This window comes from Prenolepis imparis, unplaced genomic scaffold, assembly GCF_030444845.1.
Source record: "Prenolepis imparis isolate NDT839.2.m4 unplaced genomic scaffold, iyPreImpa1.0 SCAF_19, whole genome shotgun sequence".
NCBI classification, from domain to species: Eukaryota; Metazoa; Arthropoda; class Insecta; order Hymenoptera; family Formicidae; genus Prenolepis; species Prenolepis imparis.
The window spans coordinates 802,533-874,621 of NW_028141177.1; the positions used below are offsets into that span (position 1 = coordinate 802,533).

Sequence of the window (72,089 nt, forward strand, 5' to 3'; positions counted from 1 at the left end):
TCACCCGACATCGACATTGGCAGAATCTCTCTACAATTACTACTCCATTTTTGTAAAGGAAATCCACCTGCTGCACATAATTGAATAAGTTGATTGACAATCTCTTTAACTTCCGAAATTGAATCCGCTCCTCCAAAGATATCATCAACATATCTTCCCTTTGTCAAAGGAATAACAGCCTTAGGAAAATGATGACCTTCGTCGGTTACTAATTGTTGTAATGCTCGTAATGCAAGAAACGGAGCACAGACAAGTCCATAAGTTACAGTTGTGAGTCTAAAAGCTACCAGTTGATTTTCAGAACCTCGCCACAATATCCTTTGTAAATCCCAATCGTCAGGATTAAGAGCAATTTGTCGAAACATTTTAACTATATCTGTAGAAAAAAGAAATCGATGTGTACGAATCCATATAAGAATATCTGAAATATCTGTCTGAAGTTTTGCGCCTGCGTGAAGCAGATCATTAAGAGAATAACCACTGTTTGTACGGCTAGACCCATTAAAAACAACTCTTAATTTTGTGGTACGACTGCTTTCTCGAAGAACTCCATGGTGTGGTAAATAGTGTATAGGAGAATTATTATTTCCGGAAATATCAGCTAACATCATATGACCCAATGTTTTGTATTCTTCTATGAAATCAACATAGAGTTCTTGAAACTTGGGATTTAAAGTAAATCGTTGAAATAATCTATTGAGACAACATAGTGCCTTTTGTTTTGAATCACCCAGAAGTGAAGGATTTGATTTTAGAGGAAGACGTACAACATATCTTCCAGTAGCATCTCTTGTATGAGTAGACAAAAAATGTCGTTCACACTCTTCTTCTTCCTCACTTAATTTAGATTCCGTTGTAGTAGGTAGTTCCTCTTGATTCCAAAATCTAGCAATAAGATCTTGTAAATCATGATCCAAAGTACAATGATACGTTCTTGCTGAATTAGATAAATCATTTTCTGATATTGGTCCTGAAAGAACCCATCCGAAAATAGTTTGCTGAGCAATAGGCGTTGACGAATCCCCTCGTATTAATCCTGGCAGAATTACCGAGCCATAATTATCTGAACCTAAAATGATATGAATATGACCAGAACAAAAAAAATCAGGATCTGCAAGTTGAAGTCCAGCAATATGAGACCAAGTATGACAAGACGCGTTAAAAGGCGGTAATTTAGTTGTTAGACGAGGTAACACGTAGGCTTCGATTGTACAATTATAAGTTGGATCATAGATGGACTGTAATTTTATTGTAACACTTCCTTTAGTGTGACCGGAATATGTACCACCGACTCCAAGAAGTGGTATTGAAGCTGAACTGCGTTTTAGTTGTGCATGATTTACTAAATTTTCTGAAATAAAAGATAATTCTGATCCTTGATCTATTAATAAACGTACTGCAAAATTTACATCTTTATTTTTATGTAATATGGCTCTACTCGTAGCTAATAACGTAAATTTTGGTAAAGAATTTGCTTGTCCAGATTGATGAGCACATAATTTGTTTTGTCATTCTATTGAAGGTTGTGACTGAGGATTTTCTTTAGATTGAGTAGATTGAGCATTATCTATCTTAGATGATTTTTCACCAAAATGTTTTGATGAAGACACGTTGATGTCATGAATTGAAGTATGATGCTTCTTTCCACATTTGAGACATCTTTTTAAAGAATTACATTTGCTTGCTACATGTGGGCCAAGACAATTAAAACATCGTCGATGCTTCATAATAATATCCCTTCGTTGTTGCTGAGTTTTCGAATGATATTGATCGCACTTTGTTAAAAAATGTGAAGATCCACATAGCGGGCAAATGAAAGAATTAGTAAAAGAATTTTGATTAGATGATGTAGCTACATGAGCAGCTATTTTTGTACGAGACTTTCCAAAAGAGGAATGATCCTTATCCTTATGTGATCCAGAAGAAAAAGTATTATTATGTAAATTAAGATTCTCTAAAGCTCGTGTCCTCCCAATAAGAAATTCTTCAAATTGTAAGTAAGTCGGATATGAAGAGGTTGAACCAAGTTTAACCTCCCATGCTTCTCGAGTTTCAGGATCAAGTATTCTTACGAGCTGATGTAATAATAATGGATCCCAATGATCTACTTCACAGTTCAAAGCACGTAAAGCACCAATAACTTCTGATATGGTTGTCAAAAGAGTTCTGAGACCTTGAGCGCATTTTGTTTTAAGCGGCTTTAAATTTGTAATTCTATCCAATTGAGTAGTAATCAAAAATCGTTTATTCTCATATCTTGAAACTAATATATCCCATGCAACAGTAAAATTTTCATCAGAAATAGGCAAATTATACATTAACCGAGCCGCTTCACCAGTTACACATGTCTTCAAATAATGCATCTTCTCAACGTTTGATAAATCTTCATTATCGTGAATCAAAGAAACAAATAAATCATGGAATGATCTCCATGATTGATAATCTCCTGAAAAGCTTGGTAATTTTATACGAGGCAATGCACTACGAGGTAATTGTGAGGTAGATGATGCTACATGTTCCGAATGAGTAGGTCGAGATTGCCGATCTACCGTTTCTAAATCATCTCGATATGTAAGTAATTTAGCACGAGAATATACATAAAACGCTTGACAACGTTCATACACGTGTTCTTTAATATATGATTGATCATTATTCTCAGAAAGTATCTCAAGATATAAATTTTCATGTTCTACTTGAAATTTAGACCAATTCTGATCAAGTAAATCCAAACGTGTATTAATTAATTGACGATTTAAACGTGAAATTTCTACGATATCAAAATCCGCTGCATCTTGTATTAGATTAAATCGACTTTTTTGTAAAGCGATCTTTGCTTCTATATTAGACATCTTGAAAAGCTTGGGATCCGGCTCGAAGGACCAAAAAATGTTCGATAACAATAAAATGTAATTTTTGTACGTACCGAACGTAACTTCTTAACTCTTATTCCAAGATTAATATTAATTCTTTCTATATTCTTGCTATGTATAATCCTTCCTTGTTTTACGACGTTATTTCATATTATGTACAGGACTGAATGTAGTACAGGTTATATAGGAGTTGTCTTCATCTTAGAAACAGGAACCAGAATATTTATAGGATTCAAAACAGGAACCAGGAAATATATATATATATATATATATATATTTGTAAAGAATTTCTGCGTCTCTAAAGAAATTAGGAAATATAATTAAAATATGAATTAAATGATATCACCGTAAGGCAAGATAAAAATGATTATGGATAATATCACCGTAAGGCAAAATATGAATAAGAGTTTTATAGTTTTCAGTTATCACCTTTTAAGGCAGAGAAAATATTAATTAGCTTTGATAAGATTAGATTGATAAAAATATAAATCACCATAAGGCAAAGATAGAATTAATTTGATAAAGATATAAATCACCATAAGGCAAAGATATATTAATCACCATAAGGCAAAGATAGAATTTGTTTGATAAAGATAAAATCACCATAAGGCAAAGATATATTAATCACCATAAGGCAAAGATAGAATTTGTATGATAAAGATATAAATCACCATAAGGCAAAGATATATTAATCACCATAAGGCAAAGATAGAATTTGTATGATAAAGATATAAATCACCATAAGGCAAAGATATATTAATCACCATAAGGCAAAGATAGAATTTGTTTGATAAAGATATAAATCACCATAAGGCAAAGATATATTAATCACCATAAGGCAAAGATAGAATTTGGATGATCACCTTATGGCTAGCCTCAAATAATTGGCTTGATGGAAGGTATCGACTATCATGATATGTACTTACATGATGTCCCCAATTGGACAAAGTCGACCTTCCTAACCAGATATATGTAATTAACCAAATATATTTCGATGTATCTCTGATGATCTTGATATTTCCGTACGATGCGCATCGTGTCGATTCAAACATAAAACGAACCACGATAAACAGCAGCATAGCAACCAGATCTTTTTCTTTTCTCACGGCACTCTATGAAAGATTCGAATAGACTTTCCTATACATATATCAAGTTAAAAAATTTGTACGCTGGTGTCTGTTTGGTACCAAATGATTCTGTAATCAATGTACTATTAAAATGTATAATCGATGAATTTTTGGCTCGTCTTTAAATATTTGAAATCGATACTTTTTTACCGCTGACCCCATTCGACGCAACTTTATTTTATGTATATCAAGTTAAAAAATTTGCACGCTGGTGTCTGTTTGGTACCAAATGATTGTGTAATCAATGTACTATTAAAATGTATAATCGATGAATTTTTGGCTCGTCTTAAAATATTAGAAATCGATACTTTTTTACCGCTGACCCTATGCGACGCATCCTTAATTTATGTATAGCAAATGAAAAAGTTTGTATGCTGTTGTCTGCTTGGTACCAAAAGATTCTGTAATCAATGTACTATTAAAATGTATAATGGATGAATTTTTGGCTCGTCTTTAAATATTAGAAATCGATACTTTTTTACCGCTGACCTCATGCGACGCAACCTTATTTTATGTATATCATGTTAAAAAATTTGTACGCAGGTGTCTGTTTGGTACCAAATGGTTCTGTAATCAATGTACTATTAAAATGTATAATCGATGAATTTTTGGCTCGTCTTAAAATATTAGAAATCGATACTTTTTTACCGCTGACCCTATGCGACGCATCCTTAATTTATGTATAGCAAATGAAAAAGTTTGTATGCTGTTGTCTACTTGGTAGCAAAAGATTCTGTAATTAATGTACTATTAAAATGTATAATCGATGAATTTTTGGCTCGTCTTAAAATATTAGAAATCGATACTTTTTTACCGCTGACCCCATTCGACGCAACTTTATTTTATGTATATCAAGTTAAAAAATTTGTACACTGGTGTCTGTTTGGTACCAAATGGTTCTGTAATCAATGTACTATTAAAATGTATAATCGATGAATTTTTGGCTCGTCTTAAAATATTAGAAATCCATACTTTTTTACCGCTGACCCTATGCGACGCAACCTTATTTTATGTATAGCAAGTTAAAAAATTTGTACGCTGGTGTCTGTTTGGTACCAAATGATTCTGTAATCAATGTACTATTAAAATGTATAATCGATGAATTTTTGGCTCGTCTTAAAATATTAGAAATCGATACTTTTTTACCGCTGACCCTATGCGACGCAACCTTATTTTATGTATATCAAGTTAAATAATTTGTACGCTGGTGTCTGTTTGGTACCAAATGATTGTGTAAACAATGTACTATTAAAATGTATAATCGATGAATTTTTGGCTCGTCTTAAAATATTAGAAATCGATACTTTTTTACCGCTGACCCCATTCGACGCAACTTTATTTTATGTATATCAAGTTAAAAATTTGTACGCTGGTGTCTGTTTGGTACCAAATGGTTCTGTAATCAATGTACTATTAAAATGTATAATCGATGAATTTTTGGCTCGTCTTAAAATATTAGAAATCCATACTTTTTTACCGCTGACCCTATGCGACCCAACCTTATTTTATGTATATCAAGTTAAAAAATTTGTACGTTGGTGTCTGTTTGGTACCAAATGATTCTGTAATCAATGTACTATTAAAATGTATAATCGATGAATTTTTGGCTCGTCTTAAAATATTAGAAATCGATACTTTTTTACCGCTGACCCCATTCGACGCAACTTTATTTTATGTATATGAAGTTAAAAAATTTGTACGCTGGTGTCTGCATAGTATCAAAAGATTCTGTAATCAATGTACTATTAAAATGTATAATCGATGAATTTTTGGCTCGTCTTAAAATATTAGAAATCGATACTTTTTTACCGCTGACCCTATGCGACGCAACCTTATTTTATGTATATCAAGTTAAAAAATTTGTACGCTGGTGTCTGTTTGATACCAAATGGTTCTGTAATCAATGTACTATTAAAATGTATAATCGATGAATTTTTGGCTCGTCTTAAAATATTAGAAATCCATACTTTTTTACCGCTGACCCTATGCGACGCAACCTTATTTTATGTATATCAAGTTAAAAAATTTGTACGCTGGTGTCTGTTTGGTACCAAATGATTCTATAATCAATGTACTATTAAAATGTATAATCGATGAATTTTTGGCTCGTCTTTAAATATTTGTAATCGATACTTTTTTACCGCTGACCCCATTCGACGCAACTTTATTTTATGTACATCAAGTTAAAAAATTTGTACGCTGGTGTCTGCATGGTATCAAAAGATTCTGTAATCAATGTACTATTAAAATGTATAATCGATGAATTTTTGGCTTGTCTTAAAATATTAGAAATCGATACTTTTTTACCGCTGACCCTATGCGACGCAACCTTATTTTATGTATATCAAGTTAAATAATTTGTACGCTGGTGTCTGTTTGATACCAAATGATTGTGTAAACAATGTACTATTAAAATGTATAATCGATGAATTTTTGGCTCGTCTTAAAATATTAGAAATCGATACTTTTTTACCGCTGACTCCATTCGACGCAACTTTATTTTATGTATATCAAGTTAAAAAATTTGTACGCTGGTGTCTGCATGCTATCAAAAGATTCTGTAATCAATGTACTATTAAAATGTATAATCGATGAATTTTTGGCTCGTCTTAAAATATTGGAAATCGATACTTTTTACCGCTGATCCTTTGCGACGCAACCTTATTTTATGTATATCAAGTTAAAAAATTTGTACGCTGGTGTCTGTTTGGTACCAAATGATTCTGTAATCAATGTACTATTAAAATGTATAATCGATGAATTTTTGGCTCGTCTTTAAATATTTGAAATCGATACTTTTTTACCGCTGACCCCATTCGACGCAACTTTATTTTATGTATATCAAGTTAAAAAATTTGCACGCTGGTGTCTGCATGGTATCAAAAGATTCTGTAATCAATGTACTATTAAAATGTATAATCGATGAATTTTTGGCTCGTCTTAAAATATTAGAAATCGATACTTTTTTACCGCTGACCCTATGCGACGCAACCTTATTTTATGTATATCAAGTTAAATAATTTGTACGCTGGTGTCTGTTTAGTACCAAATGATTGTGTAATCAATGTACTATTAAAATGTATAATCGATGAATTTTTGGCTCGTCTTAAAATATTAGAAATCGATACTTTTTTACCGCTGACCCTATGCGACGCATCCTTAATTTATGTATAGCAAATGAAAAAGTTTGTATGCTGTTGTCTGCTTGGTACCAAAAGATTCTGTAATCAATGTACTATTAAAATGTATAATGGATGAATTTTTGGCTCGTCTTTAAATATTAGAAATCGATACTTTTTTACCGCTGACCCCATGCGACGCAACCTTATTTTATGTATATCAAGTTAAAAAATTTGTACGCTGGTGTCTGTTTGGTATCAAATGGTTCTGTAATCAATGTACTATTAAAATGTATAATCGATGAATTTTTGGCTCGTCTTGAAATATTAGAATTCCATACTTTTTTACCGCTGACCCTATGCGACGCAACCTTATTTTATGTATATCAAGTTAAAAAATTTGTACGCTGGTGTCTGTTTGGTACCAAATGATTCTGTAATCAATGTACTATTAAAATGTATAATCGATGAATTTTTGGCTCGTCTTAAAATATTAGAAATCGATACTTTTTTACCGCTGACCCCATTCGACGCAACTTTATTTTATGTATATCAAGTTAAAAAATTTGTACGCTGGTGTCTGTTTGGTACCAAATGGTTCTGTAATCAATGTACTATTCAAATGTATAATCGATGAATTTTTGGCTCGTCTTAAAATATTAGAAATCCATACTTTTTTACCGCTGACCCTATGCGACGCAACCTTATTTTATGTATAGCAAGTTAAAAAATTTGTACGCTGGTGTCTGTTTGGTACCAAATGATTCTGTAATCAATGTACTATTAAAATGTATAATCGATGAATTTTTGGCTCGTCTTAAAATATTAGAAATCGATACTTTTTTACCGCTGACCCTATGCGACGCAACCTTATTTTATGTATATCAAGTTAAATAATTTGTACGCTGGTGTCTGTTTGGTACCAAATGATTGTGTAAACAATGTACTATTAAAATGTATAATCGATGAATTTTTGGCTCGTCTTAAAATATTAGAAATCGATACTTTTTTACCGCTGACCCCATTCGACGCAACTTTATTTTATGTATATCAAGTTAAAAATTTGTACGCTGGTGTCTGTTTGGTACCAAATGGTTCTGTAATCAATGTACTATTAAAATGTATAATCGATGAATTTTTGGCTCGTCTTAAAATATTAGAAATCCATACTTTTTTACAGCTGACCCTATGCGATCCAACCTTATTTTATGTATATCAAGTTAAAAAATTTGTACGCTGGTGTCTGTTTCGTACCAAATGATTCTGTAATCAATGTACTATTAAAATGTATAATCGATGAATTTTTGGCTCGTCTTAAAATATTAGAAATCGATACTTTTTTACCACTGACCCCATTCGACGCAACTTTATTTTATGTATATGAAGTTAAAAAATTTGTACGCTGGTGTCTGCATAGTGTCAAAAGATTCTGTAATCAATGTACTATTGAAATGTATAATTGATGAATTTTTGGCTCGTCTTAAAATATTAGAAATCGATACTTTTTTACCGCTGACCCTATGCGACGCAACCTTATTTTATGTATATCAAGTTAAAAAATTTGTACGCTGGTGTCTGTTTGGTACCAAATGGTTCTGTAATCAATGTACTATTAAAATGTATAATCGATGAATTTTTGGCTCGTCTTAAAATATTAGAAATCCATACTTTTTTACCGCTGACCCTATGCGACGCAACCTTATTTTATGTATATCAAGTTAAAAAATTTGTACGCTGGTGTCTGTTTGGTACCAAATGATTCTGTAATCAATGTACTATTAAAATGTATAATCGATGAATTTTTGGCTCGTCTTAAAATATTAGAAATCGATACTTTTTTACCGCTGACCCCATTCGACGCAACTTTATTTTATGTATATCAAGTTAAAAAATTTGTACGCTGGTGTCTGTTTGGTACCAAATGGTTCTGTAATCAATGTACTATTAAAATGTATAATCGATGAATTTTTGGCTCGTCTTAAAATATTAGAAATCCATACTTTTTTACCGCTGACCCTATGCGACGCAACCTTATTTTATGTATATCAAGTTAAAAAATTTGTACGCTGGTGTCTGTTTGGTACCAAATGATTCTGTAATCAATGTACTATTAAAATGTATAATCGATGAATTTTTGGTTCGTCTTTAAATATTTGTAATCGATACTTTTTTACCGCTGACCCCATTCGACGCAACTTTATTTTATGTATATCAAGTTAAAAAATTTGTACGCTGGTGTCTGCATGGTATCAAAAGATTCTGTAATCAATGTACTATTAAAATGTATAATCGATGAATTTTTGGATCGTCTTAAAATATTAGAAATCGATACTTTTTTACCGCTGACCCTATGCGACGCATCCTTAATTTATGTATAGCAAATGAAAAAGTTTGTATGCTGTTGTCTGCTTGGTACCAAAAGATTCTGTAATCAATGTACTATTAAAATGTATAATCGATGAATTTTTGGCTCGTCTTTAAATATTAGAAATCGATACTTTTTTACCGCTGACCTCATGCGACGCAACCTTATTTTATGTATATCAAGTTAAAAAATTTGTACGCAGGTGTCTGTTTGGTACCAAATGGTTCTGTAATCAATGTACTATTAAAATGTATAATCGATGAATTTTTGGCTCGTCTTAAAATATTAGAAATCGATACTTTTTTACCGCTGACCCTATGCGACGCAACCTTATTTTATGTATATCAAGTTAAAAAATTTGTACGCTGGTGTCTGTTTGGTACCAAATGGTTCTGTAATCAATGTACTATTAAAATGTATAATCGATGAATTTTTGGCTCGTCTTAAAATATTAGAATTCCATACTTTTTTACCGCTGACCCTATGCGACGCAACCTTATTTTATGTATATCAAGTTAAAAAATTTGTACGCTGGTGTCTGTTTGGTACCAAATGATTGTGTAAACAATGTACTATTAAAATGTATAATCGATGAATTTTTGGCTCGTCTTAAAATATTAGAAATCGATACTTTTTTACCGCTGACCCCATTCGACGCATCTTTATTTTATGTATATCAAGTTAAAAATTTGTACGCTGGTGTCTGTTTGGTACCAAATGGTTCTGTAATCAATGTACTATTAAAATGTATAATCGATGAATTTTTGGCTCGTCTTAAAATATTAGAAATCGATACTTTTTTACCGCTGACCCCATTCGACGCAACTTTATTTTATGTATATCAAGTTAAAAAATTTGTACGCTGGTGTCTGCATGGTATCAAAAGATTCTGTAATCAATGTACTATTAAAATGTATAATCGATGAATTTTTGGCTCGTCTTAAAATATTGGAAATCGATACTTTTTACCGCTGATCCTATGCGACGCAACCTTATTTTATGTATATCAAGTTAAAAAATTTGTACGCTGGTGTCTGCATGGTACCAAATGGTTCTGTAATCAATGTACTATTAAAATGTATAATCGATGAATTTTTGGCTCGTCTTAAAATATTAGAATTCCATACTTTTTTACCGCTGACCCTATGCGACGCAACCTTATTTTATGTATATCAAGTTAAAAAATTTGTGTGTTTGGTACCAAATGATTCTGTAATCAATGTACTATTAAAATGTATAATCGATGAATTTTTGACTCGTCTTAAAATATTAGAAATCGATACTTTTTTACCGCTGACCCCATTCGACGCAACTTTATTTTATGTATATCAAGTTAAAAAATTTGTACGCTGGTGTCTGTTTGGTACCAAATGGTTCTGTAATCAATGTACTATTAAAATGTATAATCGATGAATTTTTGGCTCGTCTTAAAATATTAGAAATCCATACTTTTTTACCGCTGACCCTATGCGACGCAACCTTATTTTATGTATAGCAAGTTAAAAAATTTGTACGCTGGTGTCTGTTTGGTACCAAATGATTCTGTAATCAATGTACTATTAAAATGTATAATCGATGAATTTTTGGCTCGTCTTAAAATATTAGAAATCGATACTTTTTTACCGCGTACCCTATGCGACGCAACCTTATTTTATGTATATCAAGTTAAATAATTTGTACGCTGGTGTCTGTTTGGTACCAAATGATTGTGTAAACAATGTACTATTAAAATGTATAATCGATGAAATTTTGGCTCGTCTTAAAATATTAGAAATCGATACTTTTTTACCGCTGACCCCATTCGACGCAACTTTATTTTATGTATATCAAGTTAAAAATTTGTACGCTGGTGTCTGTTTGGTACCAAATGGTTCTGTAATCAATGTACTATTAAAATGTATAATCGATGAATTTTTGGCTCGTCTTAAAATATTAGAAATCGATACTTTTTTACCGCTGACTCCATTCGACGCAACTTTATTTTATGTATATCAAGTTAAAAAATTTGTACGCTGGTGTCTGCATGCTATCAAAAGATTCTGTAATCAATGTACTATTAAAATGTATAATCGATGAATTTTTGGCTCGTCTTAAAATATTAGAAATCGATACTTTTTTATCGCTGACCTCATTCGACGCAACTTTATTTTATGTATATGAAGTTAAAAAATTTGTACGCTGGTGTCTGTTTGGTACCAAATGGTTCTGTAATCAATATACTATTAAAATGTATAATCGATGAATTTTTGGCTCGTCTTAAAATATTAGAATTCCATACTTTTTTACCGCTGACCCTATGCGACGCAACCTTATTTTATGTATATCAAGTTAAAAAATTTGTACGCTGGTGTCTGTTTGGTACCAAATGGTTCTGTAATCAATGTACTATTAAAATGTATAATCGATGAATTTTTGGCTCGTCTTAAAATATTAGAAATCCATACTTTTTTACCGCTGACCCTATGCGACGCAACCTTATTTTATGTATAGCAAGTTAAAAAATTTGTACGCTGGTGTCTGTTTGGTACCAAAAGATTCTGTAATCAATGTACTATTAAAATGTATAATCGATGAATTTTTGGCTCGTCTTAAAATATTAGAAATCGATACTTTTTTACCACTGACCCTATGCGACGCAACCTTATTTTATGTATATCAAGTTAAATAATTTGTACGCTGGTGTCTGTTTGGTACCAAATGATTGTGTAAACAATGTACTATTAAAATGTATAATCGATGAATTTTTGGCTCGTCTTAAAATATTAGAAATCGATACTTTTTTACCGCTGACTCCATTCGACGCAACTTTATTTTATGTATATCAAGTTAAAAAATTTGTACGCTGGTGTCTGCATGCTATCAAAAGATTCTGTAATCAATGTACTATTAAAATGTATAATCGATGAATTTTTGGCTCGTCTTAAAATATTGGAAATCGATACTTTTTACCGCTGATCCTTTGCGACGCAACCTTATTTTATGTATATCAAGTTAAAAAATTTGTACGCTGGTGTCTGTTTGGTACCAAATGATTCTGTAATCAATGTACTATTAAAATGTATAATCGATGAATTTTTGGCTCGTATTTAAATATTTGAAATCGATACTTTTTTACCGCTGACCCCATTCGACGCAACTTTATTTTATGTATATCAAGTTAAAAAATTTGCACGCTGGTGTCTGTTTGGTACCAAATGATTGTGTAATCAATGTACTATTAAAATGTATAATCGATGAATTTTTGGCTCGTCTTAAAATATTAGAAATCGATACTTTTTTACCGCTGACCCTATGCGACGCATCCTTAATTTATGTATAGCAAATGAAAAAGTTTGTATGCTGTTGTCTGCTTGGTACCAAAAGATTCTGTAATCAATGTACTATTAAAATGTATAATGGATGAATTTTTGGCTCGTCTTTAAATATTAGAAATCGATACTTTTTTACCGCTGACCCCATGCGACGCAACCTTATTTTATGTATATCAAGTTAAAAAATTTGTACGCTGGTGTCTGTTTGGTATCAAATGGTTCTGTAATCAATGTACTATTAAAATGTATAATCGATGAATTTTTGGCTCGTCTTGAAATATTAGAATTCCATACTTTTTTACCGCTGACCCTATGCGACGCAACCTTATTTTATGTATATCATGTTAAAAAATTTGTACGCAGGTGTCTGTTTGGTACCAAATGGTTCTGTAATCAATGTACTATTAAAATGTATAATCGATGAATTTTTGGCTCGTCTTAAAATATTAGAAATCGATACTTTTTTACCGCTGACCCTATGCGACGCATCCTTAATTTATGTATAGCAAATGAAAAAGTTTGTATGCTGTTGTCTACTTGGTACCAAAAGATTCTGTAATTAATGTACTATTAAAATGTATAATCGATGAATTTTTGGCTCGTCTTAAAATATTAGAAATCGATACTTTTTTACCGCTGACCCCATTCGACGCAACTTTATTTTATGTATATCAAGTTAAAAAATTTGTACACTGGTGTCTGTTTGGTACCAAATGGTTCTGTAATCAATGTACTATTAAAATGTATAATCGATGAATTTTTGGCTCGTCTTAAAATATTAGAAATCCATACTTTTTTACCGCTGACCCTATGCGACGCAACCTTATTTTATGTATAGCAAGTTAAAAAATTTGTACGCTGGTGTCTGTTTGGTACCAAATGATTCTGTAATCAATGTACTATTAAAATGTATAATCGATGAATTTTTGGCTCGTCTTAAAATATTAGAAATCGATACTTTTTTACCGCTGACCCTATGCGACGCAACCTTATTTTATGTATATCAAGTTAAATAATTTGTACGCTGGTGTCTGTTTGGTACCAAATGATTGTGTAAACAATGTACTATTAAAATGTATAATCGATGAATTTTTGGCTCGTCTTAAAATATTAGAAATCGATACTTTTTTACCGCTGACCCCATTCGACGCAACTTTATTTTATGTATATCAAGTTAAAAATTTGTACGCTGGTGTCTGTTTGGTACCAAATGGTTCTGTAATCAATGTACTATTAAAATGTATAATCGATGAATTTTTGGCTCGTCTTAAAATATTAGAAATCCATACTTTTTTACCGCTGACCCTATGCGACCCAACCTTATTTTATGTATATCAAGTTAAAAAATTTGTACGCTGGTGTCTGTTTGGTACCAAATGATTCTGTAATCAATGTACTATTAAAATGTATAATCGATGAATTTTTGGCTCGTCTTAAAATATTAGAAATCGATACTTTTTTACCGCTGACCCCATTCGACGCAACTTTATTTTATGTATATGAAGTTAAAAAATTTGTACGCTGGTGTCTGTTTGGTACCAAATGGTTCTGTAATCAATGTACTATTAAAATGTATAATCGATGAATTTTTGGCTCGTCTTAAAATATTAGAAATCCATACTTTTTTACCGCTGACCCTATGCGACGCAACCTTATTTTATGTATATCAAGTTAAAAAATTTGTACGCTGGTGTCTGTTTGGTACCAAATGATTCTGTAATCAATGTACTATTAAAATGTATAATCGATGAATTTTTGGCTCGTCTTAAAATATTAGAAATCGATACTTTTTTACCGCTGACCCCATTCGACGCAACTTTATTTTATGTATATCAAGTTAAAAAATTTGTACGCTGGTGTCTGTTTGGTACCAAATGGTTCTGTAATCAATGTACTATTAAAATGTATAATCGATGAATTTTTGGCTCGTCTTAAAATATTAGAAATCCATACTTTTTTACCGCTGACCCTATGCGACGCAACCTTATTTTATGTATAGCAAGTTAAAAAATTTGTACGCTGGTGTCTGTTTGGTACCAAATGATTCTGTAATCAATGTACTATTAAAATGTATAATCGATGAATTTTTGGTTCGTCTTTAAATATTTGTAATCGATACTTTTTTACCGCTGACCCCATTCGACGCAACTTTATTTTATGTATATCAAGTTAAAAAATTTGTACGCTGGTGTCTGCATGGTATCAAAAGATTCTGTAATCAATGTATTATTAAAATGTATAATCGATGAATTTTTGGATCGTCTTAAAATATTAGAAATCGATACTTTTTTACCGCTGACCCTATGCGACGCATCCTTAATTTATGTATAGCAAATGAAAAAGTTTGTATGCTGTTGTCTGCTTGGTACCAAAAGATTCTGTAATCAATGTACTATTAAAATGTATAATCGATGAATTTTTGGCTCGTCTTTAAATATTAGAAATCGATACTTTTTTACCGCTGACCTCATGCGACGCAACCTTATTTTATGTATATCAAGTTAAAAAATTTGTACGCAGGTGTCTGTTTGGTACCAAATGGTTCTGTAATCAATGTACTATTAAAATGTATAATCGATGAATTTTTGGCTCGTCTTAAAATATTAGAAATCGATACTTTTTTACCGCTGACCCTATGCGACGCAACCTTATTTTATGTATATCAAGTTAAAAAATTTGTACGCTGGTGTCTGTTTGGTACCAAATGGTTCTGTAATCAATGTACTATTAAAATGTATAATCGATGAATTTTTGGCTCGTCTTAAAATATTAGAATTCCATACTTTTTTACCGCTGACCCTATGCGACGCAACCTTATTTTATGTATATCAAGTTAAAAAATTTGTACGCTGGTGTCTGTTTGGTACCAAATGATTGTGTAAACAATGTACTATTAAAATGTATAATCGATGAATTTTTGGCTCGTCTTAAAATATTAGAAATCGATACTTTTTTACCGCTGACCCCATTCGACGCATCTTTATTTTATGTATATCAAGTTAAAAATTTGTACGCTGGTGTCTGTTTGGTACCAAATGGTTCTGTAATCAATGTACTATTAAAATGTATAATCGATGAATTTTTGGCTCGTCTTAAAATATTAGAAATCGATACTTTTTTACCGCTGACCCCATTCGACGCAACTTTATTTTATGTATATCAAGTTAAAAAATTTGTACGCTGATGTCTGCATGGTATCAAAAGATTCTGTAATCAATGTACTATTAAAATGTATAATCGATGAATTTTTGGCTCGTCTTAAAATATTGGAAATCGATACTTTTTACCGCTGATCCTATGCGACGCAACCTTATTTTATGTATATCAAGTTAAAAAATTTGTACGCTGGTGTCTGCATGGTACCAAATGGTTCTGTAATCAATGTACTATTAAAATGTATAATCGATGAATTTTTGGCTCGTCTTAAAATATTAGAATTCCATACTTTTTTACCGCTGACCCTATGCGACGCAACCTTATTTTATGTATATCAAGTTAAAAAATTTGTGTCTGTTTGGTACCAAATGATTCTGTAATCAATGTACTATTAAAATGTATAATCGATGAATTTTTGGCTCGTCTTAAAATATTAGAAATCGATACTTTTTTACCGCTGACCCCATTCGACGCAACTTTATTTTATGTATATCAAGTTAAAAAATTTGTACGCTGGTGTCTGTTTGGTACCAAATGGTTCTGTAATCAATGTACTATTAAAATGTATAATCGATGAATTTTTGGCTCGTCTTAAAATATTAGAAATCCATACTTTTTTACCGCTGACCCTATGCGACGCAACCTTATTTTATGTATAGCAAGTTAAAAAATTTGTACGCTGGTGTCTGTTTGGTACCAAATGATTCTGTAATCAATGTACTATTAAAATGTATAATCGATGAATTTTTGGCTCGTCTTAAAATATTAGAAATCGATACTTTTTTACCGCTGACCCTATGCGACGCAACCTTATTTTATGTATATCAAGTTAAATAATTTGTACGCTGGTGTCTGTTTGGTACCAAATGATTGTGTAAACAATGTACTATTAAAATGTATAATCGATGAATTTTTGGCTCGTCTTAAAATATTAGAAATCGATACTTTTTTACCGCTGACTCCATTCGACGCAACTTTATTTTATGTATATCAAGTTAAAAAATTTGTACGCTGGTGTCTGCATGCTATCAAAAGATTCTGTAATCAATGTACTATTAAAATGTATAATCGATGAATTTTTGGCTCGTCTTAAAATATTAGAAATCGATACTTTTTTATCGCTGACCTCATTCGACGCAACTTTATTTTATGTATATGAAGTTAAAAAATTTGTACGCTGGTGTCTGTTTGGTACCAAATGGTTCTGTAATCAATGTACTATTAAAATGTATAATCGATGAATTTTTGGCTCGTCTTAAAATATTAGAATTCCATACTTTTTTACCGCTGACCCTATGCGACGCAACCTTATTTTATGTATATCAAGTTAAAAAATTTGTACGCTGGTGTCTGTTTGGTACCAAATGGTTCTGTAATCAATGTACTATTAAAATGTATAATCGATGAATTTTTGGCTCGTCTTAAAATATTAGAAATCCATACTTTTTTACCGCTGACCCTATGCGACGCAACCTTATTTTATGTATAGCAAGTTAAAAAATTTGTACGCTGGTGTCTGTTTGGTACCAAATGATTCTGTAATCAATGTACTATTAAAATGTATAATCGATGAATTTTTGGCTCGTCTTAAAATATTAGAAATCGATACTTTTTTACCGCTGACCCTATGCGACGCAACCTTATTTTATGTATATCAAGTTAAATAATTTGTACGCTGGTGTCTGTTTGGTACCAAATGATTGTGTAAACAATGTACTATTAAAATGTATAATCGATGAATTTTTGGCTCGTCTTAAAATATTAGAAATCGATACTTTTTTACCGCTGACCCCATTCGACGCAACTTTATTTTATGTATATCAAGTTAAAAATTTGTACGCTGGTGTCTGTTTGGTACCAAATGGTTCTGTAATCAATGTACTATTAAAATGTATAATCGATGAATTTTTGGCTCGTCTTAAAATATTAGAAATCCATACTTTTTTACCGCTGACCCTATGCGACCCAACCTTATTTTATGTATATCAAGTTAAAAAATTTGTACGTTGGTGTCTGTTTGGTACCAAATGATTCTGTAATCAATGTACTATTAAAATGTATAATCGATGAATTTTTGGCTCGTCTTAAAATATTAGAAATCGATACTTTTTTACCGCTGACCCCATTCGACGCAACTTTATTTTATGTATATGAAGTTAAAAAATTTGTACGCTGGTGTCTGCATAGTATCAAAAGATTCTGTAATCAATGTACTATTAAAATGTATAATCGATGAATTTTTGGCTCGTCTTTAAATATTTGTAATCGATACTTTTTTACCGCTGACCCTATGCGACGCAACCTTATTTTATGTATATCAAGTTAAATAATTTGTACGCTGGTGTCTGTTTAGTACCAAATGATTGTGTAATCAATGTACTATTAAAATGTATAATCGATGAATTTTTGGCTCGTCTTAAAATATTAGAAATCGATACTTTTTTACCGCTGACCCTATGCGACGCATCCTTAATTTATGTATAGCAAATGAAAAAGTTTGTATGCTGTTGTCTGCTTGGTACCAAAAGATTCTGTAATCAATGTACTATTAAAATGTATAATGGATGAATTTTTGGCTCGTCTTTAAATATTAGAAATCGATACTTTTTTACCGCTGACCCCATGCGACGCAACCTTATTTTATGTATATCAAGTTAAAAAATTTGTACGCTGGTGTCTGTTTGGTACCAAATGGTTCTGTAATCAATGTACTATTAAAATGTATAATCGATGAATTTTTGGCTCGTCTTAAAATATTAGAATTCCATACTTTTTTACCGCTGACCCTATGCGACGCAACCTTATTTTATGTATATCAAGTTAAAAAATTTGTACGCTGGTGTCTGTTTGGTACCAAATGATTCTGTAATCAATGTACTATTAAAATGTATAATCGATGAATTTTTGGCTCGTCTTAAAATATTAGAAATCGATACTTTTTTACCGCTGACCCCATTCGACGCAACTTTATTTTATGTATATCAAGTTAAAAAATTTGTACGCTGGTGTCTGTTTGGTACCAAATGGTTCTGTAATCAATGTACTATTCAAATGTATAATCGATGAATTTTTGGCTCGTCTTAAAATATTAGAAATCCATACTTTTTTACCGCTGACCCTATGCGACGCAACCTTATTTTATGTATAGCAAGTTAAAAAATTTGTACGCTGGTGTCTGTTTGGTACCAAATGATTCTGTAATCAATGTACTATTAAAATGTATAATCGATGAATTTTTGGCTCGTCTTAAAATATTAGAAATCGATACTTTTTTACCGCTGACCCTATGCGACGCAACCTTATTTTATGTATATCAAGTTAAATAATTTGTACGCTGGTGTCTGTTTGGTACCAAATGATTGTGTAAACAATGTACTATTAAAATGTATAATCGATGAATTTTTGGCTCGTCTTAAAATATTAGAAATCGATACTTTTTTACCGCTGACCCCATTCGACGCAACTTTATTTTATGTATATCAAGTTAAAAATTTGTACGCTGGTGTCTGTTTGGTACCAAATGGTTCTGTAATCAATGTACTATTAAAATGTATAATCGATGAATTTTTGGCTCGTCTTAAAATATTAGAAATCCATACTTTTTTACAGCTGACCCTATGCGATCCAACCTTATTTTATGTATATCAAGTTAAAAAATTTGTACGCTGGTGTCTGTTTCGTACCAAATGATTCTGTAATCAATGTACTATTAAAATGTATAATCGATGAATTTTTGGCTCGTCTTAAAATATTAGAAATCGATACTTTTTTACCACTGACCCCATTCGACGCAACTTTATTTTATGTATATGAAGTTAAAAAATTTGTACGCTGGTGTCTGCATAGTATCAAAAGATTCTGTAATCAATGTACTATTGAAATGTATAATCGATGAATTTTTGGCTCGTCTTAAAATATTAGAAATCGATACTTTTTTACCGCTGACCCTATGCGACGCAACCTTATTTTATGTATATCAAGTTAAAAAATTTGTACGCTGGTGTCTGTTTGGTACCAAATGGTTCTGTAATCAATGTACTATTAAAATGTATAATCGATGAATTTTTGGCTCGTCTTAAAATATTAGAAATCCATACTTTTTTACCGCTGACCCTATGCGACGCAACCTTATTTTATGTATATCAAGTTAAAAAATTTGTACGCTGGTGTCTGTTTGGTACCAAATGATTCTGTAATCAATGTACTATTAAAATGTATAATCGATGAATTTTTGGCTCGTCTTAAAATATTAGAAATCGATACTTTTTTACCGCTGACCCCATTCGACGCAACTTTATTTTATGTATATCAAGTTAAAAAATTTGTACGCTGGTGTCTGTTTGGTACCAAATGGTTCTGTAATCAATGTACTATTAAAATGTATAATCGATGAATTTTTGGCTCGTCTTAAAATATTAGAATTCCATACTTTTTTACCGCTGACCCTATGCGACGCAACCTTATTTTATGTATATCAAGTTAAAAAATTTGTACGCTGGTGTCTGTTTGGTACCAAATGATTCTGTAATCAATGTACTATTAAAATGTATAATCGATGAATTTTTGGCTCGTCTTAAAATATTAGAAATCGATACTTTTTTACCGCTGACCCCATTCGACGCAACTTTATTTTATGTATATCAAGTTAAAAAATTTGTACGCTGGTGTCTGTTTGGTACCAAATGGTTCTGTAATCAATGTACTATTAAAATGTATAATCGATGAATTTTTGGCTCGTCTTAAAATATTAGAAATCCATACTTTTTTACCGCTGACCCTATGCGACGCAACCTTATTTTATGTATAGCAAGTTAAAAAATTTGTACGCTGGTGTCTGTTTGGTACCAAATGATTCTGTAATCAATGTACTATTAAAATGTATAATCGATGAATTTTTGGCTCGTCTTAAAATATTAGAAATCGATACTTTTTTACCGCTGACCCTATGCGACGCAACCTTATTTTATGTATATCAAGTTAAATAATTTGTACGCTGGTGTCTGTTTGGTACCAAATGATTGTGTAAACAATGTACTATTAAAATGTATAATCGATGAATTTTTGGCTCGTCTTAAAATATTAGAAATCCATACTTTTTTACCGCTGACCCTATGCGACGCAACCTTATTTTATGTATATCAAGTTAAAAAATTTGTACGCTGGTGTCTGTTTGGTACCAAATGATTCTGTAATCAATGTACTATTAAAATGTATAATCGATGAATTTTTGGCTCGTCTTAAAATATTAGAAATCGATACTTTTTTACCGCTGACCCCATTCGACGCAACTTTATTTTATGTATATCAAGTTAAAAAATTTGTACGCTGGTGTCTGTTTGGTACCAAATGGTTCTGTAATCAATGTACTATTAAAATGTATAATCGATGAATTTTTGGCTCGTCTTAAAATATTAGAAATCCATACTTTTTTACCGCTGACCCTATGCGACGCAACCTTATTTTATGTATAGCAAGTTAAAAAATTTGTACGCTGGTGTCTGTTTGGTACCAAATGATTCTGTAATCAATGTACTATTAAAATGTATAATCGATGAATTTTTGGTTCGTCTTTAAATATTTGTAATCGATACTTTTTTACCGCTGACCCCATTCGACGCAACTTTATTTTATGTATATCAAGTTAAAAAATTTGTACGCTGGTGTCTGCATGGTATCAAAAGATTCTGTAATCAATGTACTATTAAAATGTATAATCGATGAATTTTTGGATCGTCTTAAAATATTAGAAATCGATACTTTTTTACCGCTGACCCTATGCGACGCATCCTTAATTTATGTATAGCAAATGAAAAAGTTTGTATGCTGTTGTCTGCTTGGTACCAAAAGATTCTGTAATCAATGTACTATTAAAATGTATAATCGATGAATTTTTGGCTCGTCTTTAAATATTAGAAATCGATACTTTTTTACCGCTGACCTCATGCGACGCAACCTTATTTTATGTATATCAAGTTAAAAAATTTGTACGCAGGTGTCTGTTTGGTACCAAATGGTTCTGTAATCAATGTACTATTAAAATGTATAATCGATGAATTTTTGGCTCGTCTTAAAATATTAGAAATCGATACTTTTTTACCGCTGACCCTATGCGACGCAACCTTATTTTATGTATATCAAGTTAAAAAATTTGTACGCTGGTGTCTGTTTGGTACCAAATGGTTCTGTAATCAATGTACTATTAAAATGTATAATCGATGAATTTTTGGCTCGTCTTAAAATATTAGAATTCCATACTTTTTTACCGCTGACCCTATGCGACGCAACCTTATTTTATGTATATCAAGTTAAAAAATTTGTACGCTGGTGTCTGTTTGGTACCAAATGATTGTGTAAACAATGTACTATTAAAATGTATAATCGATGAATTTTTGGCTCGTCTTAAAATATTAGAAATCGATACTTTTTTACCGCTGACCCCATTCGACGCATCTTTATTTTATGTATATCAAGTTAAAAATTTGTACGCTGGTGTCTGTTTGGTACCAAATGGTTCTGTAATCAATGTACTATTAAAATGTATAATCGATGAATTTTTGGCTCGTCTTAAAATATTAGAAATCGATACTTTTTTACCGCTGACCCCATTCGACGCAACTTTATTTTATGTATATCAAGTTAAAAAATTTGTACGCTGGTGTCTGCATGGTATCAAAAGATTCTGTAATCAATGTACTATTAAAATGTATAATCGATGAATTTTTGGCTCGTCTTAAAATATTGGAAATCGATACTTTTTACCGCTGATCCTATGCGACGCAACCTTATTTTATGTATATCAAGTTAAAAAATTTGTACGCTGGTGTCTGCATGGTACCAAATGGTTCTGTAATCAATGTACTATTAAAATGTATAATCGATGAATTTTTGGCTCGTCTTAAAATATTAGAATTCCATACTTTTTTACCGCTGACCCTATGCGACGCAACCTTATTTTATGTATATCAAGTTAAAAAATTTGTGTCTGTTTGGTACCAAATGATTCTGTAATCAATGTACTATTAAAATGTATAATCGATGAATTTTTGGCTCGTCTTAAAATATTAGAAATCGATACTTTTTTACCGCTGACCCCATTCGACGCAACTTTATTTTATGTATATCAAGTTAAAAAATTTGTACGCTGGTGTCTGTTTGGTACCAAATGGTTCTGTAATCAATGTACTATTAAAATGTATAATCGATGAATTTTTGGCTCGTCTTAAAATATTAGAAATCCATACTTTTTTACCGCTGACCCTATGCGACGCAACCTTATTTTATGTATAGCAAGTTAAAAAATTTGTACGCTGGTGTCTGTTTGGTACCAAATGATTCTGTAATCAATGTACTATTAAAATGTATAATCGATGAATTTTTGGCTCGTCTTAAAATATTAGAAATCGATACTTTTTTACCGCTGACCCTATGCGACGCAACCTTATTTTATGTATATCAAGTTAAATAATTTGTACGCTGGTGTCTGTTTGGTACCAAATGATTGTGTAAACAATGTACTATTAAAATGTATAATCGATGAATTTTTGGCTCGTCTTAAAATATTAGAAATCGATACTTTTTTACCGCTGACCCCATTCGACGCAACTTTATTTTATGTATATCAAGTTAAAAATTTGTACGCTGGTGTCTGTTTGGTACCAAATGGTTCTGTAATCAATGTACTATTAAAATGTATAATCGATGAATTTTTGGTTCGTCTTAAAATATTAGAAATCCATACTTTTTTACAGCTGACCCTATGCGATCCAACCTTATTTTATGTATATCAAGTTAAAAAATTTGTACGCTGGTGTCTGTTTCGTACCAAATGATTCTGTAATCAATGTACTATTAAAATGTATAATCGATGAATTTTTGGCTCGTCTTAAAATATTAGAAATCGATACTTTTTTACCACTGACCCCATTCGACGCAACTTTATTTTATGTATATGAAGTTAAAAAATTTGTACGCTGGTGTCTGCATAGTATCAAAAGATTCTGTAATCAATGTACTATTGAAATGTATAATCGATGAATTTTTGGCTCGTCTTAAAATATTAGAAATCGATACTTTTTTACCGCTGACCCTATGCGACGCAACCTTATTTTATGTATATCAAGTTAAAAAATTTGTACGCTGGTGTCTGTTTGGTACCAAATGGTTCTGTAATCAATGTACTATTAAAATGTATAATCGATGAATTTTTGGCTCGTCTTAAAATATTAGAAATCCATACTTTTTTACCGCTGACCCTATGCGACGCAACCTTATTTTATGTATATCAAGTTAAAAAATTTGTACGCTGGTGTCTGTTTGGTACCAAATGATTCTGTAATCAATGTACTATTAAAATGTATAATCGATGAATTTTTGGCTCGTCTTAAAATATTAGAAATCGATACTTTTTTACCGCTGACCCCATTCGACGCAACTTTATTTTATGTATATCAAGTTAAAAAATTTGTACGCTGGTGTCTGTTTGGTACCAAATGGTTCTGTAATCAATGTACTATTAAAATGTATAATCGATGAATTTTTGGCTCGTCTTAAAATATTAGAAATCCATACTTTTTTACCGCTGACCCTATGCGACGCAACCTTATTTTATGTATAGCAAGTTAAAAAATTTGTACGCTGGTGTCTGTTTGGTACCAAATGATTCTGTAATCAATGTACTATTAAAATGTATAATCGATGAATTTTTGGTTCGTCTTTAAATATTTGTAATCGATACTTTTTTACCGCTGACCCCATTCGACGCAACTTTATTTTATGTATATCAAGTTAAAAAATTTGTACGCTGGTGTCTGCATGGTATCAAAAGATTCTGTAATCAATGTACTATTAAAATGTATAATCGATGAATTTTTGGATCGTCTTAAAATATTAGAAATCGATACTTTTTTACCGCTGACCCTATGCGACGCATCCTTAATTTATGTATAGCAAATGAAAAAGTTTGTATGCTGTTGTCTGCTTGGTACCAAAAGATTCTGTAATCAATGTACTATTAAAATGTATAATCGATGAATTTTTGGCTCGTCTTTAAATATTTGAAATCGATACTTTTTTACCGCTGACCCCATTCGACGCAACTTTATTTTATGTATATCAAGTTAAAAAATTTGTACGCTGGTGTCTGTTTGGTACCAAATGGTTCTGTAATCAATGTACTATTAAAATGTATAATCGATGAATTTTTGGCTCGTCTTAAAATATTAGAAATCCATACTTTTTTACCGCTGACCCTATGCGACGCAACCTTATTTTATGTATATCAAGTTAAATAATTTGTACGCTGGTGTCTGTTTGGTACCAAATGATTGTGTAAACAATGTACTATTAAAATGTATAATCGATGAATTTTTGGCTCGTCTTAAAATATTAGAAATCGATACTTTTTTACCGCTGACTCCATTCGACGCAACTTTATTTTATGTATATCAAGTTAAAAAATTTGTACGCTGGTGTCTGCATGCTATCAAAAGATTCTGTAATCAATGTACTATTAAAATGTATAATCGATGAATTTTTGGCTCGTCTTAAAATATTGGAAATCGATACTTTTTACCGCTGATCCTTTGCGACGCAACCTTATTTTATGTATATCAAGTTAAAAAATTTGTACGCTGGTGTCTGCATGGTATCAAAAGATTCTGTAATCAATGTACTATTAAAATGTATAATGGATGAATTTTTGGCTCGTCTTTAAATATTAGAAATCGATACTTTTTTACCGCTGACCCCATTCGACGCAACCTTATTTTATGTATATCAAGTTAAAAAATTTGTAAGCAGGTGTCTGTTTGGTACCAAATGGTTCTGTAATCAATGTACTATTAAAATGTATAATCGATGAATTTTTGGCTCGTCTTAAAATATTAGAATTCCATACTTTTTTATCGCTGACCCTATGCGACGCAACCTTATTTTATGTATATCAAGTTAAAAAATTTGTACGCTGGTGTCTGTTTGGTACCAAATGATTCTGTAATCAATGTACTATTAAAATGTATAATCGATGAATTTTTGGCTCGTCTTAAAATATTAGAAATCGATACTTTTTTACCGCTGACCCCATTCGACGCAACTTTATTTTATGTATATCAAGTTAAAAAATTTGTACGCTGGTGTCTGTTTGGTACCAAATGGTTCTGTAATCAATGTACTATTAAAATGTATAATCGATGAATTTTTGGCTCGTCTTAAAATATTAGAATTCCATACTTTTTTACCGCTGACCCTATGCGACGCAACCTTATTTTATGTATATCAAGTTAAAAAATTTGTACGCTGGTGTCTGTTTGGTACCAAATGATTCTGTAATCAATGTACTATTAAAATGTATAATCGATGAATTTTTGGCTCGTCTTAAAATATTAGAAATCCATACTTTTTTACAGCTGACCCTATGCGATCCAACCTTATTTTATGTATATCAAGTTAAAAAATTTGTACGCTGGTGTCTGTTTCGTACCAAATGATTCTGTAATCAATGTACTATTAAAATGTATAATCGATGAATTTTTGATTCGTCTTAAAATATTGGAAATCGATACTTTTTATCGCTGATCCTATGCGACGCAACCTTATTTTATGTATATCAAGTTAAAAAATTTGTACGCTGGTGTCTGCATGGTACCAAATGGTTCTGTAATCAATGTACTATTAAAATGTATAATCGATGAATTTTTGGCTCGTCTTAAAATATTAGAAATCGATACTTTTTTACCGCTGACCCTATGCGACGCATCCTTAATTTATGTATAGCAAATGAAAAAGTTTGTACGCTGTTGTCTGCTTGGTACCAAAAGATTCTGTAATCAATGTACTATTAAAATGTATAATGGATGAATTTTTGGCTCGTCTTTAAATATTAGAAATCGATACTTTTTTACCGCTGACCCCATGCGACGCAACCTTATTTTATGTATATCAAGTTAAAAAATTTGTACGCTGGTGTCTGTTTGGTACCAAATGGTTCTGTAATCAATGTACTATTAAAATGTATAATGGATGAATTTTTGGCTCGTCTTTAAATATTAGAAATCGATACTTTTTTACCGCTGACCCCATGCGACGCAACCTTATTTTATGTATATCAAGTTAAAAAATTTGTACGCTGGTGTCTGTTTGGTACCAAATGGTTCTGTAATCAATGTACTATTAAAATGTATAATCGATGAATTTTTGGCTCGTCTTAAAATATTAGAATTCCATACTTTTTTACCGCTGACCCTATGCGACGCAACCTTATTTTATGTATATCAAGTTAAAAAATTTGTACGCTGGTGTCTGTTTGGTACCAAATGATTCTGTAATCAATGTACTATTAAAATGTATAATCGATGAACTTTTGGCTCGTCTTAAAATATTAGAAATCCATACTTTTTTACCGCTGACCCTATGCGACGCAACCTTATTTTATGTATATCAAGTTAAAAAATTTGTACGCTGGTGTCTGTTTGGTACCAAATGATTCTGTAATCAATGTACTATTAGAATGTATAATCGATGAATTTTTGGCTCGTCTTAAAATATTAGAAATCGATACTTTTTTACCGCTGACCCCATTCGACGCAACTTTATTTTATGTATATCAAGTTAAAAAATTTGTACGCTGGTGTCTGTTTGGTACCAAATGGTTCTGTAATCAATGTACTATTAAAATGTATAATCGATGAATTTTTGGCTCGTCTTAAAATATTGGAAATCGATACTTTTTACCGCTGATCCTATGCGACGCAACCTTATTTTATGTATATCAAGTTAAAAAATTTGTACGCTGGTGTCTATTTGGTACCAAATGATTCTGTAATCAATGTACTATTAAAATGTATAATCGATGAATTTTTGGCTCGTCTTAAAATATTAGAAATCGATACTTTTTTACCGCTGACCTCATTCGACGCAACTTTATTTTATGTATATCAAGTTAAAAAATTTGTACGATGGTGTCTGTTTGGTACCAAATGGTTCTGTAATCAATGTACTATTAAAATGTATAATCGATGAATTTTTGGCTCGTCTTAAAATATTAGAAATCCATACTTTTTTACCGCTGACCCTATGCGACGCAACCTTATTTTATGTATAGCAAGTTAAAAAATTTGTACGCTGGTGTCTGTTTGGTACCAAATGATTCTGTAATCAATGTACTATTAAAATGTATAATCGATGAATTTTTGGCTCGTCTTTAAATATTTGTAATCGATACTTTTTTACCGCTGACCCTATGCGACGCATCCTTAATTTATGTATAGCAAATGAAAAAGTTTGTACGATGTTGTCTGCTTGGTACCAAAAGATTCTGTAATCAATGTACTATTAAAATGTATAATGGATGAATTTTTGGCTCGTCTTTAAATATTAGAAATCGATACTTTTTTACCGCTGACCCCATGCGACGCAACCTTATTTTATGTATATCAAGTTAAAAAATTTGTACGCTGGTGTCTGTTTGGTACCAAATGATTGTGTAATCAATGTACTATTAAAATGTATAATGGATGAATTTTTGGCTCGTCTTTAAATATTAGAAATCGATACTTTTTTACCGCTGACCCCATGCGACGCAACCTTATTTTATGTATATCAAGTTAAAAAATTTGTACGCTGGTGTCTGTTTGGTACCAAATGGTTCTGTAATCAATGTACTATTAAAATGTATAATCGATGAATTTTTGGCTCGTCTTTAAATATTAGAAATCGATACTTTTTTACCGCTGACCCTATGCGACGCATCCTTAATTTATGTATAGCAAATGAAAAAGTTTGTATGCTGTTGTCTGCTTGGTACCAAAAGATTCTGTAATCAATGTACTATTAAAATGTATAATGGATGAATTTTTGGCTCGTCTTTAAATATTAGAAAACGATACTTTTTTACCGCTGACCTCATGCGACGCAACCTTATTTTATGTATATCAAGTTAAAAAATTTGTACGCAGGTGTCTGTTTGGTACCAAATGGTTCTGTAATCAATGTACTATTAAAATGTATAATCGATGAATTTTTGGCTCGTCTTAAAATATTAGAATTCCATACTTTTTTACCGCTGACCCTATGCGACGCAACCTTATTTTATGTATATCAAGTTAAAAAATTTGTACGCTGGTGTCTGTTTGGTACCAAATGGTTCTGTAATCAATGTACTATTAAAATGTATAATCGATGAATTTTTGGCTCGTCTTAAAATATTAGAAATCCATACTTTTTTACCGCTGACCCTATGCGACGCAACCTTATTTTATGTATATCAAGTTAAATAATTTGTACGCTGGTGTCTGTTTGGTACCAAATGATTGTGTAAACAATGTACTATTAAAATGTATAATCGATGAATTTTTGGCTCGTCTTAAAATATTAGAAATCGATACTTTTTTACCGCTGACTCCATTCGACGCAACTTTATTTTATGTATATCAAGTTAAAAAATTTGTACGCTGGTGTCTGCATGCTATCAAAAGATTCTGTAATCAATGTACTATTAAAATGTATAATCGATGAATTTTTGGCTCGTCTTAAAATATTAGAATTCCATACTTTTTTACCGCTGACCCTATGCGACGCAACCTTATTTTATGTATATCAAGTTAAAAAATTTGTACGCTGGTGTCTGCATGGTATCAAAAGATTCTGTAATCAATGTACTATTAAAATGTATAATCGATGAATTTTTGATTCGTCTTAAAATATTGGAAATCGATACTTTTTACCGCTGATCCTATGCGACGCAACCTTATTTTATGTATATCAAGTTAAAAAATTTGTACGCTGGTGTCTGCATGGTACCAAATGGTTCTGTAATCAATGTACTATTAAAATGTATAATCGATGAATTTTTGGCTCGTCTTAAAATATTAGAAATCGATACTTTTTTACCGCTGACCCTATGCGACGCATCCTTAATTTATGTATAGCAAATGAAAAAGTTTGTACGCTGTTGTCTGCTTGGTACCAAAAGATTCTGTAATCAATGTACTATTAAAATGTATAATGGATGAATTTTTGGCTCGTCTTTAAATATTAGAAATCGATACTTTTTTACCGCTGACCCCATGCGACGCAACCTTATTTTATGTATATCAAGTTAAAAAATTTGTACGCTGGTGTCTGTTTGGTACCAAATGGTTCTGTAATCAATGTACTATTAAAATGTATAATCGATGAATTTTTGGCTCGTCTTAAAATATTAGAATTCCATACTTTTTTACCGCTGACCCTATGCGACGCAACCTTATTTTATGTATATCAAGTTAAAAAATTTGTACGCTGGTGTCTGTTTGGTACCAAATGATTCTGTAATCAATGTACTATTAAAATGTATAATCGATGAATTTTTGGCTCGTCTTAAAATATTAGAAATCGATACTTTTTTACCGCTGACCTCATTCGACGCAACTTTATTTTATGTATATCAAGTTAAAAAATTTGTACGCTGGAGTCTGTTTGGTACCAAATGGTTCTGTAATCAATGTACTATTAAAATGTATAATCGATGAATTTTTGGCTCGTCTTAAAATATTAGAATTCCATACTTTTTTACCGCTGACCCTATGCGACGCAACCTTATTTTATGTATATCAAGTTAAAAAATTTGTACGCTGGTGTCTATTTGGTACCAAATGATTCTGTAATCAATGTACTATTAAAATGTATAATCGATGAATTTTTGGCTCGTCTTAAAATATTAGAAATCGATACTTTTTTACCGCTGACCTCATTCGACGCAACTTTATTTTATGTATATCAAGTTAAAAAATTTGTACGATGGTGTCTGTTTGGTACCAAATGGTTCTGTAATCAATGTACTATTAAAATGTATAATCGATGAATTTTTGGCTCGTCTTAAAATATTAGAAATCCATACTTTTTTACCGCTGACCCTATGCGACGCAACCTTATTTTATGTATAGCAAGTTAAAAAATTTGTACGCTGGTGTCTGTTTGGTACCAAATGATTCTGTAATCAATGTACTATTAAAATGTATAATCGATGAATTTTTGGCTCGTCTTTAAATATTTGTAATCGATACTTTTTTACCGCTGACCCCATTCGACGCAACTTTATTTTATGTATATCAAGTTAAAAAATTTGTACGCTGGTGTCTGCATGGTATCAAAAGATTCTGTAATCAATGTACTATTAAAATGTATAATCGATGAATTTTTGGCTCGTCTTAAAATATTAGAAATCGATACTTTTTTACCGCTGACCCTATGCGACGCATCCTTAATTTATGTATAGCAAATGAAAAAGTTTGTACGCTGTTGTCTGCTTGGTACCAAAAGATTCTGTAATCAATGTACTATTAAAATGTATAATGGATGAATTTTTGGCTCGTCTTTAAATATTAGAAATCGATACTTTTTTACCGCTGACCCCATGCGACGCAACCTTATTTTATGTATATCAAGTTAAAAAATTTGTACGCTGGTGTCTGTTTGGTACCAAATGGTTCTGTAATCAATGTACTATTAAAATGTATAATGGATGAATTTTTGGCTCGTCTTTAAATATTAGAAATCGATACTTTTTTACCGCTGACCCCATGCGACGCAACCTTATTTTATGTATATCAAGTTAAAAAATTTGTACGCTGGTGTCTGTTTGGTACCAAATGGTTCTGTAATCAATGTACTATTAAAATGTATAATCGATGAATTTTTGGCTCGTCTTAAAATATTAGAAATCGATACTTTTTTACCGCTGACCTCATTCGACGCAACTTTATTTTATGTATATCAAGTTAAAAAATTTGTACGCTGGTGTCTGCATGGTATCAAAAGATTCTGTAATCAATGTACTATTAAAATGTATAATCGATGAATTTTTGGCTCGTCTTAAAATATTAGAAATCGATACTTTTTTACCGCTGACCCTATGCGACGCATCCTTAATTTATGTATAGCAAATGAAAAAGTTTGTACGCTGTTGTCTGCTTGGTACCAAAAGATTCTGTAATCAATGTACTATTAAAATGTATAATGGATGAATTTTTGGCTCGTCTTTAAATATTAGAAATCGATACTTTTTTACCGCTGACCCCATGCGACGCAACCTTATTTTATGTATATCAAGTTAAAAAATTTGTACGCTGGTGTCTGTTTGGTACCAAATGGTTCTGTAATCAATGTACTATTAAAATGTATAATCGATGAATTTTTGGCTCGTCTTAAAATATTGGAAATCGATACTTTTTACCGCTGATCCTATGCGACGCAACCTTATTTTATGTATATCAAGTTAAAAAATTTGTACGCTGGTGTCTGCATGGTACCAAATGGTTCTGTAATCAATGTACTATTAAAATGTATAATCGATGAATTTTTGGCTCGTCTTAAAATATTAGAAATCGATACTTTTTTACCGCTGACCCTATGCGACGCATCCTTAATTTATGTATAGCAAATGAAAAAGTTTGTACGCTGTTGTCTGCTTGGTACCAAAAGATTCTGTAATCAATGTACTATTAAAATGTATAATGGATGAATTTTTGGCTCGTCTTTAAATATTAGAAATCGATACTTTTTTACCGCTGACCCCATGCGACGTAACCTTATTTTATGTATATCAAGTTAAAAAATTTGTACGCTGGTGTCTGTTTGGTACCAAATGGTTCTGTAATCAATGTACTATTAAAATGTATAATGGATGAATTTTTGGCTCGTCTTTAAATATTAGAAATCGATACTTTTTTACCGCTGACCCCATGCGACGCAACCTTATTTTATGTATATCAAGTTAAAAAATTTGTACGCTGGTGTCTGTTTGGTACCAAATGGTTCTGTAATCAATGTACTATTAAAATGTATAATCGATGAATTTTTGGCTCGTCTTAAAATATTAGAATTCCATACTTTTTTACCGCTGACCCTATGCGACGCAACCTTATTTTATGTATATCAAGTTAAAAAATTTGTACGCTGGTGTCTGCATGGTATCAAAAGATTCTGTAATCAATGTACTATTAAAATGTATAATGGATGAATTTTTGGCTCGTCTTTAAATATTAGAAATCGATACTTTTTTACCGCTGACCCCATTCGACGCAACCTTATTTTATGTATATCAAGTTAAAAAATTTGTAAGCAGGTGTCTGTTTGGTACCAAATGGTTCTGTAATCAATGTACTATTAAAATGTATAATCGATGAATTTTTGGCTCGTCTTAAAATATTAGAATTCCATACTTTTTTATCGCTGACCCTATGCGACGCAACCTTATTTTATGTATATCAAGTTAAAAAATTTGTACGCTGGTGTCTGTTTGGTACCAAATGATTCTGTAATCAATGTACTATTAAAATGTATAATCGATGAATTTTTGGCTCGTCTTAAAATATTAGAAATCGATACTTTTTTACCGCTGACCCCATTCGACGCAACTTTATTTTATGTATATCAAGTTAAAAAATTTGTACGCTGGTGTCTGTTTGGTACCAAATGGTTCTGTAATCAATGTACTATTAAAATGTATAATCGATGAATTTTTGGCTCGTCTTAAAATATTAGAATTCCATACTTTTTTACCGCTGACCCTATGCGACGCAACCTTATTTTATGTATATCAAGTTAAAAAATTTGTACGCTGGTGTCTGTTTGGTACCAAATGATTCTGTAATCAATGTACTATTAAAATGTATAATCGATGAATTTTTGGCTCGTCTTAAAATATTAGAAATCGATACTTTTTTACCGCTGACCCCATTCGACGCAACTTTATTTTATGTATATCAAGTTAAAAAATTTGTACGCTGGTGTCTGCATGGTATCAAAAGATTCTGTAATCAATGTACTATTAAAATGTATAATCGATGAATTTTTGATTCGTCTTAAAATATTGGAAATCGATACTTTTTACCGCTGATCCTATGCGACGCAACCTTATTTTATGTATATCAAGTTAAAAAATTTGTACGCTGGTGTCTGCATGGTACCAAATGGTTCTGTAATCAATGTACTATTAAAATGTATAATCGATGAATTTTTGGCTCGTCTTAAAATATTAGAAATCGATACTTTTTTACCGCTGACCCTATGCGACGCATCCTTAATTTATGTATAGCAAATGAAAAAGTTTGTACGCTGTTGTCTGCTTGGTACCAAAAGATTCTGTAATCAATGTACTATTAAAATGTATAATGGATGAATTTTTGGCTCGTCTTTAAATATTAGAAATCGATACTTTTTTACCGCTGACCCCATGCGACGCAACCTTATTTTATGTATATCAAGTTAAAAAATTTGTACGCTGGTGTCTGTTTGGTACCAAATGGTTCTGTAATCAATGTACTATTAAAATGTATAATCGATGAATTTTTGGCTCGTCTTAAAATATTAGAATTCCATACTTTTTTACCGCTGACCCTATGCGACGCAACCTTATTTTATGTATATCAAGTTAAAAAATTTGTACGCTGGTGTCTGTTTGGTACCAAATGATTCTGTAATCAATGTACTATTAAAATGTATAATCGATGAATTTTTGGCTCGTCTTAAAATATTAGAAATCGATACTTTTTTACCGCTGACCTCATTCGACGCAACTTTATTTTATGTATATCAAGTTAAAAAATTTGTACGCTGGAGTCTGTTTGGTACCAAATGGTTCTGTAATCAATGTACTATTAAAATGTATAATCGATGAATTTTTGGCTCGTCTTAAAATATTAGAATTCCATACTTTTTTACCGCTGACCCTATGCGACGCAACCTTATTTTATGTATATCAAGTTAAAAAATTTGTACGCTGGTGTCTATTTGGTACCAAATGATTCTGTAATCAATGTACTATTAAAATGTATAATCGATGAATTTTTGGCTCGTCTTAAAATATTAGAAATCGATACTTTTTTACCGCTGACCTCATTCGACGCAACTTTATTTTATGTATATCAAGTTAAAAAATTTGTACGATGGTGTCTGTTTGGTACCAAATGGTTCTGTAATCAATGTACTATTAAAATGTATAATCGATGAATTTTTGGCTCGTCTTAAAATATTAGAAATCCATACTTTTTTACCGCTGACCCTATGCGACGCAACCTTATTTTATGTATAGCAAGTTAAAAAATTTGTACGCTGGTGTCTGTTTGGTACCAAATGATTCTGTAATCAATGTACTATTAAAATGTATAATCGATGAATTTTTGGCTCGTCTTTAAATATTTGTAATCGATACTTTTTTACCGCTGACCCCATTCGACGCAACTTTATTTTATGTATATCAAGTTAAAAAATTTGTACGCTGGTGTCTGCATGGTATCAAAAGATTCTGTAATCAATGTACTATTAAAATGTATAATCGATGAATTTTTGGCTCGTCTTAAAATATTGGAAATCGATACTTTTTACCGCTGATCCTATGCGACGCAACCTTATTTTATGTATATCAAGTTAAAAAATTTGTACGCTGGTGTCTGTTTGGTACCAAATGATTGTGTAAACAATGTACTATTAAAATGTATAATCGATGAATTTTTGGCTCGTCTTAAAATATTAGAAATCGATACTTTTTTACCGCTGACACCATTCGACGCAACTTTATTTTATGTATATCAAGTTAAAAAATTTGTACGCTGGTATCTGCATGCTATCAAAAGATTCTGTAATCAATGTACTATTAAAATGTATAATCGATGAATTTTTGGCTCGTCTTAAAATATTAGAAATCGATACTTTTTTACTGCTGACCCTATGCGACGCATCCTTAATTTATGTATAGCAAATGAAAAAGTTTGTATGCTGTTGTCTGCTTGGTACCAAAAGATTCTGTAATCAATGTACTATTAAAATGTATAATGGATGAATTTTTGGCTCGTCTTAAAATATTAGAAATCGATACTTTTTTACCGCTGACCTCATTCGACGCAACTTTATTTTATGTATATCAAGTTAAAAAATTTGTACGCTGGTGTCTGCATGGTATCAAAAGATTCTGTAATCAATGTACTATTAAAATGTATAATCGATGAATTTTTGGCTCGTCTTAAAATATTAGAAATCGATACTTTTTTACCGCTGACCCTATGCGACGCATCCTTAATTTATGTATAGCAAATGAAAAAGTTTGTACGCTGTTGTCTGCTTGGTACCAAAAGATTCTGTAATCAATGTACTATTAAAATGTATAATGGATGAATTTTTGGCTCGTCTTTAAATATTAGAAATCGATACTTTTTTACCGCTGACCCCATGCGACGCAACCTTATTTTATGTATATCAAGTTAAAAAATTTGTACGCTGGTGTCTGTTTGGTACCAAATGGTTCTGTAATCAATGTACTATTAAAATGTATAATCGATGAATTTTTGGCTCGTCTTAAAATATTGGAAATCGATACTTTTTACCGCTGATCCTATGCGACGCAACCTTATTTTATGTATATCAAGTTAAAAAATTTGTACGCTGGTGTCTGCATGGTACCAAATGGTTCTGTAATCAATGTACTATTAAAATGTATAATCGATGAATTTTTGGCTCGTCTTAAAATATTAGAAATCGATACTTTTTTACCGCTGACCCTATGCGACGCATCCTTAATTTATGTATAGCAAATGAAAAAGTTTGTACGCTGTTGTCTGCTTGGTACCAAAAGATTCTGTAATCAATGTACTATTAAAATGTATAATGGATGAATTTTTGGCTCGTCTTTAAATATTAGAAATCGATACTTTTTTACCGCTGACCCCATGCGACGCAACCTTATTTTATGTATATCAAGTTAAAAAATTTGTACGCTGGTGTCTGTTTGGTACCAAATGGTTCTGTAATCAATGTACTATTAAAATGTATAATGGATGAATTTTTGGCTCGTCTTTAAATATTAGAAATCGATACTTTTTTACCGCTGACCCCATGCGACGCAACCTTATTTTATGTATATCAAGTTAAAAAATTTGTACGCTGGTGTCTGTTTGGTACCAAATGGTTCTGTAATCAATGTACTATTAAAATGTATAATCGATGAATTTTTGGCTCGTCTTAAAATATTAGAATTCCATACTTTTTTACCGCTGACCCTATGCGACGCAACCTTATTTTATGTATATCAAGTTAAAAAATTTGTACGCTGGTGTCTGTTTGGTACCAAATGATTCTGTAATCAATGTACTATTAAAATGTATAATCGATGAACTTTTGGCTCGTCTTAAAATATTAGAAATCCATACTTTTTTACCGCTGACCCTATGCGACGCAACCTTATTTTATGTATATCAAGTTAAAAAATTTGTACGCTGGTGTCTGTTTGGTACCAAATGATTCTGTAATCAATGTACTATTAGAATGTATAATCGATGAATTTTTGGCTCGTCTTAAAATATTAGAAATCGATACTTTTTTACCGCTGACCCCATTCGACGCAACTTTATTTTATGTATATCAAGTTAAAAAATTTGTACGCTGGTGTCTGTTTGGTACCAAATGGTTCTGTAATCAATGTACTATTAAAATGTATAATCGATGAATTTTTGGCTCGTCTTAAAATATTGGAAATCGATACTTTTTACCGCTGATCCTATGCGACGCAACCTTATTTTATGTATATCAAGTTAAAAAATTTGTACGCTGGTGTCTATTTGGTACCAAATGATTCTGTAATCAATGTACTATTAAAATGTATAATCGATGAATTTTTGGCTCGTCTTAAAATATTAGAAATCGATACTTTTTTACCGCTGACCTCATTCGACGCAACTTTATTTTATGTATATCAAGTTAAAAAATTTGTACGATGGTGTCTGTTTGGTACCAAATGGTTCTGTAATCAATGTACTATTAAAATGTATAATCGATGAATTTTTGGCTCGTCTTAAAATATTAGAAATCCATACTTTTTTACCGCTGACCCTATGCGACGCAACCTTATTTTATGTATAGCAAGTTAAAAAATTTGTACGCTGGTGTCTGTTTGGTACCAAATGATTCTGTAATCAATGTACTATTAAAATGTATAATCGATGAATTTTTGGCTCGTCTTTAAATATTTGTAATCGATACTTTTTTACCGCTGACCCTATGCGATGCATCCTTAATTTATGTATAGCAAATGAAAAAGTTTGTACGATGTTGTCTGCTTGGTACCAAAAGATTCTGTAATCAATGTACTATTAAAATGTATAATGGATGAATTTTTGGCTCGTCTTTAAATATTAGAAATCGATACTTTTTTACCGCTGACCCCATGCGACGCAACCTTATTTTATGTATATCAAGTTAAAAAATTTGTACGCTGGTATCTGTTTGGTACCAAATGATTGTGTAATCAATGTACTATTAAAATGTATAATGGATGAATTTTTGGCTTGTCTTTAAATATTAGAAATCGATACTTTTTTACCGCTGACCCCATGCGACGCAACCTTATTTTATGTATATCAAGTTAAAAAATTTGTACGCTGGTGTCTGTTTGGTACCAAATGGTTCTGTAATCAATGTACTATTAAAATGTATAATCGATGAATTTTTGGCTCGTCTTAAAATATTAGAAATCGATACTTTTTTACCGCTGACCCTATGCGATGCATCCTTAATTTATGTATAGCAAATGAAAAAGTTTGTATGCTGTTGTCTGCTTGGTACCAAAAGATTCTGTAATCAATGTACTATTAAAATGTATAATGGATGAATTTTTGGCTCGTCTTTAAATATTAGAAATCGATACTTTTTTACCGCTGACCTCATGCGACGCAACCTTATTTTATGTATATCAAGTTAAAAAATTTGTACGCAGGTGTCTGTTTGGTACCAAATGGTTCTGTAATCAATGTACTATTAAAATGTATAATCGATGAATTTTTGGCTCGTCTTAAAATATTAGAATTCCATACTTTTTTACCGCTGACCCTATGCGACGCAACCTTATTTTATGTATATCAAGTTAAAAAATTTGTACGCTGGTGTCTGTTTGGTACCAAATGGTTCTGTAATCAATGTACTATTAAAATGTATAATCGATGAATTTTTGGCTCGTCTTAAAATATTAGAAATCCATACTTTTTTACCGCTGACCCTATGCGACGCAACCTTATTTTATGTATATCAAGTTAAATAATTTGTACGCTGGTGTCTGTTTGGTACCAAATGATTGTGTAAACAATGTACTATTAAAATGTATAATCGATGAATTTTTGGCTCGTCTTAAAATATTAGAAATCGATACTTTTTTACCGCTGACTCCATTCGACGCAACTTTATTTTATGTATATCAAGTTAAAAAATTTGTACGCTGGTGTCTGCATGCTATCAAAAGATTCTGTAATCAATGTACTATTAAAATGTATAATCGATGAATTTTTGGCTCGTCTTGAAATATTGGAAATCGATACTTTTTACCGCTGATCCTTTGCGACGCAACCTTATTTTATGTATATCAAGTTAAAAAATTTGTACGCTGGTGTCTGCATGGTATCAAAAGATTCTGTAATCAATGTACTATTAAAATGTATAATGGATGAATTTTTGGCTCGTCTTTAAATATTAGAAATCGATACTTTTTTACCGCTGACCCCATTCGACGCAACCTTATTTTATGTATATCAAGTTAAAAAATTTGTAAGCAGGTGTCTGTTTGGTACCAAATGGTTCTGTAATCAATGTACTATTAAAATGTATAATCGATGAATTTTTGGCTCGTCTTAAAATATTAGAATTCCATACTTTTTTATCGCTGACCCTATGCGACGCAACCTTATTTTATGTATATCAAGTTAAAAAATTTGTACGCTGGTGTCTGTTTGGTACCAAATGATTCTGTAATCAATGTACTATTAAAATGTATAATCGATGAATTTTTGGCTCGTCTTAAAATATTAGAAATCGATACTTTTTTACCGCTGACCCCATTCGACGCAACTTTATTTTATGTATATCAAGTTAAAAAATTTGTACGCTGGTGTCTGTTTGGTACCAAATGGTTCTGTAATCAATGTACTATTAAAATGTATAATCGATGAATTTTTGGCTCGTCTTAAAATATTAGAATTCCATACTTTTTTACCGCTGACCCTATGCGACGCAACCTTATTTTATGTATATCAAGTTAAAAAATTTGTACGCTGGTGTCTGTTTGGTACCAAATGATTCTGTAATCAATGTACTATTAAAATGTATAATCGATGAATTTTTGATTCGTCTTAAAATATTGGAAATCGATACTTTTTACCGCTGATCCTATGCGACGCAACCTTATTTTATGTATATCAAGTTAAAAAATTTGTGCGCTGGTGTCTGCATGGTACCAAATGGTTCTGTAATCAATGTACTATTAAAATGTATAATCGATGAATTTTTGGCTCGTCTTAAAATATTAGAAATCGATACTTTTTTACCGCTGACCCTATGCGACGCATCCTTAATTTATGTATAGCAAATGAAAAAGTTTGTACGCTGTTGTCTGCTTGGTACCAAAAGATTCTGTAATCAATGTACTATTAAAATGTATAATGGATGAATTTTTGGCTCGTCTTTAAATATTAGAAATCGATACTTTTTTACCGCTGACCCCATGCGACGCAACCTTATTTTATGTATATCAAGTTAAAAAATTTGTACGCTGGTGTCTGTTTGGTACCAAATGGTTCTGTAATCAATGTACTATTAAAATGTATAATCGATGAATTTTTGGCTCGTCTTAAAATATTAGAATTCCATACTTTTTTACCGCTGACCCTATGCGACGCAACCTTATTTTATGTATATCAAGTTAAAAAATTTGTACGCTGTTGTCTGCTTGGTACCAAAAGATTCTATAATCAATGTACTATTAAAATGTATAATGGATGAATTTTTGGCTCGTCTTTAAATATTAGAAATCGATACTTTTTTACCGCTGACCCCATGCGACGCAACCTTATTTTATGTATATCAAGTTAAAAAATTTGTACGCTGGTGTCTGTTTGGTACCAAATGGTTCTGTAATCAATGTACTATTAAAATGTATAATCGATGAATTTTTGGCTCGTCTTAAAATATTGGAAATCGATACTTTTTACCGCTGATCCTATGCGACGCAACCTTATTTTATGTATATCAAGTTAAAAAATTTGTACGCTGGTACCAAATGATTCTGTAATCAATGTACTATTAAAATGTATAATCGATGAATTTTTGGCTCGTCTTAAAATATTAGAAATCGATACTTTTTTACCGCTGACCTCATTCGACGCAACTTTATTTTATGTATATCAAGTTAAAAAATTTGTACGATGGTGTCTGTTTGGTACCAAATGGTTCTGTAATCAATGTACTATTGAAATGTATAATCGATGAATTTTTGGCTCGTCTTAAAATATTAGAAATCCATACTTTTTTACCGCTGACCCTATGCGACGCAACCTTATTTTATGTATAGCAAGTTAAAAAATTTGTACGCTGGTGTCTGTTTGGTACCAAATGATTCTGTAATCAATGTACTATTAAAATGTATAATCGATGAATTTTTGGCTCGTCTTTAAATATTTGTAATCGATACTTTTTTACCGCTGACCCTATGCGACGCATCCTTAATTTATGTATAGCAAATGAAAAAGTTTGTACGATGTTGTCTGCTTGGTACCAAAAGATTCTGTAATCAATGTACTATTAAAATGTATAATGGATGAATTTTTGGCTCGTCTTTAAATATTAGAAATCGATACTTTTTTACCGCTGACCCCATGCGACGCAACCTTATGTTATGTATATCAAGTTAAAAAATTTGTACGCTGGTGTCTGTTTGGTACCAAATGGTTCTGTAATCAATGTACTATTAAAATGTATAATCGATGAATTTTTGGCTCGTCTTAAAATATTAGAATTCCATACTTTTTTACCGCTGACCCTATGCGACGCAACCTTATTTTATGTATATCAAGTTAAAAAATTTGTACGCTGGTGTCTGTTTGGTACCAAATGATTCTGTAATCAATGTACTATTAAAATGTATAATCGATGAATTTTTGGCTCGTCTTAAAATATTAGAAATCGATACTTTTTTACCGCTGACCTCATTCGACGCAACTTTATTTTATGTATATCAAGTTAAAAAATTTGTACGCTGGTGTCTGTTTGGTACCAAATGGTTCTGTAATCAATGTACTATTAAAATGTATAATCGATGAATTTTTGGCTCGTCTTAAAATATTAGAATTCCATACTTTTTTACCGCTGACCCTATGCGACGCAACCTTATTTTATGTATATCAAGTTAAAAAATTTGTACGCTGGTGTCTATTTGGTACCAAATGATTCTGTAATCAATGTACTATTAAAATGTATAATCGATGAATTTTTGGCTCGTCTTAAAATATTAGAAATCGATACTTTTTTACCGCTGACCTCATTCGACGCAACTTTATTTTATGTATATCAAGTTAAAAAATTTGTACGATGGTGTCTGTTTGGTACCAAATGGTTCTGTAATCAATGTACTATTAAAATGTATAATCGATGAATTTTTGGCTCGTCTTAAAATATTAGAAATCCATACTTTTTTACCGCTGACCCTATGCGACGCAACCTTATTTTATGTATAGCAAGTTAAAAAATTTGTACGCTGGTGTCTGTTTGGTACCAAATGATTCTGTAATCAATGTACTATTAAAATGTATAATCGATGAATTTTTGGCTCGTCTTTAAATATTTGTAATCGATACTTTTTTACCGCTGACCCTATGCGACGCATCCTTAATTTATGTATAGCAAATGAAGAAGTTTGTACGCTGTTGTCTGCTTGGTATCAAAAGATTCAAAGGAAAACTCACAAAAGCGATAATTTAATTTGAAAGATTCGTTTCGCACATAGATCAAGTCCTTCGCAGTGATGCAAGATTTCACGCGCGACAGCCACTTCGCGACAGCCATCTTGCAGTGGAGGGGGTAGGTCGGCAGCGCAGAGCGCACCGAAAAGATGAGAATCCTTGTCCTTCGAACATATGTAGAAGAGGACAGGTATATCTTTTGTCCTTTATTTTCTTTTGATAGAATAGAGCGAATTCGGAATACTGGCGATAGCGAGTAGGCGATGCGACCCAATATGCAAAAGGAAAATATAAAATATAAAAAATATATTTAATATTATAAAATAATATTAATAAAATTAATATATGTAGAATCGGAGGATCTATATTTTAAGACCTTTTTTTGACTTTTATTATTTCCAGATTTGTCGTTGTAGCTACATTTTGTTCTATTGTCTTTTAACATATGAACTCGTATCAAAAAAAAAAGAAAAGAGAGAACGCCAACTACTAAGGGAAATTTACGACGTCCGCGTTTTTCATGCCTGGCCGTCATACAGAGGACTGACCGTCATATGGAGAACGCGAAGGGTTCGGTCTAGCCTGCGTAGACAATGCATATAATTGTATACGTATATATTTATTTATATATATATATTTATTATATATTTATATACACAATTTTCTTACATGCTTATAAGCATGACGTCTTTTAAATAAAATGTATTATTAATAAGACGAGGGACCAGGTATGTCGGCAACATCAGCGTCTGCAGCATGTAGCTTTAAAATATTTTTTTATTTTTTTTACAGTAGTAGCATATAATTTGTCCGCCGACATAAGAAACAAATGTTTTTCATTAACTTGCATGTTTATAGCTGTTTCTCCCCTCGTCTTTAATGCAGATTTAAATACACAAATAGCATTAACAGAAGCCGACGAAAATTTATTACGTTTTTTTGTTTTTACATTATTTAAAAGAGAAAACATTCTCTCCGGATCGGCATTAGAATTTGGAAGCGATCTAATAGTATTTATAACATTTTTTAAATTAGGATATTTAGCATTATTATTGGTGTCTCGACGTTGTAAAATTTCTTTCCAAGCATTATCAAAATTTAATTTAGTGAGGCTTTGTTTTTCTTCCATTGTAAAATCTAATGCTAATGCAATCCATTCTTTTTTTAAAGCATCTTCATCAAAACCGCTAATAGTTTTAATGACGAAAGAAACGTTATTGAATGATGTTTCTCTATTATAAAATAAGCTTACAAATGGTTGAAAAACTATTAATTGTGATAAAAATGTGTCATTTATTGGTAATCTTTTACGAATTTCTTCTGCAGCAGTCACATAAAATGTTAAACAATTTTCTCGAATAATTTTAACAATGTCTACGTGACCTTCCAGTAGTAATTCGTTAAGATATTCCTCACATTCTGAACCCAAAGTAACTTCATTAAGATCTTTTTGATTCTCCTTTAGAGAGAATGCAATATTTTCAGAAAATGGTTGTAAATGCTCTTCTTTTAAAAAATTTTTGCAGATTTGGAAAAAAAATTTTTTGGATTTTGGTTGTAATAAATGAATTCTGGTTTCTAATGCTTGAAAAAATGCATTAAATGCATTAAAGAAATTTAAAGTATATTTTAAAAAAAGAAAATAACCTTTTTTTCTACGTTGTTCATCATAGACAGTAGATATTCTCCAGAATTTTTTTTTTCCCTTACAACCATTTCGGTAAGAAAATATTTAATTGTATCCCAAGATTCAAGAAGTCGTTCGACACATAAATAATGAGACAGCCAGCGTGTATCACATAATTTTAATATTTTGCGATTTGTTTTTTGGAAACATTCACAAAATTCTCTGAAAATTGCTGTACGTTTTGGGCTGCTGTTCAAATAATTAGAAATTTTTTTTATAAATTCATTGCAATACGCAGGTATTTTATTACATGCAGTATGCGCTGCTAATGCAGCGGAGTGGCAAGGGCATGTTAAAGTTAGTAAACGTGGACATAGTTCTTCCAACTTTTTTTTGAACAATAAATATTTCCCTATCATAACAGATGCGTTATCGCACGATAAGGCAACAATATTTGGAAATGGTATCTGCAGTTTCCACATTTCACATTTAAATGCCTGAAACAACTTTTCTGCGCTTGAATCTTTGGCATCAATATCGATTAATTTGACTAATTGCGAGCGAACATCTAATGTCTCCGAATCAACGTATCGGACAAAAAAGTCATCCATTTATCTATATATATAAGTGCCGTCCGTCTGTCTGTCTGTCTGTATGTACGCGAACTCCTTCCACATTTGTGGACCGATTTTTGTGAAACAGGTACCAAAATGTTGCAAATTTTTCGGGGGTGGCTGCTGTGGGGTTTATTTTAATTTTAAAAAAAATTTTTTTTTTCTCATAGAGGAGGGTATGTTTTCCTGAAAATAATTTTTTTACAGATTTTTACGCCATTTACGCCAATGTGTTTAGGGTGTTCCAAAACATTGTATGTGGGTGGTTGCGTGGGTTTTGCCCACCCACGCAACCACCCAAATAACCAACCAACGCACTTATAGATTTGTTCACCGATTTTCAATAAATTTCTTAAAAAAATTCAGCAAATTTTTCGGTGATGGCTACTATATATGTGATTTTTTTAACCCACCCTCGCAACCACCCACGCACCCACCTACGCACTCATACATTTGTTAACCGATTTTCAATAAATTGGTTCCAAAATTTCGTTAATTATTCGGGGATGGCTACTATATGTGATTTTTTTGGTTTTACACCTTCACCCACGCACCCACCCAAGCAATCACATATTTATTAACCGATGTTTTCGAAATTGGTAGTAAAATTTTCGATATTTTTAAGGGATGACCATTATGGTTATTTTAAAGTTTTGCCCACCAACGCAACCACCCACGCACCAACCTACGCAATCATATATTTTTTCATCTATTTGCATGAAATTGTTAACAAAATTTATCAAATTTTTCGGGGATGGCTATTATTTTTGATTTTTTTTAACAAACCCTCGCAACCACCCACGCACCCACCCACGTACTAATACATTTGTTCACTGATTTTCATGAAATTGGTGAACGATTCGAAATTGGTATTAAAATTTTCAAATTTTTAATTTTTTAAGTTTTGCAGACACACGCAACCACCCACACACCCACCCACGCACTCATAAATTTGTTAACCGATTTTCACCAAATTGGTACCACAATTTCGAAAATTATTCGTGGATAAATATTATATGTGAACGCATCCACCCACGCATCCACACACGCATTCACAAAAATTTTTCAAAGATGGTTAGTGTATGTGTTTTTTTTAAATTATGTCTAAATACGCACCCACCAACGCACCCACTCACGAATTTACAAATTTATTGACCGATTTTTAAGAAATTTGTAGCAAAATTTAGCAAATTAATTAGAGATGGCTACTATGTGGTTTTTTTTAATTTTACACCCCAACTCACCCACCCACGCATCTAATTCACGCATTGGCGTGATTGTTAAATGTTGTTATTAAGTAAGAGCATTTATTTATTAATGTATTGTTTTTTTTAAATCGTAAAAAATTTTTAAATTATTTTGTTCAATTAGATTTTGCAAAAATCACCCCTTAGAGGTGATGAGTATTATTTACATGTGTATAGGAAAGTCTATTCGAATCTTTCATAGAGTGCCGTGAGAAAAGAAAAAGATCTGGTTGCTATGCAGCTGTTTATCGTGATTCGTTTTATGTTTGAATCGACACGATGCGCATCGTACGGAAATATCAAGATCATCAGAGATACATCGAAATATATTTGGTTAATTACATATATCTGGTTAGGAAGGTCGACTTTGTCCAATTGGGGACATCATGTAAGTACATATCATGATAGTCGATACCTTCCATCAAGCCAATTATTTGAGGCTAGCCATAAGGTGATCATCCAAATTCTATCTTTGCCTTATGGTGATTAATATATCTTTGCCTTATGGTGATTTATATCTTTATCAAACAAATTCTATCTTTGCCTTATGGTGATTAATATATCTTTGCCTTATGGTGATTTATATCTTTATCAAACAAATTCTATCTTTGCCTTATGGTGATTAATATATCTTTGCCTTATGGTGATTTATATCTTTATCAAACAAATTCTATCTTTGCCTTATGGTGATTAATATATCTTTGCCTTATGGTGATTTATATCTTTATCAAATTAATTCTATCTTTGCCTTATGGTGATTTATATTTTTATCAATCTAATCTTATCAAAGCTGATTAATATTTTCTCTGCCTTAAAAGGTGATAACTGAAAACTATAAAACTCTTATTCATATTTTGCCTTACGGTGATATTATCCATAATCATTTTTATCTTGCCTTACGGTGATATCATTTAATTCATATTTTAATTATATTTCCTAATTTCTTTAGAGACGCAGGAATTCTTTACAGATATATATATATATATATATTTCCTGGTTCCTGTTTTGAATCCTATAAATATTCTGGTTCCTGTTTCTAAGATGAAGACAACTCCTATATAACCTGTACTACATTCAGTCCTGTACATAATATGAAATAACGTCGTAAAACAAGGAAGGATTATACATAGCAAGAATATAGAAAGAATTGATATTAATCTTGGAATAAGAGTTAAGAAGTTACGTTCGGTACGTACAAAAATTACATTTTATTGTTATCGAACATTTTTTGGTCCTTCGAGCCGGATCCCAAGCTTTTCAAGATGTCTAATATAGAAGCAAAGATCGCTTTACAAAAAAGTCGATTTAATCTAATACAAGATGCAGCGGATTTTGATATCGTAGAAATTTCACGTTTAAATCGTCAATTAATTAATACACGTTTGGATTTACTTGATCAGAATTGGTCTAAATTTCAAGTAGAACATGAAAATTTATATCTTGAGATACTTTCTGAGAATAATGATCAATCATATATTAAAGAACACGTGTATGAACGTTGTCAAGCGTTTTATGTATATTCTCGTGCTAAATTACTTACATATCGAGATGATTTAGAAACGGTAGATCGGCAATCTCGACCTACTCATTCGGAACATGTAGCATCATCTACCTCACAATTACCTCGTAGTGCATTGCCTCGTATAAAATTACCAAGCTTTTCAGGAGATTATCAATCATGGAGATCATTCCATGATTTATTTGTTTCTTTGATTCACGATAATGAAGATTTATCAAACGTTGAGAAGATGCATTATTTGAAGACATGTGTAACTGGTGAAGCGGCTCGGTTAATGTATAATTTGCCTATTTCTGATGAAAATTTTACTGTTGCATGGGATATATTAGTTTCTAGATATGAGAATAAACGATTTTTGATTACTACTCAATTGGATAGAATTACAAATTTAAAGCCGCTTAAAACAAAATGCGCTCAAGGTCTCAGAACTCTTTTGACAACCATATCAGAAGTTATTGGTGCTTTACGTGCTTTGAACTGTGAAGTAGATCATTGGGATCCATTATTATTACATCAGCTCGTAAGAATACTTGATCCTGAAACTCGAGAAGCATGGGAGGTTAAACTTGGTTCAACCTCTTCATATCCGACTTACTTACAATTTGAAGAATTTCTTATTGGGAGGACACGAGCTTTAGAGAATCTTAATTTACATAATAATACTTTTTCTTCTGGATCACATAAGGATAAGGATCATTCCTCTTTTGGAAAGTCTCGTACAAAAATAGCTGCTCATGTAGCTACATCATCTAATCAAAATTCTTTTACTAATTCTTTCATTTGCCCGCTATGTGGATCTTCACATTTTTTAGCAAAGTGCGATCAATATCATTCGAAAACTCAGCAACAACGAAGGGATATTATTATGAAGCATCGACGATGTTTTAATTGTCTTGGCCCACATGTAGCAAGCAAATGTAATTCTTTAAAAAGATGTCTCAAATGTGGAAAGAAGCATCATACTTCAATTCATGACATCAACGTGTCTTCATCAAAACATTTTGGTGAAAAATCATCTAAGATAGATAATGCTCAATCTACTCAATCTAAAGAAAATCCTCAGTCACAACCTTCAATAGAATGACAAAACAAATTATGTGCTCATCAATCTGGACAAGCAAATTCTTTACCAAAATTTACGTTATTAGCTACGAGTAGAGCCATATTACATAAAAATAAAGATGTAAATTTTGCAGTACGTTTATTAATAGATCAAGGATCAGAATTATCTTTTATTTCAGAAAATTTAGTAAATCATGCACAACTAAAACGCAGTTCAGCTTCAATACCACTTCTTGGAGTCGGTGGTACATATTCCGGTCACACTAAAGGAAGTGTTACAATAAAATTACAGTCCATCTATGATCCAACTTATAATTGTACAATCGAAGCCTACGTGTTACCTCGTCTAACAACTAAATTACCGCCTTTTAACGCGTCTTGTCATACTTGGTCTCATATTGCTGGACTTCAACTTGCAGATCCTGATTTTTTTTGTTCTGGTCATATTCATATCATTTTAGGTTCAGATAATTATGGCTCGGTAATTCTGCCAGGATTAATACGAGGGGATTTGTCAACGCCTATTGCTCAGCAAACTATTTTCGGATGGGTTCTTTCAGGACCAATATCAGAAAATGATTTATCTAATTCAGCAAGAACGTATCATTGTACTTTGGATCATGATTTACAAGATCTTATTGCTAGATTTTGGAATCAAGAGGAACTACCTACTACAACGGAATCTAAATTAAGTGAGGAAGAAGAAGAGTGTGAACGACATTTTTTGTCTACTCATACAAGAGATGCTACTGGAAGATATGTTGTACGTCTTCCTCTAAAATCAAATCCTTCACTTCTGGGTGATTCAAAACAAAAGGCACTATGTTGTCTCAATAGATTATTTCAACGATTTACTTTAAATCCCAAGTTTCAAGAACTCTATGTTGATTTCATAGAAGAATACAAAACATTGGGTCATATGATGTTAGCTGATATTTCCGGAAATAATAATTCTCCTATACACTATTTACCACACCATGGAGTTCTTCGAGAAAGCAGTCGTACCACAAAATTAAGAGTTTTTTTTAATGGGTCTAGCCGTACAAACAGTGGTTATTCTCTTAATGATCTGCTTCACGCAGGCGCAAAACTTCAGACAGATATTTCAGATATTCTTATATGGATTCGTACACATCGATTTCTTTTTTCTACAGATATAGTTAAAATGTTTCGACAAATTGCTCTTAATCCTGACGATTGGGATTTACAAAGGATATTGTGGCGAGGTTCTGAAAATCAACTGGTAGCTTTTAGACTCACAACTGTAACTTATGGACTTGTCTGTGCTCCGTTTCTTGCATTACGAGCATTACAACAATTAGTAACCGACGAAGGTCATCATTTTCCTAAGGCTGTTATTCCTTTGACAAAGGGAAGATATGTTGATGATATCTTTGGAGGAGCGGATTCAATTTCGGAAGTTAAAGAGATTGTCAATCAACTTATTCAATTATGTGCAGCGGGTGGATTTCCTTTACAAAAATGGAGTAGTAATTGTAGAGAGATTCTGCCAATGTCGATGTCGGGTGAAGAATGTGAAGAATCGTCATCTGCTGTGGAAATTGAATCTACACTTTGCAAGATATTAGGTCTTATTTGGAGACCCGACTCGGACACGTTTCATTTTTCAGCTTTACCAACATCTACTACAAAATATACTAAAAGAATAATTTCTTCTGAAATCGCAAAATTATATGATCCATTAGGACTTATCGCACCTATTCTCATAACAGCCAAAATCTTTCTTCAGAGGAAGAAGAAGAGTGTGAACGACATTTTTTGTCTACTCATACAAGAGATGCTACTGGAAGATATGTTGTACGTCTTCCTCTAAAATCAAATCCTTCACTTCTGGGTGATTCAAAACAAAAGGCACTATGTTGTCTCAATAGATTATTTCAACGATTTACTTTAAATCCCAAGTTTCAAGAACTCTATGTTGATTTCATAGAAGAATACAAAACATTGGGTCATATGATGTTAGCTGATATTTCCGGAAATAATAATTCTCCTATACACTATTTACCACACCATGGAGTTCTTCGAGAAAGCAGTCGTACCACAAAATTAAGAGTTTTTTTTAATGGGTCTAGCCGTACAAACAGTGGTTATTCTCTTAATGATCTGCTTCACGCAGGCGCAAAACTTCAGACAGATATTTCAGATATTCTTATATGGATTCGTACACATCGATTTCTTTTTTCTACAGATATAGTTAAAATGTTTCGACAAATTGCTCTTAATCCTGACGATTGGGATTTACAAAGGATATTGTGGCGAGGTTCTGAAAATCAACTGGTAGCTTTTAGACTCACAACTGTAACTTATGGACTTGTCTGTGCTCCGTTTCTTGCATTACGAGCATTACAACAATTAGTAACCGACGAAGGTCATCATTTTCCTAAGGCTGTTATTCCTTTGACAAAGGGAAGATATGTTGATGATATCTTTGGAGGAGCGGATTCAATTTCGGAAGTTAAAGAGATTGTCAATCAACTTATTCAATTATATGCAGCGGGTGGATTTCCTTTACAAAAATGGAGTAGTAATTGTAGAGAGATTCTGCCAATGTCGATGTCGGGTGAAGAATGTGAAGAATCGTCATCTGCTGTGGAAATTGAATCTACACTTTGCAAGATATTAGGTCTTATTTGGAGACCCGACTCGGACACGTTTCATTTTTCAGCTTTACCAACATCTACTACAAAATATACTAAAAGAATAATTTCTTCTGAAATCGCAAAATTATATGATCCATTAGGACTTATCGCACCTATTCTCATAACAGCCAAAATCTTTCTTCAAGAACTCTGGTTAAGAAAGATTGAATGGGATGAACCTCTTTCTCAAGACATGCAATATCGTTGGGAGAATTTTAGAAAACAACTTCAGCATCTAGATCAATTAGCAATTCCTAGATGGTTTGGTTATGTTCATTCCAGTACTTCTGTTGAAATTCATGGATTTTCAGATGCATCAGAATTAGCCATGGCAGCTGTGATTTATATAAGAATTTCCAGTAACGATGGTAAAATATCTACTCAACTGATTTGTTCCAAGACAAAGGTTGCACCAATTAAACGGCTTACGATTCCACGTCTTGAACTTGTTGCGGCTTTGTTATTAGCGCGATTAACTGTACATACTTTAAAAGCACTAGCACTTTCTGACGTATCGGTGTTTTGTTGGTCTGATTCATCTGTAACTCTTTCTTGGATTTCGGCTCATCCAACCAAATGGAAAGATTTTGTTCGTAATCGTGTATCTACTATACAAGAATTATTACCTTATGGATCTTGGCATTTTGTTCCTGGGAAAGAAAATCCTGCGGATTGTGCATCTCGTGGTTTAAGGCCAGATCAATTAATTAAATTTGATCTATGGTGGAAAGGACCAAATTGGCTTTCTGAGTCTCCATCATCTTGGCCTTCTTTCAAGTGTAAAGAGTTACCGGAAACTGGTTTGGAAGAACGATCCAGACAAGTCATGATTGCTGTCACCCATCAACCTTTACACTGGGAATTGTTGGATAAGTACTCTTCACTCATGAAATTATTACGAATTACTTCTATTTGTCGCAGATTTATTCGTTGTCTCCGTAGAGAATCACAATCAACACTGATTAAACATCCCATAACACCCATGGAAATCGAGAAGAGTCGTAATTTTTGGGTGTACGAATTGTACAACAAGCATGGTTTTCGAACGAGATTCGTATAATTTCTAATAGAGAGCATTTGCCTAAATCCAACCCTTTGATTCGCCTTACACCTTTTATAGACCATGAAGGATTACTTCGTGTTGGAGGTCGTCTCCATAATGCACAGATAGAGTCTGATACAAAACATCCACTTATTATACCAAGAAGATCTTCGTTAAGTACTTTGATTATTGATGATGCTCACAAAAGGACGCTACATGGAGGTACTCAAGTTACTCTCGGTTTTTTACGAAGTTCATATTGGATTATCGGTGGAAGAGCACCTGTACGTTCTTACATCCTAAGATGTGGAAGGTGTGCACGGTATCGCGGAATTCGAGCGAAACAGCTCATGGGTCAATTACCATCATCACGTGTGACTCCAGCAAGACCTTTTTATAACACAGGTTTAGATTATGCTGGTCCCGTGATAATGAAGACTTGGAGAGGGCGAGCGGCAAAAACTTATAAAGGCTATTTAGCTATATTTGTTCTCACAACATCAGCAATACATATAGAAGTAGTTACGGATTATACCACTGATGCATTTATAGTTGCCTATAAACGGTTTACTGGTAGAAGAGGTATATGTGCTACGCTACAAAGTGATTGTGGAACAAACTTTGTTGGAGCTGATGCAACTTTAAGACGTTTTTTCAAGTCATCTTCTAATGAATTACGTGACCTTGCCTATCTTCTCGCTAAAGATAACACTGAATGGAAATTCAATCCTCCATCAACCCCTCATTTTGGAGGAAAGTGGGAAGCAGCTGTAAAATCTATTAAATTTCATTTACAACGAATTTTAAAGGATACTATATTAACGTATGAAGAAATGACAACGATAACTGTACAAATAGAAGCAGTGTTAAATTCAAGGCCATTATGTCCTTTATCAGATGATGCATCTGACTATTCACCCCTGACTCCAGGACATTTTCTTATTGGAGAAGCACCAACTACATTACCGGAACCGAGTCTATTAACTGAAAAGACATCTTTGCTTTCACGCTGGCAATTACTTAAACAGAAAGTAGATCACTTTTGGTCAAGATGGTCTATAGAGTGTTTACAAAGGTATCAAGCCATTTCTAAATGGTATCACCCTTCGAATGAAATAAAGGAAGGATCCTTAGTATTAATTACGGATGAGCGTTACCCGCCAGGAAAGTGGTCCCTCGCAAGAGTCATACATTTACATCCAGGACCAGACGGTTTAACCAGAGTTGTTACAGTGAAAACTGCAAACTCTATTTACAAGAGACCTATAACAAAATTATGTATTATCCCAACTGATCCTGAAATTCATTCAACAAATCTATTGTTGAATGCGGGCGGAGAAAATGTATAGGAAAGTCTATTCGAATCTTTCATAGAGTGCCGTGAGAAAAGAAAAAGATCTGGTTGCTATGCAGCTGTTTATCGTGGTTCGTTTTATGTTTGAATCGACACGATGCGCATCGTACGGAAATATCAAGATCATCAGAGATACATCGAAATATATTTGGTTAATTACATATATCTGGTTAGGAAGGTCGACTTTGTCCAATTGGGGACATCATGTAAGTACATATCATGATAGTCGATACCTTCCATCAAGCCAATTATTTGAGGCTAGCCATAAGGTGATCATCCAAATTCTATCTTTGCCTTATGGTGATTAATATATCTTTGCCTTATGGTGATTTATATCTTTATCAAACAAATTCTATCTTTGCCTTATGGTGATTAATATATCTTTGCCTTATGGTGATTTATATCTTTATCAAACAAATTCTATCTTTGCCTTATGGTGATTAATATATCTTTGCCTTATGGTGATTTATATCTTTATCAAACAAATTCTATCTTTGCCTTATGGTGATTAATATATCTTTGCCTTATGGTGATTTATATCTTTATCAAATTAATTCTATCTTTGCCTTATGGTGATTTATATTTTTATCAATCTAATCTTATCAAAGCTGATTAATATTTTCTCTGCCTTAAAAGGTGATAACTGAAAACTATAAAACTCTTATTCATATTTTGCCTTACGGTGATATTATCCATAATCATTTTTATCTTGCCTTACGGTGATATCATTTAATTCATATTTTAATTATATTTCCTAATTTCTTTAGAGACGCAGGAATTCTTTACAGATATATATATATATATATATTTCCTGGTTCCTGTTTTGAATCCTATAAATATTCTGGTTCCTGTTTCTAAGATGAAGACAACTCCTATATAACCTGTACTACATTCAGTCCTGTACATAATATGAAATAACGTCGTAAAACAAGGAAGGATTATACATAGCAAGAATATAGAAAGAATTGATATTAATCTTGGAATAAGAGTTAAGAAGTTACGTTCGGTACGTACAAAAATTACATTTTATTGTTATCGAACATTTAATTAAGCCTTAAATTAAGGGTCGGCAGGCGACATGGTGGAGACGTCTATCGGCCGGCCAGGAATTACGGATTCGTTTTGTCCAGATTTTAGCCAAAATACTTAATGAATCTCATTAAATTTACGATATTCTTAATCAGTAAACTCGGCGGTAATCCGCTAAAGAGCTATTTTTTGGAAAAAAGATGAAAATAATATTTATAATAAACTTGGGGAAATGCGCAGCTAGCAACGGTAAGGGTAAGGTTGGGTTAGCCGCGAGTCCGTATTAATTTATTATAAATTTTTAAGAGCAAAAATGCAAAATCGGGCTCTTTAGCGGATTGCATTATTATATAAAGAATATATTTTTAAAAAATCACGAAGCTATGTCACTTATTTGATGAGAAATCTGGACGATACGGTTCTCACTAGATCTAAGGAGCAGGGGAAATTTCTGTGGTAACATACTGACAGCTTGACAAGGAGAGAGTATCATTCTGTCTTTGTCTCTCTTGCATTGCATATGTGTAGCGTTCATGTAGGAACACACACTAATACGTTGAGCACACGGATGCGATTATTGAGAGATAATGTAATAATAATAATAATGTAATAATTATGCACTTCAAATTATAGAATAATATACATACATACATACATACATATAAATATATGTACACACACACACACACACACACACACACGCATATATAGATATAAAAAAACATTTTTTATGTATAAAATTCATGTTATTTTAAATAAATATACACGTACGGATAAAATATAAAATATTTATTTTGAATAGTATAAGTAATAATATGTAATAATAACACATATTATTGCATTAATACATATAATGAGAAATGTAATTTAAATAAATTTTAAATAAAAAAATGAAAATGTTTCTTATCTTTCTTATATAAATCATCTTTTTTATCAATAAAAATTGAATTGGAAGATTCTTCCTCTTCCTCTTCCTCTTCCACCTTTTCCACCACTACCACCTCTTCCTCTCCCAATCCCTAATGTTTTTCAGGTGTGGCGGTGGTGGCGGATGAAGTATTTGCTCTGCTGGCGGAGGCGGTGCAAATACCTCTTCTGGTGGTGGTGGTGGTGGTGGCGACGGCGGCGCTGGAAATTGTGGTGGCGGTGGCGGTGGTAGCGGAGGCACTTGCACCTGCTGCTGCTGCTGTTGTCGCCGCTCACGACGACGTTGGCGATAACGTCGTCGACGTTCCGTTTGAATATTATTAGTCTAAAAAATAAATTATAATTATTTTCTTTATGATAATTATATTCATAAATAAAAAAGGAATGTAATATTATAAATATTTTATCAAAACACTCACAGCTGGTGGTGCTTGCATATAAATGATGTACCCTGTTCTGGGCGCGGGCGGCACGAAATTCGCTGGCATGTAGCCAGAAACGGGCGGCATCGGTATTGCTGCAAAAATGTTAATTTTATATATATATATATATATATATATATATATATATACTATATAATGCGTATAATATATGCATATGTACGTATATGTATTGTGACGTGGTCGTCACGACGCGCGTCCGCCCCAGCCTAATCGCGGGGCAAAAAGCCAAGCGGTCACGCCAATCGCGAGAGAGCGAGAGAGAGAGAGAGAGCGAAACCGAAAATCCCAGAGCGACTGAGCAACACAGTATCAATTGTTACTAACTCGCGTGTATTTTACTTTATTTTTGGGAGCCTGACCGAGAGAGAATATTGTCGCTGGAGAAAGAGAGAGAGAGGTGTTGTCGTCGCAGGAAAGAGACAGCCACGGTTGGAGAGATTAGCGAGATAAACATACCGCCGAGAACCGTAAGAACTGCCCTTCCTAACAACAAAGAAGGAAGCAAATACAGAGCAAACTCACAAACATCCGAGGATCCGCCCTCGTCCACCACAATTTCGTGTCAACCGACGCGCGTTCCGGCAGTCACCGTCCCGCTCGAGTTTCCGACGGAAGAACAACGACGGCGATCCTGAAAGTCGATCATCGCCGTCCACCGATTCGACCGTAATTTCGTGACTTTGGAACGAGCCAGGGATGCAACAAATGGAAACCCATATTTTTTATTATAACATCTTTTTCTACTAATTAATTTGAACAACTTTTATCTGAAGCATTTTTTTATTTTCCTATTTTTTCTTCTTTTCAAAATTCATTCTCACCTTCATTTGACCTTGGAGACGCCGCCCAAGGTCATATGAATATTACTATGTTATATCCCCCTCGAAACCCTACAACTTTTGTAGGAAACATTTTTCGATTTAACGCAGTGTTTCTGACAATGAGTATTTGAGTGGGTCCTTTAAAATGGGACACCTGATATACATATATAAATACATATATATAAATAAAAAGAACAATTACTTACCACGTTGATGGTTCGCCATTATGCAAACATGTACTATCGATTATCGAGATTGAGTGCAATTACATCGTGCAATACTATATCGGGCGACCTAAGCTCTCATGTGATTTTAGTAGCACAGAGTATAGAGTATTGTTTTGTACCAGTGTTTTATTGTCAGTGCAGTGTTCTCTTTTTTATCATAGTATTTATTAAAGTAGTATTATTTAGAGCATATTATACATTCATTATGCCTAAATATACTAAGAAGAATAAAACAATTTCGGCAAAACGTGTGTCTTTATCACAAAAAATGCGTCACATGCGACAAACGCGTGACAAGAATTTTTGTGACAATTCTTTTGTGAATCAAGAAAGAATTGATGAGGACTCCGGAAAAGGATCATTGAAATGCGTACCGAATTTCATGGAAATTCCAGGTACACCACACCAATTATATGCATGCGAGGATAAAAGAAATGTAGATAACGACACGTTGACATCATTATCTTTTATGGAAACATTTTCTCAATCATCTCTCGATGTATGCGCGATACAGAAATTTGAATCGGAAAAAACTATTAATATTTTTTTTAGATGATGATGATTCATCTGTAGGATCAGTATCAAACATTCGTGAATTTTGTAAAAATTTGACAAGTTTGTCGATGAACGAGCCGCACGCATATACAGATGAGAGAAATATGATAACAGATAATGATGCGTTCATACCGCAGTCGTTGAATGAATTTCTTGAAAATTCTGCAGATGCATGCATACTGACAGATTCGGAAAGTATAATGCAAAACAATATCGAAGATATCGAAGACGTCGAAAATGTTGAAGACGTTGAAAATGTTGAAGACGTCGAAGATATCGAAAATATTGTTTTGCATACTGATGGGAATATCGATGCAAATAAAATAAAATACTAATAAAATAAATATGTATTTATTTCATTAATATTTTATTAATGAAATATTAAATATTTAATAAACTTTAAATAAAAATAATGAATGTTTTTTTAATTAATAAAAAGGGACTTCTCATTATTTTAACATTTTTAAAATATCTTTGAAAATGAGTTTTAAACATTTTTTATACATTCTTGTGCTACTTGGGATGTGTGTAGTTGTAAAATGATAATATTTTCAATATTTAAAAATTTTTAAGTTTGTCGCCTTTACAAAATATATTTTTTAATAATTTTTGTATATGCTAATGTATATTATAAAAAAATTGATATTGATAAATTTGAACATAAGTTTTCTGGGTGACAGGCTGAAAATTATTCTTTCATTGAGCCATCATACGTTACTCCTAAAAGTTCTTACACGTTATAAGTATTTATGGAGTAGAAATTATACAATAACATCAATAATGTAAAAGAAATAAAGATTCAACATATTCGCCAATCTATAATTGCTACAGGATAATGAAACAAGACTCTCCTATTATCTCTCTATCGCGCTGACGATACATAAAAAATATCGATGAAAAGTATAAGTGAAAAAGCAATAAATTGCCAAGCCTAATAAGCGCCCATGTCTTACATGCTGTGTATTAGTTCACGCTACGAATTATTATTTTATTATTATTATATATCATTGTACAATTTGGAAACATATATATAAATTTTTGATACTATTTGTATATATATATGCACATATATGCATAAAAGCATATATAAAATTAACAACAAACGGGTGCTTATTAGTCTTGCTACGTTACTGCTTTCTGCTACAGAAGGCCAGAAAGCATTTTCAGGCCGTATCTCGCGTGTAGCATGTCACGTGATTAGCACGGTAGAGGAACAAGGATAACGTGATTATCGATCCTTGTCTCTCTACGTGCGTCCGCGTGAGCAATGCAATGGTGTGTGTACGTGTACAGACATACACCACTACATAAAACCTGAGAGTTAGTTTCTCAGCGTTGGCAACACTGAAATCGGAGTTTCGCGTTGTCACCGCATGAGGTCTCCAACATCAATTCGGAGTTTGCCTGGGTCGCTTGCCGACCCTTAAATGTTCGATAACAATAAAATGTAATTTTTGTACGTACCGAACGTAACTTCTTAACTCTTATTCCAAGATTAATATCAATTCTTTCTATATTCTTGCTATGTATAATCCTTCCTTGTTTTACGACGTTATTTCATATTATGTACAGGACTGAATGTAGTACAGGTTATATAGGAGTTGTCTTCATCTTAGAAACAGGAACCAGAATATTTATAGGATTCAAAACAGGAACCAGGAAATATATATATATATATATATATCTGTAAAGAATTCCTGCGTCTCTAAAGAAATTAGGAAATATAATTAAAATATGAATTAAATGATATCACCGTAAGGCAAGATAAAAATGATTATGGATAATATCACCGTAAGACAAAATATGAATAAGAGTTTTATAGTTTTCAGTTATCACCTTTTAAGGCAGAGAAAATATTAATCAGCTTTGATAAGATTAGATTGATAAAAATATAAATCACCATAAGGCAAAGATAGAATTAATTTGATAAAGATATAAATCACCATAAGGCAAAGATATATTAATCACCATAAGGCAAAGATAGAATTTGTTTGATAAAGATATAAATCACCATAAGGCAAAGATATATTAATCACCATAAGGCAAAGATAGAATTTGTTTGATAAAGATATAAATCACCATAAGGCAAAGATATATTAATCACCATAAGGCAAAGATAGAATTTGTTTGATAAAGATATAAATCACCATAAGGCAAAGATATATTAATCACCATAAGGCAAAGATAGAATTTGGATGATCACCTTATGGCTAGCCTCAAATAATTGGCTTGATGGAAGGTATCGACTATCATGATATGTACTTACATGATGTCCCCAATTGGACAAAGTCGACCTTCCTAACCAGATATATGTAATTAACCAAATATATTTCGATGTATCTCTGATGATCTTGATATTTCCGTACGATGCGCATCGTGTCGATTCAAACATAAAACGAACCACGATAAACAGCTGCATAGCAACCAGATCTTTTTCTTTTCTCACGGCACTCTATGAAAGATTCGAATAGACTTTCCTATACATTTTCTCCGCCCGCATTCAACAATAGATTTGTTGAATGAATTTCAGGATCAGTTGGGATAATACATAATTTTGTTATAGGTCTCTTGTAAATAGAGTTTGCAGTTTTCACTGTAACAACTCTGGTTAAACCGTCTGGTCCTGGATGTAAATGTATGACTCTTGCGAGGGGCCACTTTCCTGGCGGGTAACGCTCATCCGTAATTAATACTAAGGATCCTTCCTTTATTTCATTCGAAGGGTGATACCATTTAGAAATGGCTTGATACCTTTGTAAACACTCTATAGACCATCTTGACCAAAAGTGATCTACTTTCTGTTTAAGTAATTGCCAGCGTGAAAGCAAAGATGTCTTTTCAGTTAATAGACTCGGTTCCGGTAATGTAGTTGGTGCTTCTCCAATAAGAAAATGTCCTGGAGTCAGGGGTGAATAGTCAGATGCATCATCTGATAAAGGACATAATGGCCTTGAATTTAACACTGCTTCTATTTGTACAGTTATCGTTGTCATTTCTTCATACGTTAATATAGTATCCTTTAAAATTCGTTGTAAATGAAATTTAATAGATTTTACAGCTGCTTCCCACTTTCCTCCAAAATGAGGGGTTGATGGAGGATTGAATTTCCATTCAGTGTTATCTTTAGCGAGAAGATAGGCAAGGTCACGTAATTCATTAGAAGATGACTTGAAAAAACGTCTTAAAGTTGCATCAGCTCCAACAAAGTTTGTTCCACAATCACTTTGTAGCGTAGCACATATACCTCTTCTACCAGTAAACCGTTTATAGGCAACTATAAATGCATCAGTGGTATAATCCGTAACTACTTCTATATGTATTGCTGATGTTGTGAGAACAAATATAGCTAAATAGCCTTTATAAGTTTTTGCCGCTCGCCCTCTCCAAGTCTTCATTATCACGGGACCAGCATAATCTAAACCTGTGTTATAAAAAGGTCTTGCTGGAGTCACACGTGATGATGGTAATTGACCCATGAGCTGTTTCGCTCGAATTCCGCGATACCGTGCACACCTTCCACATCTTAGGATGTAAGAACGTACAGGTGCTCTTCCACCGATAATCCAATATGAACTTCGTAAAAAACCGAGAGTAACTTGAGTACCTCCATGTAGCGTCCTTTTGTGAGCATCATCAATAATCAAAGTACTTAACGAAGATCTTCTTGGTATAATAAGTGGATGTTTTGTATCAGACTCTATCTGTGCATTATGGAGACGACCTCCAACACGAAGTAATGTCCTTCATGGTCTATAAAAGGTGTAAGGCGAATCAAAGGGTTGGATTTAGGCAAATGCTCTCTATTAGAAATTATACGAATCTCGTTCGAAAACCATGCTTGTTGTACAATTCGTACACCCAAAAATTACGACTCTTCTCGATTTCCATGGGTGTTATGGGATGTTTAATCAGTGTTGATTGTGATTCTCTACGGAGACAACGAATAAATCTGCGACAAATAGAAGTAATTCGTAATAATTTCATGAGTGAAGAGTACTTATCCAACAATTCCCAGTATAAAGGTTGATGGGTGACAGCAATCATGACTTGTCTGGATCGTTCTTCCAAACCAGTTTCCGGTAACTCTTTACACTTGAAAGAAGGCCAAGATGATGGAGACTCAGAAAGCCAATTTGGTCCTTTCCACCATAGATCAAATTTAATTAATTGATCTGGCCTTAAACCACGAGATGCACAATCCGCAGGATTTTCTTTCCCAGGAACAAAATGCCAAGATCCATAAGGTAATAATTCTTGTATAGTAGATACACGATTACGAACAAAATCTTTCCATTTGGTTGGATGAGCCGAAATCCAAGAAAGAGTTACAGATGAATCAGACCAACAAAACACCGATACGTCAGAAAGTGCTAGTGCTTTTAAAGTATGTACAGTTAATCGCGCTAATAACAAAGCCGCAACAAGTTCAAGACGTGGAATCGTAAGCCGTTTAATTGGTGCAACCTTTGTCTTGGAACAAATCAGTTGAGTAGATATTTTACCATCGTTACTGGAAATTCTTATATAAATCACAGCTGCCATGGCTAATTCTGATGCATCTGAAAATCCATGAATTTCAACAGAAGTACTGGAATGAACATAACCAAACCATCTAGGAATTGCTAATTGATCTAGATGCTGAAGTTGTTTTCTAAAATTCTCCCAACGATATTGCATGTCTTGAGAAAGAGGTTCATCCCATTCAATCTTTCTTAACCAGAGTTCTTGAAGAAAGATTTTGGCTGTTATGAGAATAGGTGCGATAAGTCCTAATGGATCATATAATTTTGCGATTTCAGAAGAAATTATTCTTTTAGTATATTTTGTAGTAGATGTTGGTAAAGCTGAAAAATGAAACGTGTCCGAGTCGGGTCTCCAAATAAGACCTAATATCTTGCAAAGTGTAGATTCAATTTCCACAGCAGATGACGATTCTTCACATTCTTCACCCGACATCGACATTGGCAGAATCTCTCTACAATTACTACTCCATTTTTGTAAAGGAAATCCACCCGCTGCATATAATTGAATAAGTTGATTGACAATCTCTTTAACTTCCGAAATTGAATCCGCTCCTCCAAAGATATCATCAACATATCTTCCCTTTGTCAAAGGAATAACAGCCTTAGGAAAATGATGACCTTCGTCGGTTACTAATTGTTGTAATGCTCGTAATGCAAGAAACGGAGCACAGACAAGTCCATAAGTTACAGTTGTGAGTCTAAAAGCTACCAGTTGATTTTCAGAACCTCGCCACAATATCCTTTGTAAATCCCAATCGTCAGGATTAAGAGCAATTTGTCGAAACATTTTAACTATATCTGTAGAAAAAAGAAATCGATGTGTACGAATCCATATAAGAATATCTGAAATATCTGTCTGAAGTTTTGCGCCTGCGTGAAGCAGATCATTAAGAGAATAACCACTGTTTGTACGGCTAGACCCATTAAAAAAAACTCTTAATTTTGTGGTACGACTGCTTTCTCGAAGAACTCCATGGTGTGGTAAATAGTGTATAGGAGAATTATTATTTCCGGAAATATCAGCTAACATCATATGACCCAATGTTTTGTATTCTTCTATGAAATCAACATAGAGTTCTTGAAACTTGGGATTTAAAGTAAATCGTTGAAATAATCTATTGAGACAACATAGTGCCTTTTGTTTTGAATCACCCAGAAGTGAAGGATTTGATTTTAGAGGAAGACGTACAACATATCTTCCAGTAGCATCTCTTGTATGAGTAGACAAAAAATGTCGTTCACACTCTTCTTCTTCCTCTGAAGAAAGATTTTGGCTGTTATGAGAATAGGTGCGATAAGTCCTAATGGATCATATAATTTTGCGATTTCAGAAGAAATTATTCTTTTAGTATATTTTGTAGTAGATGTTGGTAAAGCTGAAAAATGAAACGTGTCCGAGTCGGGTCTCCAAATAAGACCTAATATCTTGCAAAGTGTAGATTCAATTTCCACAGCAGATGACGATTCTTCACATTCTTCACCCGACATCGACATTGGCAGAATCTCTCTACAATTACTACTCCATTTTTGTAAAGGAAATCCACCCGCTGCACATAATTGAATAAGTTGATTGACAATCTCTTTAACTTCCGAAATTGAATCCGCTCCTCCAAAGATATCATCAACATATCTTCCCTTTGTCAAAGGAATAACAGCCTATACATTTTTGTATAGGAAAGTCTATTCGAATCTTTCATAGAGTGCCGTGAGAAAAGAAAAAGATCTGGTTGCTATGCAGCTGTTTATCGTGGTTCGTTTTATGTTTGAATCGACACGATGCGCATCGTACGGAAATATCAAGATCATCAGAGATACATCGAAATATATTTGGTTAATTACATATATCTGGTTAGGAAGGTCGACTTTGTCCAATTGGGGACATCATGTAAGTACATATCATGATAGTCGATACCTTCCATCAAGCCAATTATTTGAGGCTAGCCATAAGGTGATCATCCAAATTCTATCTTTGCCTTATGGTGATTAATATATCTTTGCCTTATGGTGATTTATATCTTTATCAAACAAATTCTATCTTTGCCTTATGGTGATTAATATATCTTTGCCTTATGGTGATTTATATCTTTATCAAACAAATTCTATCTTTGCCTTATGGTGATTAATATATCTTTGCCTTATGGTGATTTATATCTTTATCAAACAAATTCTATCTTTGCCTTATGGTGATTAATATATCTTTGCCTTATGGTGATTTATATCTTTATCAAATTAATTCTATCTTTGCCTTATGGTGATTTATATTTTTATCAATCTAATCTTATCAAAGCTGATTAATATTTTCTCTGCCTTAAAAGGTGATAACTGAAAACTATAAAACTCTTATTCATATTTTGCCTTACGGTGATATTATCCATAATCATTTTTATCTTGCCTTACGGTGATATCATTTAATTCATATTTTAATTATATTTCCTAATTTCTTTAGAGACGCAGGAATTCTTTACAGATATATATATATATATATATATATATTTCCTGGTTCCTGTTTTGAATCCTATAAATATTCTGGTTCCTGTTTCTAAGATGAAGACAACTCCTATATAACCTGTACTACATTCAGTCCTGTACATAATATGAAATAACGTCGTAAAAGGAAGGATTATACATAGCAAGAATATAGAAAGAATTGATATTAATCTTGGAATAAGAGTTAAGAAGTTACGTTCGGTACGTACAAAAATTACATTTTATTGTTATCGAACATTTTTTGGTCCTTCGAGCCGGATACCAAGCTTTTCAAGATGTCTAATATAGAAGCAAAGATCGCTTTACAAAAAAGTCGATTTAATCTAATACAAGATGCAGCGGATTTTGATATCGTAGAAATTTCACGTTTAAATCGTCAATTAATTAATACACGTTTGGATTTACTTGATCAGAATTGGTCTAAATTTCAAGTAGAACATGAAAATTTATATCTTGAGATACTTTCTGAGAATAATGATCAATCATATATTAAAGAACACGTGTATGAACGTTGTCAAGCGTTTTATGTATATTCTCGTGCTAAATTACTTACATATCGAGATGATTTAGAAACGGTAGATCGGCAATCTCGACCTACTCATTCGGAACATGTAGCATCATCTACCTCACAATTACCTCGTAGTGCATTGCCTCGTATAAAATTACCAAGCTTTTCAGGAGATTATCAATCATGGAGATCATTCCATGATTTATTTGTTTCTTTGATTCACGATAATGAAGATTTATCAAACGTTGAGAAGATGCATTATTTGAAGACATGTGTAACTGGTGAAGCGGCTCGGTTAATGTATAATTTGCCTATTTCTGATGAAAATTTTACTGTTGCATGGGATATATTAGTTTCTAGATATGAGAATAAACGATTTTTGATTACTACTCAATTGGATAGAATTACAAATTTAAAGCCGCTTAAAACAAAATGCGCTCAAGGTCTCAGAACTCTTTTGACAACCATATCAGAAGTTATTGGTGCTTTACGTGCTTTGAACTGTGAAGTAGATCATTGGGATCCATTATTATTACATCAGCTCGTAAGAATACTTGATCCTGAAACTCGAGAAGCATGGGAGGTTAAACTTGGTTCAACCTCTTCATATCCGACTTACTTACAATTTGAAGAATTTCTTATTGGGAGGACACGAGCTTTAGAGAATCTTAATTTACATAATAATACTTTTTCTTCTGGATCACACAAGGATAAGGATCATTCCTCTTTTGGAAAGTCTCGTACAAAAATAGCTGCTCATGTAGCTACATCATCTAATCAAAATTCTTTTACTAATTCTTTCATTTGCCCGCTATGTGGATCTTCACATTTTTTAGCAAAGTGCGATCAATATCATTCGAAAACTCAGCAACAACGAAGGGATATTATTATGAAGCATCGACGATGTTTTAATTGTCTTGGCCCACATGTAGCAAGCAAATGTAATTCTTTAAAAAGATGTCTCAAATGTGGAAAGAAGCATCATACTTCAATTCATGACATCAACGTGTCTTCATCAAAACATTTTGGTGAAAAATCATCTAAGATAGATAATGCTCAATCTACTCAATCTAAAGAAAATCCTCAGTCACAACCTTCAATAGAATGACAAAACAAATTATGTGCTCATCAATCTGGACAAGCAAATTCTTTACCAAAATTTACGTTATTAGCTACGAGTAGAGCCATATTACACAAAAATAAAGATGTAAATTTTGCAGTACGTTTATTAATAGATCAAGGATCAGAATTATCTTTTATTTCAGAAAATTTAGTAAATCATGCACAACTAAAACGCAGTTCAGCTTCAATACCACTTCTTGGAGTCGGTGGTACATATTCCGGTCACACTAAAGGAAGTGTTACAATAAAATTACAGTCCATCTATGATCCAACTTATAATTGTACAATCGAAGCCTACGTGTTACCTCGTCTAACAACTAAATTACCGCCTTTTAACGCGTCTTGTCATACTTGGTCTCATATTGCTGGACTTCAACTTGCAGATCCTGATTTTTTTTGTTCTGGTCATATTCATATCATTTTAGGTTCAGATAATTATGGCTCGGTAATTCTGCCAGGATTAATACGAGGGGATTTGTCAACGCCTATTGCTCAGCAAACTATTTTCGGATGGGTTCTTTCAGGACCAATATCAGAAAATGATTTATCTAATTCAGCAAGAACGTATCATTGTACTTTGGATCATGATTTACAAGATCTTATTGCTAGATTTTGGAATCAAGAGGAACTACCTACTACAACGGAATCTAAATTAAGTGAGGAAGAAGAAGAGTGTGAACGACATTTTTTGTCTACTCATACAAGAGATGCTACTGGAAGATATGTTGTACGTCTTCCTCTAAAATCAAATCCTTCACTTCTGGGTGATTCAAAACAAAAGGCACTATGTTGTCTCAATAGATTATTTCAACGATTTACTTTAAATCCCAAGTTTCAAGAACTCTATGTTGATTTCATAGAAGAATACAAAACATTGGGTCATATGATGTTAGCTGATATTTCCGGAAATAATAATTCTCCTATACACTATTTACCACACCATGGAGTTCTTCGAGAAAGCAGTCGTACCACAAAATTAAGAGTTGTTTTTAATGGGTCTAGCCGTACAAACAGTGGTTATTCTCTTAATGATCTGCTTCACGCAGGCGCAAAACTTCAGACAGATATTTCAGATATTCTTATATGGATTCGTACACATCGATTTCTTTTTTCTACAGATATAGTTAAAATGTTTCGACAAATTGCTCTTAATCCTGACGATTGGGATTTACAAAGGATATTGTGGCGAGGTTCTGAAAATCAACTGGTAGCATTTAGACTCACAACTGTAACTTATGGACTTGTCTGTGCTCCGTTTCTTGCATTACGAGCATTACAACAATTAGTAACCGACGAAGGTCATCATTTTCCTAAGGCTGTTATTCCTTTGACAAAGGGAAGATATGTTGATGATATCTTTGGAGGAGCGGATTCAATTTCGGAAGTTAAAGAGATTGTCAATCAACTTATTCAATTATGTGCAGCGGGTGGATTTCCTTTACAAAAATGGAGTAGTAATTGTAGAGAGATTCTGCCAATGTCGATGTCGGGTGAAGAATGTGAAGAATCGTCATCTGCTGTGGAAATTGAATCTACACTTTGCAAGATATTAGGTCTTATTTGGAGACCCGACTCGGACACGTTTCATTTTTCAGCTTTACCAACATCTACTACAAAATATACTAAAAGAATAATTTCTTCTGAAATCGCAAAATTATATGATCCATTAGGACTTATCGCACCTATTCTCATAACAGCCAAAATCTTTCTTCAAGAACTCTGGTTAAGAAAGATTGAATGGGATGAACCTCTTTCTCAAGACATGCAATATCGTTGGGAGAATTTTAGAAAACAACTTCAGCATCTAGATCAATTAGCAATTCCTAGATGGTTTGGTTATGTTCATTCCAGTACTTCTGTTGAAATTCATGGATTTTCAGATGCATCAGAATTAGCCATGGCAGCTGTGATTTATATAAGAATTTCCAGTAACGATGGTAAAATATCTACTCAACTGATTTGTTCCAAGACAAAGGTTGCACCAATTAAACGGCTTACGATTCCACGTCTTGAACTTGTTGCGGCTTTGTTATTAGCGCGATTAACTGTACATACTTTAAAAGCACTAGCACTTTCTGACGTATCGGTGTTTTGTTGGTCTGATTCATCTGTAACTCTTTCTTGGATTTCGGCTCATCCAACCAAATGGAAAGATTTTGTTCGTAATCGTGTATCTACTATACAAGAATTATTACCTTATGGATCTTGGCATTTTGTTCCTGGGAAAGAAAATCCTGCGGATTGTGCATCTCGTGGTTTAAGGCCAGATCAATTAATTAAATTTGATCTATGGTGGAAAGGACCAAATTGGCTTTCTGAGTCTCCATCATCTTGGCCTTCTTTCAAGTGTAAAGAGTTACCGGAAACTGGTTTGGAAGAACGATCCAGACAAGTCATGATTGCTGTCACCCATCAACCTTTATACTGGGAATTGTTGGATAAGTACTCTTCACTCATGAAATTATTACGAATTACTTCTATTTGTCGCAGATTTATTCGTTGTCTCCGTAGAGAATCACAATCAACACTGATTAAACATCCCATAACACCCATGGAAATCGAGAAGAGTCGTAATTTTTGGGTACGAATTGTACAACAAGCATGGTTTTCGAACGAGATTCGTATAATTTCTAATAGAGAGCATTTGCCTAAATCCAACCCTTTGATTCGCCTTACACCTTTTATAGACCATGAAGGATTACTTCGTGTTGGAGGTCGTCTCCATAATGCACAGATAGAGTCTGATACAAAACATCCACTTATTATACCAAGAAGATCTTCGTTAAGTACTTTGATTATTGATGATGCCCACAAAAGGACTGAATGCGGGCGGAGAAAATGTATAGGAAAGTCTATTCGAATCTTTCATAGAGTGCCGTGAGAAAAGAAAAAGATCTGGTTGCTATGCAGCTGTTTATCGTGGTTCGTTTTATGTTTGAATCGACACGATGCGCATCGTACGGAAATATCAAGATCATCAGAGATACATCGAAATATATTTGGTTAATTACATATATCTGGTTAGGAAGGTCGACTTTGTCCAATTGGGGACATCATGTAAGTACATATCATGATAGTCGATACCTTCCATCAAGCCAATTATTTGAGGCTAGCCATAAGGTGATCATCCAAATTCTATCTTTGCCTTATGGTGATTAATATATCTTTGCCTTATGGTGATTTATATCTTTATCAAACAAATTCTATCTTTGCCTTATGGTGATTAATATATCTTTGCCTTATGGTGATTTATATCTTTATCAAATTAATTCTATCTTTGCCTTATGGTGATTTATATTTTTATCAATCTAATCTTATCAAAGCTGATTAATATTTTCTCTGCCTTAAAAGGTGATAACTGAAAACTATAAAACTCTTATTCATATTTTGCCTTACGGTGATATCATTTAATTATCCATAATCATTTTTATCTTGCCTTACGGTGATATCATTTAATTCATATTTTAATTATATTTCCTAATTTCTTTAGAGACGCAGGAATTCTTTACAGATATATATATATATATATATTTCCTGGTTCCTGTTTTGAATCCTATAAATATTCTGGTTCCTGTTTCTAAGATGAAGACAACTCCTATATAACCTGTACTACATTCAGTCCTGTACATAATATGAAATAACGTCGTAAAACAAGGAAGGATTATACATAGCAAGAATATAGAAAGAATTGATATTAATCTTGGAATAAGAGTTAAGAAGTTACGTTCGGTACGTACAAAAATTACATTTTATTGTTATCGAACAACATGTGATTTCAGAAATGACTATCTATTTATCTATATCTATATATATTAGTAGCTGGTTTCACATATTAAATGTCATCATTGATCAAACGAATACAAATCAATTTGAAAATAAAATCATGGAAGAAAATAATATACCGAAAGAAATAGAAAAAGAAATTGAAGAATTTCTAAATGGTAAATATAAATAATAATTAATTTATTTAAATAAAATTATTTTTTTTTAAATTTGTTAAATGTTTTATTTAAATTAATATATTATCACATTAACATATAATCTAATATATTTTTTAATTAAAAAATTTCAGTAATTGAAGATGATCAAATTAATACAAATGAATTTGAAAATTCAAATGTTGAAGAAAATAATATACCGAAAGAAATAGAAATATCAACAGAAATTGAAGAATTTCAAAATGGTAAAAATATAAACAATAATTAATTTATTTAAATAAAATGATATTTTTTTATAAATTTGTCAATCGTTTTATTTAAATTAATATTATTACATATATATAAAGATATAACCTAATCTATATATATAAATAAAAAATTTCAGTACTTGAAGATGGGCTAGATGATTTATTAATAATGGCATTAGAAGAATTTGAAAAACGAGAGGAACTAAAGAAGGAGGAGTGTATTAAGAATCAATTTAAAGATAAATTTCAGAAAAAAAATAAAAAGCGGAAAGGAGATAATAATGATAATGATGAAAAAAAGGATAAAAAAAATAAAAAAAAATAATTTTGTATAAAATAATTATTTAAATTATTAAATATGTGTATTTTTTACATGTTTAGATATTTAATAAAAATTATATATTAAAAATTTTTATTTGTTAATTATGATTTTATTTGATAATAATGATAATGATGAAAAAAAGGATAAAAAAAATTAAAAAAAATAATTTTGTATAAAATAATTATTTAAATTATTAAATATGTGTATTTTTTACATGTTTAGATATTTAATAAAAATTATATATTAAAAATTTTTATTTGTTAATTATTATTTAATAAAATTCGCTGCTTTTTAAATTTCTATAAGCTAAATTAATTATTTATTCAAAATTAATAGAATAAATATTACAACTTTTGTTTGAGATATGCCCAAATATAATATTAATAATTAAATTTTCAACAATTTGCAATATGGGATACGTAACAATAACAGTAATATTATATGTAAAAATTATAGTTTACAAAAATTAATTTAAAAAAATTAATAAACTAACATCATAAATAGTAAAAATAACAAACAATAATAAAACTAAAAAAGTAATAAATAAATAATAAAAAAAATAATATTTATAATATTAATAACAATAAAATATTTATTTAATAATAAATTAAAAATAAAAAAATAATATTAATTGTATTAATAATAATTTATTTATATAAATAAATAATTATTTATTTATGTAAATAAATTATTATTAATATTATTAATATTATTTTTTTATTATTAATTTATTATTAAATAAATATTTTATTGTTATTAATATTATAAATATTACTAGCGTTTCGGACCGCGCTTCGCGCGGTCCTCAAAGCTTTTATAATTCGGACCGCGCTTCGCGCGGTTCTCATAAAGCCTTTATAAAACCTGATTTAACACAAAAGATTAATTGTTCTGTCTGTATTACCGCGAACTACTTCCATATTTTTGGACCGATTTTCACGAAATTTATATCAAATGTTGCAAATTTTTCGAAGATGACTACTATTATTTTTTTTTCACTCCCTGATATTGTATTTTGCGTCTTGTTTTGCATAAACTTAAATATTTATAATTAAAATTTTGTTTGCTTATATTAATTTTTTTTGTTATTTTAATTTCCACAAAATTTAATATGTTTTAAAT

General features: G+C 32.3%; 4 protein-coding genes across 4 annotated transcripts in view; 2 read left to right on the plus strand and 2 right to left on the minus strand.

Moving 5' to 3' along the window:
- Positions 1-2,849, minus strand: part of LOC145946738 (uncharacterized) — a 5,316-nt gene extending 2,467 nt beyond the window's left edge. The window contains exons 1-2 of the mRNA XM_083056487.1: positions 1,676-2,849; positions 1-1,396 (exon numbers count right to left, since the gene is read on the minus strand). The exon at positions 1-1,396 is cut by the window's left edge and continues 59 nt beyond it. Of these exons, the coding sequence (XP_082912613.1) occupies positions 1-1,396; positions 1,676-2,849 (2,570 nt within the window). The remainder of the gene's footprint in view (positions 1,397-1,675) is intronic.
- Positions 2,850-47,442: 44,593 nt separating this feature from the next.
- On the plus strand, positions 47,443-53,812 carry LOC145946739 (uncharacterized). The gene is made up of 6 exons (XM_083056488.1): positions 47,443-48,616; positions 48,896-50,378; positions 50,468-50,856; positions 50,971-51,405; positions 51,523-52,422; positions 52,542-53,812. Exons 1-6 carry the CDS (start codon positions 47,443-47,445, stop codon positions 53,810-53,812), a joined length of 5,652 nt encoding a protein of 1,883 aa, XP_082912614.1.
- Positions 53,813-60,296: 6,484 nt separating this feature from the next.
- On the minus strand, positions 60,297-63,830 carry LOC145946740 (uncharacterized). The gene is made up of 5 exons (XM_083056489.1): positions 63,733-63,830; positions 63,255-63,643; positions 62,706-63,140; positions 61,636-62,588; positions 60,297-61,520 (listed from the first exon to the last, which is right to left on the minus strand). Exons 1-5 carry the CDS (start codon positions 63,828-63,830, stop codon positions 60,297-60,299), a joined length of 3,099 nt encoding a protein of 1,032 aa, XP_082912615.1.
- Positions 63,831-65,104: 1,274 nt separating this feature from the next.
- Positions 65,105-69,197, plus strand: LOC145946741 (uncharacterized). The gene is made up of 4 exons (XM_083056491.1): positions 65,105-66,278; positions 66,558-68,012; positions 68,130-69,040; positions 69,147-69,197. The coding sequence occupies exons 1-4, from the start codon at positions 65,105-65,107 to the stop codon at positions 69,195-69,197; spliced, it is 3,591 nt and encodes a 1,196-aa protein (XP_082912617.1).
- Positions 69,198-72,089: the final 2,892 nt, after the last annotated feature.

Excerpts from the sequence above, each read along its gene's own strand:
- LOC145946739 (XM_083056488.1), top strand. The coding sequence starts at position 47,443 with ATGTCTAATATAGAAGCAAAGATCGCTTTACAAAAAAGTCGATTTAAT. Across the intron at positions 50,379-50,467 it reads TGGAGACCCGACTCGGACAC|GACTTATCGCACCTATTCTC; the intron begins GTTTCATTTTTC and ends ATGATCCATTAG. Across the intron at positions 52,423-52,541 it reads CATGGAAATCGAGAAGAGTC|ACCATGAAGGATTACTTCGT; the intron begins GTAATTTTTGGG and ends CACCTTTTATAG.
- LOC145946740 (XM_083056489.1), bottom strand. The coding sequence starts at position 63,830 with ATGTCGGGTGAAGAATGTGAAGAATCGTCATCTGCTGTGGAAATTGAA. Across the intron at positions 63,141-63,254 it reads TTTTTTTAATGGGTCTAGCC|ATATAGTTAAAATGTTTCGA; the intron begins GTACAAACAGTG and ends TTTTTTCTACAG. Across the intron at positions 62,589-62,705 it reads TACACTTTGCAAGATATTAG|GACTTATCGCACCTATTCTC; the intron begins GTCTTATTTGGA and ends ATGATCCATTAG.
- LOC145946741 (XM_083056491.1), top strand. The coding sequence starts at position 65,105 with ATGTCTAATATAGAAGCAAAGATCGCTTTACAAAAAAGTCGATTTAAT. Across the intron at positions 66,279-66,557 it reads CCCACATGTAGCAAGCAAAT|TACGTTTATTAATAGATCAA; the intron begins GTAATTCTTTAA and ends TAAATTTTGCAG. Across the intron at positions 68,013-68,129 it reads TACACTTTGCAAGATATTAG|GACTTATCGCACCTATTCTC; the intron begins GTCTTATTTGGA and ends ATGATCCATTAG.